This window comes from Chenopodium album, chromosome 18 (assembly GCF_948465745.1).
Source record: "Chenopodium album chromosome 18, dcCheAlbu1.1, whole genome shotgun sequence".
Classification (NCBI taxonomy): Eukaryota; Viridiplantae; Streptophyta; class Magnoliopsida; order Caryophyllales; family Amaranthaceae; genus Chenopodium; species Chenopodium album.
The window spans coordinates 17,206,856-17,278,944 of NC_137851.1; the positions used below are offsets into that span (position 1 = coordinate 17,206,856).

General features: G+C 34.5%; 3 protein-coding genes across 3 annotated transcripts; 2 read left to right on the plus strand and 1 right to left on the minus strand.

The window, feature by feature from the left end:
- The first annotated feature begins 13,793 nt into the window (after positions 1-13,793).
- Positions 13,794-39,426, plus strand: LOC145591588 (uncharacterized). Its single transcript, XM_081648096.1, has 18 exons — positions 13,794-14,190; positions 20,958-21,179; positions 23,680-23,775; positions 23,993-24,045; positions 26,672-26,768; positions 26,986-27,059; positions 28,774-28,894; positions 32,053-32,163; positions 32,914-32,990; positions 34,359-34,425; positions 34,927-34,992; positions 37,241-37,348; positions 37,444-37,574; positions 37,871-37,937; positions 38,138-38,205; positions 38,318-38,402; positions 38,532-38,602; positions 38,850-39,426. The coding sequence occupies exons 1-18, from the start codon at positions 14,041-14,043 to the stop codon at positions 39,220-39,222; spliced, it is 2,037 nt and encodes a 678-aa protein (XP_081504222.1). The 5' UTR covers positions 13,794-14,040; the 3' UTR covers positions 39,223-39,426.
- A 4,405-nt stretch (positions 39,427-43,831) lies between these two features.
- On the plus strand, positions 43,832-45,278 carry LOC145590575 (putative membrane-associated kinase regulator 4). Its single transcript, XM_081647007.1, has one exon. It carries the CDS (start codon positions 43,860-43,862, stop codon positions 44,964-44,966), a length of 1,107 nt encoding a protein of 368 aa, XP_081503133.1. The 5' UTR covers positions 43,832-43,859; the 3' UTR covers positions 44,967-45,278.
- Positions 45,279-46,074: 796 nt separating this feature from the next.
- On the minus strand, positions 46,075-53,325 carry LOC145591589 (ankyrin repeat-containing protein ITN1-like). The gene is made up of 4 exons (XM_081648097.1): positions 53,041-53,325; positions 51,897-52,394; positions 50,644-51,053; positions 46,075-47,414 (listed from the first exon to the last, which is right to left on the minus strand). The coding sequence occupies exons 1-4, from the start codon at positions 53,060-53,062 to the stop codon at positions 46,584-46,586; spliced, it is 1,761 nt and encodes a 586-aa protein (XP_081504223.1). The 5' UTR covers positions 53,063-53,325; the 3' UTR covers positions 46,075-46,583.
- Positions 53,326-72,089: the final 18,764 nt, after the last annotated feature.

The window sequence follows — 72,089 nt, forward strand, 5'->3', positions numbered from 1 at the left end:
TACACTATTATTGGACCCTTGTCATGGACCAAGCTAAATTGGACTAGCTATTTTCATAAATAGAGAAGATTTTCAAAAACAAAAAGAGAGATGTTTTAATAAAAATAACCGCATCACTAGACTTTTCAAGATTTTGAAAGTATTAAAATTAAAGTAAATAAGAAATGTGACATTTTGTAGATTCTTTTGGTTTACCATTTATCGAGATAAATGTGGACAGTAGCAAAATCATTTGTGTAGCTTACATTTAGACAACTAATCTTATAATTTCATCAAACTATATCTACAAAAGATACTACTGTAAGTGTATCGTACATAAAAAAAAAATTTAGAACTTAGCAATAATATTAAAGGAAAAGACAATTGCATGTTTAGAGAGATAAAGCAAATCTAATTCAGCCACATATATTAGCCAAATTAAAGCAAATCTCAATTGCTATAGTGATTTTAATAAAAAATGAAACACATAGAGTAGTTAATTAATTAGAAAATCAAACATTAAAATTTTTATTTCCAATTAACTCTTTCACCAATTTCAAAGCTAATTCACATGAAATTAACAAGAAATTTACAAACAAAATCAGAAACGGTGAATTTGACAAGAGATTCAAACAACAAGCTAACACAAAATATATAAAAAGCCCATAAATTTAAACATGAAAAAATAACAGAAATTTTCAATGGAGAGAGGGAGAAAATGAATTTGAAAAGGAGGAGAGAGAAAAAAGTAATGAACCCGAAGAGCACGTAGGAAAGATGAGCAAGAAAGGAGGTCGGTGGTCTCAAGATTCCATTTTTGTTAATAGTGAGTCATGACAACAACAAAGCAAGAGGAAAGGGCGATCTAACCAAAAGGAAATGACGAACTTGTTTTGCCATTAAAGAACCAAAGCTAGATGAGGAAGAAGACACCAGACATTACCACCTCAAGTCTTTTTTTCTTTTTTTTTGACATTACCACCTCAAGTTTTTTTCTTTTTTTTTTATTTAAATCTTACCACCTAGTTTTTTCCAAAACTTTTAAAACTCCCACCACTTTTGCAAGTGACATCATCATGGGTCCCACTTTTTCATTTTTCCTCTTTTTCCCTCTCTTCCTTCGACCTCCCTCGATTTCCCATGTCTTCCTTCTCCCTCATTTCGATCTCTTCTCTCAAATTTGATTTCAATTACACAAATTTCGCAAATTAGGTATTGATTTCTACAATCTAACCTTCAACAAATTGAATTGATTACTGTAATTAGGATTTGGATAATCAATTTGGGGGTTTTGCTAAATTCAAATATTAGGGTTTATGAATTGAAAATTGAATGATTAGCTGGACAATTAAAACAAGTAATTGGGGCGAAAAGACAATTAAATCATGCAATTGGGGCGAAAACACTAACATTGTAGTGGTGATTACTCGTTTAGATGATCATGTTCATATGTCAAAAAAAAATAAAAAAATAAATAAAAAAAAAACCACCATAGCCCAAAATACCAAAGAAAGGAGAGAGATTGGAAGATGGGTGTTGAATGTTAGGGTTTCACAAAGAAAGGAGAAGAGATAGAAAGAAGGGAGAAGCAAGACAGGGGAAATCAATGGAAGAGAGAGGGAAAATGCAAAAGTGGGACCCATGATGACGTCACTTGCAATAGTGGTGGGAGTTTTAAAGGTTTTGGAAAAAACTAGGAGGTAAAATAAAAAAAATAGAAAAAACTTGAGGTGGTAATATCAAAATTGACTACTATACATATTGGTATTTTTCAAATTTTCCTAAAAATATATATATTTAATACGTAATAGAAGGATTAGAGTCTACCCGGAGGTGGATGGGGAAAATTAAAATTTTAAATCGCCTAAACTGGCTTTCCACATAGTAGTATCATGAACACTTCCTTCCCAACCAACATTAATGAATGTGTAAATTCTATCAAACGAACAACAAGCCAAGACATTCCAACTATTTCCTCCATGTCGATCACGAAATGGCACAATATTGTTATCACTTATAACTGCATCCATCAGAGTTCCATCAAAAGCTCCAATAGCATCCTATCAGATAATGACATTTATAATAAACATCTACACTTTTGTATAGGGATGTCAAATAAGGTATTTGGAAACAATTGACCACAAAGTTGTTGGGTATAGGTATGACAAATTTTCAAATTTTTTTGAGGTTTTTTTTTTAATTCTTTTTATATCATTAGAAAATGTGTTAAATAATACTTCCTCCATTTTAAATAGTTGACATCTTTCTATTATCACGCTTGCGAACACATTTTTTAACGATTAATATATCTAATTATAACCATTGTAAAATTATAAAAAGTGGATATCAATAAAATATACATCGAGACGATTTAAACAAGATCACACATACATACATTTTATTGTATCTATAAATCACAAAAGCAAGTCAAAGTGTAGTGTGTGAATAGTGTAAAAGTCAAACGGTATCAACTAATAAAAAACAGAGAAAGTATAAAATAATAATTATATATTATCATTAAATATTAGTTATTAGTATCAAATAATATTATATATTAAGTATTATTATTAAATATTAAGTATTATTATTATGATCTTTTAATATTATTTAATAATATTATTATTAAATATTAATTATTATTATTATTGTTATTATTAATTATTATTTTAAGTAGAGCAGAGCAAGCAAATTTCAGCAGAGCAGATCATCTCAAAAGAACAGGGTTACATGGCCTTAGTAAGTACTCCCTCCGTTTTTTTTTAAATGTATCCAGGGGCGAAGCCAGGATTTACAATATAGGGGGCCGAGTCTTATTAAGTAAAGCTGTATTTTTGCTATGATTTTCTCATCGTATAATTTTTTTTTTTTTTGCGGTATTTGCGATTTTATAAATTAGATTAAACTAAATTTTTGATAAAACAACACAAAATATTTGGTCAAAATAATCTACCATACATAGAATATTACACAACCAAGTGTCTTATTACTTAAGGCAAAGGGTTTGTGTATGACTATATCTATAAACCTTATAAAAAATGCAAAACGAAGTTACTGTTCCTTATGAACAGTGCACTGTGGTGCTATTACAAAGACACCCCTACATTTAATGAATTGCTGAAATTGCCCTTTCTTAGCCAATTGCATTATGTGTGACAGGCTGACAGCTGTAATTGAGAGTGGCCCCCTGCTTCTCACCGACTTCCCTCTCTCTATTTTCATCTCAGAATGAAAGGGTAGAGCATTTCTTTAGGGGAAACAAGGAGAGAGAAACCTAAAGAGAGAAAAGTTCAGCAACTCAAGACCACCGATCATCCTTTTCGACGATAGTGCTTCGAATTCTTCGAGTCTGAGGTTGTGGAAGACGATTTTCCGATCGTCACATTCATCAGGTTCGATCTCGTTTTTCTTTCTCGATTTAGTTTCAAATTTTTTGGCTTTACTTGTTCGATTGTCATGGATTTTTTGCATATATGTTCGATATGTTTTCGAATTTTTTAGGTTGAATCTTTGTGGGTGTATTTGTGTGAAATCATTTCGTTTTTGATGGGGTTTATTTGATCGATTTGTTTTCGATGTTTTGGGTTTATTTGTTCGATTGTTTTTCAATTTTTTTAAGGGTTTATTTGTTCTATTTATTTTTTAAGGGTCAGAGTATTTCTTTAGAGTCAGAGCCTAAAATCCTTCGATCTCTCAGAAACCTAGAGAGAAAAACCTTCGACACCTTCAGCAATCACCGATCATCCATTCAATGATGGGGCTTCGGTTATTCTTTGGGGTAAGATCTTTATCCTTTTTATAAGCATCTAATATCAATTTGACAATCTAGGGTATAGCTTTAATTTTATAGAAGTCCACTAATCCATTTTTGTGCTATGTTTTTTTTGGTAATTCTTCTTAATTAATAGTCTGATTTTCAATTGAAAAATCGAAGGTAATTCTTCTTAATTAATTTTCTGAATCTCGATTGAAAAATTGAACTATTTCTTGATGAAGGAGTGGTGATTTCACTCTTTTGATTTTGACTTGAGAAAGGAAAAAAGAGGAGACAACTGGCTTAGTTTAAATCTGCCGATGAAAAGAAAACTGCTGTTGAAGATACTTTGAGTGCTTACAAAGATGCTCAGGTTTATGTGTTTTCTTTAAATTTTTTTCTAGTTTTTAGGGTTTAGATGTTCAATTTTGTAGAGATCTGTTGGAATAAAAGATTTAATTCGATTTGTATTTATTTTGAATTTATTCTTTGATTTTGCTGCTTTATATACTGAGATATGGAAGAATAACTGAGATTCGAGCTAACAATAGCTAAACAAGTGCTTAATGTTGTTTCTTAAGTTACTGAACATAGTATATTGGTCGAATGACTGAGATTTGATACTTGAATATGCATATATTTGATGTATTTTGTATAATTAAGAAAATTCCTGCAGTTTTATAGGAATATTTTTATGTATACTAAGATTCTGGCATTTTAATAGGGGTTTGGATGTATTTTGGATATTTGAGTAAATTTCTGCAGTTTTAATAGGAATATTTGGATTTATTGTACGTAAACTCACATAGTGACGGTCATACGTTGATCATAGTCTAATACTCGTCAAATTTGTTCGTTCTAAACTCCAACCATTTTAAGTCAAGCTTATAAAAGAGAAACAAATTTAGCTAAAGCGTCATTACCTTTTAATAATAGCAATTAACAAACTGTAATTCCTCATTTATATTCTACACTTTTTATCTTCATTTCCCTCTTATTCTTACTTCTTTTACTACAATTTCTTCGAATTTTCTTGCAGAACAAACTTGTTCTTCATCATATTCTTCTGGGTTTTAGCTTTTTCTGGAGAATTTCTCGTTGAAAAGGTATAATTCTGCTCTATTTTACTTTGATATCTTAGAGTTTGATTAATTGCTTCTTCTTTTTTTGGTGGGTGTTTGTTTTCGTGCGAATTTATGCATGGGTTCTTTCATTTAATTGTTTTCATTTTTTCTTTACTAATTATTTCATATTCTTAGTAATTTTGTCAATTTTTTATTTCATTTGATGAATATGATGATTTTACGTAGAATGGGTACTTAGATTTGTTACTTAATTACTTTGTAAGTTGGAAAAGTTACCCACAATTAAGGAATGTTAAAAAGAAAAAGGCTACATTTAATCATTTGTTGTTAAATTATGGGCAATTTTAATTTTCATCATATTTTTTGTAAAAGATTGATAGAATTTTCTTTACATTTTTGAAAATGGAAACTTCGAGGAACAAAACATGTTTTTCTCTATTTTGATAAAATCTGAATTACAATCTGAACCAATTTCAGTTATTTAAACTCTAAAAATGACAAAACCAACAACGCTAGATCAACTGCCAGAAGATGTAGATGACTTGATTGACCTCAACTTGCTGTTCTCGATCCCATTCATTGTTGAAGAAACCTTGCAGCAGGATCCCGAGGACACTGCAGACAAAAACTCCGTGAGTCTATAATGCTTGATTGTATAATGTATTATTGTTCTCAGTTTTTGGGGTCATTTATCATATAATTCCTTTTCTTTAGTATCTAAACCTTTCACAATTTAGTGAGTTGCTATTCACTTTTAGTTCTTGATTATGTGTGTGTGTCTGTGCTCGCGCCTGCGTGGCTGCGTGTACTGATATTTGTGTTGTGCTAAACTGCTGATCCTATATGGAATATGAATTTCCCATCCATTTTCATTCACAGAAATTTTAGTGCAATATATAAATTAGCCATGAGTACACTTAGTTAACACAATCTACATTTGTAGATTGATATTGCTTGTATTATGCTTTTTTTTCTAATTTTGTTTTGACCTAGAGTTTAGATAAGTTCAAAGTATTAACTCATAAGTTATGCTAAGTTCTGATGAGAGCTTCCTACTGCTTATTCCAGCATCTCAACTTGAAACAAAATCCACAATAAAATCAGATTACAAGTATGAACCAAACTACATAAATTCCGCGAACAAGGAAGCCACAGAAGTTGCCAGAAATGGAAAGAGAAATGCCACATCCTAAGCCCATAATCATTACGGTTGATTCACCTTCACCTCCAATTGTACCAACTTCTCCAGCAAAGGAAATTGGGAAACCTGCTATGTGTGCTTGGCCAACAAACTTTCAAGCAAGCAATGCTCAATGTGAGACTGAGGTACAAGACAAGGATCTTGACTTTGAAGCACCTGGAGTATTAGCTTCTCCCTTGCCTTTTGATTCCAGTGGCCCAGAAAATAACCAACTTCCACATTGTGCAAAGCTGCCTTTTGAGCGCTTAATTCAAGCAGTATGTATTTCAATTCTTGTTCTATTTCATCATTTCACTTGTAAGGCACCCTGTGATTTATGCTTTACTTAATCACTTCTTAACAACATTCTGTTTAATAAGATAGGGAAGAGCCAAGTGTAATTAGAGATGCTTATCTTCATTGAGTGCTGAATCATTGTTGACTTGCTTGCAAAGCTGTAAGGTTGAGAAAGTGTTCATCTGATGATGTAGTATAAATAAGTGTGCAGGTTTTAGTAGTATCACTATAAAGGTTCCTAGATACTACCTTTTATAGTGATTTTAAACGTCAAATTGCTTTTTAAAGTGCATTTCGGTGATTTTTGAGTCAGATTGGGTATGAGTCCTTTAGACTAACCCCATGTTTGATGGTAAATACTTGAGTATACTTTAGATTTTTTACTAACGTATTTGTTTGCCACTTATCGTATACAAGCATAGCCTGATTTGAGGTAGAGAGTGGTGTGTAATGCTTTTGAATTTCGAACTTCCAAAAATTTTACATTTGTGTCTTCCAGCCCCAAAAATGGAGGAACTACTGTATGTCCTTATGTATCTTTGTATCTTGTTTTTGCTAAATTTAATACGGAGTATACTCTATTTACTCTCCTTGTTGTTTGACTAATTATGCTAAGACTATGAAAGATTTTGACTATTCGACCTTTTCTAAGTAATACTACTATTTATGAACATTTAATCTTTGATTGCCAAACTAAACTAATTAAAGATCATGTTTGCAAAGTACTTTTATAATTTAGCTAATATTGCTTATGTGATATTTTGTTACTGAAATTTGGCCAATGATTGATTTCTTGCCACATTAAGGTGTGAGGCAAGTATTTTTATGATTTAGCTAATATTGGCAATGGAGAGAGAGAGAGAGAGAGAGAGAAAGAAAGAGAGAGAGAGCGGTTGTATATATCTTTTCTAGGAATACTACCTTAGTATCCCAAACTGATATTATTAGACTTTAGTTGTTTGTACAACAACATAATCCCGTAGCTGAGGTGAGAGGCAAGTATTAATTGAAATTTTAGATAAAAAATATTTTATTCAAAATTCTTTGCTCGTATCGTGTTGCTATTCTAATTTCTTCGTATCATGTTCAATTTTTAAATCTTTGCGTTTATTGGCAGTTTGTTGGGAGCCATTAGGCAAAGAAGAGTGCAAGAGGCAATAGCACAGCGCGGCGGAGATGGTTCGACATAAATACTTGATTGTGTCAGTTTATCAGATATTTCAAGCCTTAAATGTAATATTGGTTTTATTAATGTAGTATATATAGTCTTATGTTAGAGAAGTGACTCATTGTTTTACAACTTTGTTTGTGCGCCTAGATTTTTCATATTTTGGTTTAATGTTAGAGATAGTGACGTTTGCTTATTCGCCGTTAGTAGTATTCCAAGTTTTTTTTATGCTCTTTTGGCTTAAATAAACATTCAATGCAGATAAAATCTTATGATAGTCTAGGAAATGAGTGAATTTGTTAAAGGCTCATCCTACTTTGAATTACTTGCAACAAAATACATTAGAGAGAGATGAATGACCAAAGAAAGAAGGGGTTGAGTGGGTAAATATTTAATCTATCATATTTAATTTATTTTTAAAAAGTAGAATTTTAAAAGAGGGATTTAAGAAAGGTAACAGTGGTGCACACCCTTTTTAAAGTATAAAATTAATAAAATTATAACTTTATAAGAGGGAGAGAGAGACCGAGAAAGACATAGAGAGAGTTTGAGGAAAAAACTTTTTAGAGTGTAATTAAGGAGATGAAAATACTTTATAGAAACTTTCTAAAATGCTCAAAATTATAAAACATAAATGAAAGAAAATGAAAGTTAAAGGAATAGAGAATTAGATTGACCAAGAAAAAGGGAATAGAAATCGATAATAAGATTTGGACAAACTTTAATTCTTTCAATAAATATTATTCGTTAACAAATGTGGTTTTGTGACAATTATGGAAATGCTAACTAATTAGTTTGTATAACTTTTAGAATAAAATGTTCAACCTTATAGTAGAATCGTGCTAGATTCACAAGTAAATGTTTTGCTACTACGTAAATGTTAATATAACCATAGTAATAGATAGCTTTTAAGAGAGAGTATGGAAGAAAGATGGAGGGTGGAGAAGAGAGGAAGAGAACAAGGTAGTGGGAGGAGGAGAAGAGAGAGGAAAAAGGGAAAGAGTGGGAAGAGGAGAGAAAGAGAGAGGAAAAGAGGGAAGGAGTGGGAGGAGAGAAAGAGACAGAGAGAGAGAGGAAAAGAGGGAGGGAGTGAGACGAGAGATAGATAGATGGATATAGAGAGAGGGGTGAGAAAGAGAGAAAGAAGGGTCGGGATAAAGAAAGAGAAAGAGATAGAGATGAGCCAGGAGGAGAGGGAGAGATTGAGAGGCTAGGAGAAAAAATAGATAAATAAGGGTCGAAAGAGAAAGAAATAGAGTATTTAAGAGAAAGAGGGGAAGGGAGAGATAGAGTGATAAAGAGGGAGATGAGTCGAGAAAGAGAGAAGGGTCGGAGAGAGAGAGAGAGATAGAGAGAGAGAGAGAAGGGGGGAGGCTTACTAAACCGCTCAAACTATACAAGAAGAGTGGATAAGGAGGAGAAAAAAGGAACCAGAAGATTAAAGAAAGCAAGGATGAATAGAAAAGGGAAATGAGATAAGACAAGGAAGAAATATAAGAGAGAGGGTATATTATGAAGGAAGAAGAGATATGAAGAACTTAAAAACAAGTTAGTGTTTACCACACAAATAAGATCCCCTAATCATAATGTTAATAACATCCCAAACTACGAAACACGATAACAACCAGAATTCTTACATATTTTACTGGGGGGTACTCAATAAGAAATCATAATGCGTTCTAAAATAATATCTAAAACAATAGTATAATTTTTATAAAAAAATCTTTAAATTATAACAAATTCTAAATAAGTTCACTTAGAACCATTGTTTTCCATATATATGTCCCCCTAGAAACTTTATCCCTACTCCTTGTTAGTACTTACAAATTCATGTATCCTTATTATTATAAAACCCAAACACAACCACGAGTATCTCAACAACCAAACACAACTACGAATTTTACTTATCTTACCGTCGGGGGGGGGGGGGGGGGAACGCGTATCGCGCGTGCTCTAACGACTATGTAACAAAAGATGGATACAGAGAAGAGAATGAGTGAGAACTAGGGAATGCAAATAAAGATTAACTTTATAAATTCTGAAAATATAAGATAAGAAAGGAAAGGAGAGAGGGAAGGGGAGAAAGTGATGGTCAATTAATTGCCAATTTCATGTGATAAAAATTCAATACTAATTTGATAATTTGTATAGTGAGTCAATCTGATTGATAATATTTAGAAAATGAATTCAATCTTAAGGTAGAACGTATTGGATTCATACGTAACATTTCCTTTAGTTTGCATGTACCATGTTGTTTCTTTGCAAAAACATTGAATCCTATTATTTTGTTCATTTTTTTACCTTCCAAAATGACCTCAATAATGTATAAAATAAAACACACAAAAGATAAATAAGCCATAAAATATCAAAAACATAAATAAAGATAGTAAATTTTAAAGGAACTAACCTAAAATCTAAGAGCATGACTAGAAAATAAATGTCAAAATGACACTCATAACGTGAGAGAGAGAGAGTTAGGAAAGAGAAGGGCAAGGAGACAAAATGAGACCGAGAGAGAGGGGGCTGGAAAAGAGAGAGAGCAGGCTAAAAGAGGAAAGGGCATGTGAAGATAGGAGAGGGGAAGAGAAAGTGAGGGGGAAGAGAAAAGGGCAGGGAGGGATAGGACGAGAGAGGGAAGGAGGGAGAAAAGGGAGAGAGAGAGGGAAGGAGTTGGGAAATAGAAGGGTCGAGAGAGAACACGGGACAAAAATGAGACAGAGGGGGCCGAGGAGATAACAAAGGGAGGACGAGAGATAGGAGGTCGAGGAGAAAGTGAAAGAAATAAAGGCCATGAGAGAGGAGTTAAGAGAAAAGAGAAAGAGAAAGAAAGAGGGCCTAAGAGGAAGAAAGTAAGAGAAAGAGGCCTAGAAGAGGGAGAGAAGGGTCAAAAGAGGAAGCCATAGAGGGATAAGATATAAAGGGAACTAGAGACAAAGAGGGGGGAAGGAGGCCGAAAGAAAAAGAGAAATATAAAGAAAATCCGGGAAAGATAAAGAAGCCGGAGGATTTGGATTGGGAGAACAAGTGCAGCTTATAATTTTCAAAACCTTTTTAAAGATGGAACAGGGACAAGAGGGATTAGGAAAGAAAAAAAATGAGAGTGGGAGAACGAGTTTCGACCAATAAAAAAGAAGGAATGATTGAGAGAGGAGTAAATGCGGCCTATATAATTTTCAAAGCTATTAAAAAAAATAACAAGGAGACAAGGCCAAGGGAAGAGAGAGAAAGAGAGAAGTCGGGCCGAAAAGAGATAAAGGGAGGAGAGAGAGAGAGAGGAGGTCAAGGAGAGAGCGAAAGAAAATTCATTTTACACCTCATTATTGAGAAACATTACGTTTTTTGCCAAGACAATTACTTTTGCCCAAATTAGATTGTATATTTACTCAGGAAAAACAAATTTCGAGAATAAAAATAGCACTAAAATTCATTATGCAACTCGAAAAAAAAATATACAAATACAAAAACAAGCTTTGAAGAAGTGTAAATCACACCAATTATGTAGACTAATAACAAAGAAATAAAAAATACTTTCACATGTTTTGCATTTAATCCATTTTAAATAACTTTAATCTTTAAAATTGTATTTCCTTATTACTGTTCCTTATTATCACAATCATTTTACAATAGAGTTGTTTGAAAATTATTAAGTTACTCAATAAGAAACCATATTGCATTCTAAAATAATATATAAATTAATCGATTGATTTTTTAAAAATCTTTAAATTCTAACAAATTCTAGATAACTTTACTTATTAAAATTATTTATCCATAAATATTTCCTCGTAGAAACTTTATCACTACTCCTTGTTACTACTTGTAAATTCTTGTATCTTTGCTACTACCTCCGTTAACTTTTAGTTGCAGCTTTGGAGTATTATTTGTATGATATAAAATATTCCAAAGTTGCAACTAAAAGTTAACGGAGGCTACAAACCCGAACACAACCACAAATATCACAAAAACCAAACACAACAACGAATTTTACTTATCTTGCCGTCGAGGGGGGCACACAAATATTTTACCAACGACTAGTAGGGTATAAGTTTGATTTCCTCCTCTGTCCTCCCCCTTAATATTTTGTATTACTCTTATGGTTCATTTGTACCAAGAAAATAAAAATAAATAGTAGAAGAATTTTTTAAGAAAAGTAAATAGGGAAAATAATAAAAGTTACGGAGTATAAAAAAGAAAATTGCATAAAGCTAGTGCAATTTTCTTTTAAAAACAATTGCTAAGAGGAATTGAACATGAGACTGACTAGCAATGTGTATTAACTTGCCGTGAAATACTTCAACCATTAAGCTATGCATTGGAAGCTTAAATTATTACAAAACTAAGTGCTTTTATGTTGTGAAACTGTGGGTGCCAGCCTTTAAAATATAAGGGCTAACATTTGGGCCACATGGGCGGCCTCCACCAGCCCCTCTTATGGATCCGCTCTTGAATGCATCACTTTGACAATTGCACTATTCACATATCATGGTTGACTTAATTTTTTTACCTCTAAAAAATAAACAAATGTTCTTATATAATATATCACTAGATTTGTCATAATGTCTAGTTTCATAATATAATTTTGTTACAGTTTTTACTAATACACAATTAAAGATATTAATGGTCAAAGTAGCATTTTGGCAAATGTGCCGGTCAAATTGATGCATATTAAAAAAAAAAAAATCAAAGGGAGTAAGTTACAAAATAATTTTGGGTTTTTTCTAAGCTCCCTCAAGGTTGTTGAGTTTCTAAGGTGTGCCCATATTTTTTCAAAATCATAAGTTGTATCTTTGAAATTAAGGTATTTAATCAACCATACCCTTTGATGTTACCTTAGTGTTAGTAATTGTATAAAAATATGAATAATAAAAAGCGAATGAGAAAAAAAGAAGAAAAAGTACACCAAGAGCTTAACATATCAATGGTTGCTTTAGAAGAAAGAAGAAAATGTAGATTAGAAAATGTTTAAAAAAAATGCTTAATGTTAATTCCATTTATATATATCTAACTTAATTTGGGCGTGATATATCTCTCCAAAGTGGGGTAATTAATGGTTAAAACAATTACCAACGTCGACATAGGGTGTTAGGGGTGAAAGTAAATTGGATAAAAACCGAAAACCGAACTGAACCAAACCGATTAAGCAATCGGTTCGGTTTTTCGATTTTCGGTTTGGATCGGTTTGAAAAAATTAAAACCGAAATATTTCGGTTTGGATTCGGTTTTGGGATTCGAAAAACCAAAAACCGAACCGAAATTAATAAGCCCACTAATCCCAACCCATTATCCTACATATATATACCCAAAACCCTAAATTTCTTCCCCGCTTTTCCCATTTCCCTTCCACTTTCCCTCGGCACCCCTCACCAAAACCCTAGATTTCTCCTCTTTTCTCCTTCGTCACCACCTCACTCCGTCCGTCCAGTCGTCCACCACCACCAGTCCGGTACTCCGGTATCTCAAGTCACCTTCCTCACTTGTGTTCTCAAGGTATCTCTTTTGTGTAAACTCGGCCGCTCCATTCCGGTGTTCATTCTCCCTCAAATCACCACCACTTCACCGCCGCTCACCACCACGTTCCCTCCCCAACACCTCTCTCAGTCACTCAAAGGTAAGAATTATCATTTTACTTCTCTTCGGATTGGTGAATTTGATGTTTTGTTGTGTTCGAATTGGTGATATTCCTTTGTTTCTTTGTCCCTAGATTTCCTTTTATCCAATTAGTAAAGAGGTACAAGTTGGAAGTTTTGAGCCAAAAGTTTATGAAGGAAGCACCGAAGCAGAAGATCTGATTTTTTTTTTAATCTACTGTATATGTCTTTTAATGTCAGATTATTGGTGGGAAAATTTATAATAGTTGATTATATAAAATTATCTCTCAATTTAGTTTGTATTATTTTGTGTTCATAATTATACATATTACTTAGTTTTCTTATGCTCCGCACTTCAATTCGAATCTGGTAAGGTGTATGGATCAGTTTCGGTTTGCTAATCAAAAATTCAGTTCAATTTGGTTTGGACCGAATTAAAATTCAATTTGGATTCGGATTGAAAAATGTAAAATCGAATTAATTCGGTTTGGTTTCGGTTTAGGCCATAATCCAAACCGAACATCGAACTTTCATCCCTATAGGATGTAGTTGAATAAACAACTTAAATTGGAGGATATATGATAATTTTGAAAAAATAGAGGTACACCTAGAAACTCTACAACCACGGGAGCATAATTCCGAAATTAAAAAGACAATTTTGCCACCAAAAACAATTTGGGTCCAAAATAGGAGCGCCAAAGTGTATAACCAAGTCAAAACCCCGTATTCAAACGGGTCGGGGGTTTGCATTGTCAATTTGAAGGAAAACGCTGAAAATTTCTCATTTCTCCAAAAATTCCCCCAATTTCTCCCCTTTCAACCCCAAAACCACATTTTGACCTTCAAACAACAATTGAAATCCCTAATTAAACATTAAATTTACTAATCAAAGCTAAAAAATCCCCCCAATTTCTTCGTAAAATTTCAATTCGATTTCTCTGGTAACCGCCATTAACGATTTCTGGAAGAAATTCGGATCATTTTGGTGAAGAAAAATGTCGTGGCTGAGGACGGCGGTGAGCAGGGCAGTGGAGGTTGGAAACAAGAACAATATCACTCGCACCGTCAAAAATTATGCCGATTCTGTTGTGCAGCATGCTGGCCAAGCTGTTGCTGAAGGCGCCAAGCTCCTCCAAGATCGTATTGTTAGTTTTCGCTCTCTCTTTTTTTTTTTTTTTTCTTTTTTTTTCCCTGTCAATTGGATTTTATTGGACTTTTCTTATCTTTTTGATTGATAATGTATTGGTGATTATTGTATGTAATTTTTAAATAGTGCAGCAATTTGAAATTTCACTTCTTAGGTAATTGAATTTGTGTGATTCGATACATAATGTTGGTTTAAGGCATATAGTACCGGAATTATCCGAAGCACCAGTGTAAAATATAATTGTACTACCTCCGTTTCATGTTATGTCAACACAACAAAGACTTTGATACGGACTCCTAGACAAAATTTGATTGTGAGTATTAAATAGAGAGTGAAAGATAGAAATGCATGCAATTAGGAAAGAAAATATATGTTGCACATAATGTGTAGCATCCATTTTTGGTAAATGTTGAATATAATAACATTATAATTGTATGAGTCTATGAGATACCACATTACTGTAGCACCTTTTCATTTTACCTGAGTTTGGGTTAGTTTTTCCTGCTGCTGAATTAGCAAACATGTTTGTTGTTATTTTTGTGAAGCCATAGGGGTTATGTTTTGTTAATGGTGATTCGTGACGTCGATTGTAATGTTGGAAATCAAGCCTATTTGAGTCCAAGTGAATGTAATTGTTTTAAGCCAACTTTCGTTGGATTGGGAATGTGGAATATGCTGAAAATCGACAGAGGAGAAACCCTTTTGTTAACCATTTTTGTTTCAATAATCGAATATAAGCAAATTGCTATTGGTATTGGTTTAGGCTCTTAGGGTGGAAATTGAATATAGGCAATTTTTAGGCTCTTAGGGTGGAAATTGGTGAAAATATGTTTATTTTAAATCTATACAACAAGCTCCAACAATGACGCATACTAAAGTAAGGGCCTGTTCTTGAATAAGTTATTATTATTTATTTATTTTATAAGTTTTAATCTTTGTAAAAAATTAACAGCACATTAGCTACTAATGGAGTTAAGTAGACAAGAACATCAAAATAAACTAGGATAGAAAATAACAGAAAGTTTATAAACAACGTTATTTTAATGCAAGTCTTATGGGGCTCACAATGACATTCACTCATTTTTTTTTGGTGGATTAGAAAAGCGAAGGCATTTTCTTAACTCTACATGAATCCAAGGATGTATATTGATGAGAAACCTAATGCACTCTTAGGATGTGTTATATTCACCTTATTTTCAGTTTTCACTTATATGAACTTATCCGAACTTAATTGAATTTATTTGAACTTAACTGAACTTATTATCCGAACTTACTAGAACTTATTAAAACTTATTTAAGTTGTATATTAAACTTGGGTAACACTTATCACATCTTATTTTTCCTATAGTGAACTTATTTTTCCTCTGAACTTAACTAAACTTATTAGACTTGAAATAAGTGAAAATCAAGTGAACAAAACAGGCCCTTACTCCCCTAAAGGTGGTGAAATTATTAATGTTGATTGCAACTGCTCGTCACCACAAGTGAGATTTAAGTTTAGGAACTAATCATATTTTTCAAACTTGCTTTTGGATTTTACGCATTTTGCTTTTAAAAATTTTGCTGTTTAAATGTGCACGTGCTTGCTTGAATAACACATTAAGCTAACTTGCGTAACTATAGTCGCATCTCAAAAATAATGAATAAGGAGTAGGATTTTTTTGTTGGAAACTACGTACTTTGATTGTAGAGCTCTTAGTTTGACCATGAATCTTGACTAGTATTCATGTGGTGTCTTATTTCAATCGTCTTGATATGCATTGAAAAGTGTGAAAATAAAAGCGGGTACATGAATACATCGAACATAGTCATGTGGTGTCTTATTTCAATATTTAACTTTTGTTTAGATTTTTGTTTTTATCAAACTACTTTTAAAATATCATTTTGGCTCATGTCATGGGATGTAACAAAGTTTTACACTGTATGTCATTGGTTTAATCCCCACTTTTTGGTTTAAAGCTTTGATTGATTGATTGACTAATATAAACTACTTTTAAAACAACAAAAGTTTCGGTAACACTACTTGATCATGGTTTGTGTGGCTTTTTTATATTAATTCGCATAGCTATGGATTGATTTAAGTAATTAAATGAAAGAATTAAGCAAGAGGGAGGCATTTAGCTAAGTTAAAATCACAAGGATAATTTCACTTTTCAGAGGTGGATTCTCTCCCAAGGCTCTCTCTCTATAATTCACAATGTTCATCGTCTCTAAATAGCTGAATATATAGCTCTCCTTCTAATTAAATATCTTCTTATTCAACCCTACTAACACATAATGCAAATACCAAAATTCCCTACCCCCTTAAATATTGATTCATAGCATAATTTTCCTTCCAAGGGTTCCACTTTTTCACCTCCATCCATTTTATACCACTTGAAATGTCATATATGCCCCTATATATTGTCTTCATCATCCTTATTCCATTTTCTTAATATCCGCGTTCAATTCCTTCCTCACTTCAATTTTCTTCTTCTTTTCTTAAATTTTCAGTATCTTCAACACTCATTTCCCACTCATAATTATCATCAATATGTTCTTCTTTCTCTCTCACAATGCTCGACACAATAATATTAGAAATCAAATATAATAATTGCCTCGCAACAAAAATATAAAATATGAACATTAGAGTTTTCATTCATTGAAAATTCAAACGTCTCCCTTATTCAATACTCTTCTCAATCATCAATTATAAACTAGTTATTTCTATCCAGTAACCTTAATTTGCAAACCTTCGAAATGAACTCAAAACACCCAAATTGAAAACCCTAATTTTTATAATAAAAATGGGTAGAAAGTTAACTTAAGTAAAACCCTAGATTTTCAATTGCACATCAATCAATAATAAAAATTAAAGAAAAGTACATGTTAGATGTAAGCTCACTCAATTTTGAGTGCTCATTGTAGCTTAAACTTTTAAAGTCTGAATTTTAGAGTGAGGTTTGTGTAAAAACAATCACAAATACAAAAAATTCCTCAAAGAACAAAAGTTATTTTGGAGAAAATTGAAATGTGGGTCCCATAGATGAAGAGATGTGGGAAGATATTAAGATGAGGTAGTGCTACTCAAACTTTTATTGCTTTTAAAGTACTATTTTTTTTAATAAAATATGTCATTGTTTCAAAAAGTGCCTCTTCTAGTATTTGACAATTAATCTTAGAGAGTATGATATATCTCTTCATTGTGAACATTGGTGCATTCGCCATCAAATTCAGGTCCGTAATGCGAGGATTGTTTGCCAGAGAACTCCATCTGTATTGCAATTGGTTTTTAATCAACTAGTGGGAGCACACAAAAATGGAGCTATACAGACAAATGTTCCATTTTTTTTTTTAAAAAGATACTCTTTCTGTGAAATTAGTTTGCGGATTGGTTCTTGGAATGTGGGAGCGTGGGAGAAAAGAATTTAGTTTGCGGATTGGTTCTTGGAATGTGGGGTCTCTTACGGGAAAATCAGCAGAATTGGTAGAAGTAATGAAAAGACGACGCGTGAACATCATGTGCCTCCAAGAGACAAGATGGACAGGAGAAGGAGCTCGAGGCTTGGTTTTGGGGTATAAGGTATGGTATGTTGGGCAAGAAACGAGCCACAGAACAAGGAATGGTGGAGCTAGGAACGGAGTTGGTGTGGTTCTCGATGAGAGGTTGGCAAAAGAGGTGATCGAGGTCTATCGGAAGAACGATAGGTTGATAAGGCTGAAGTTGCTATGTGGCAAGGAGATTGTGAATGTTATCAGTGCTTATGCTCCCCAAGTGGGTTTAGATGCAGAAGAGAAACGACAATTTTGGGAGGACCTAGACGAGGTGGTGCAGGGTGTCCACCACTCAGAGAAGTTATATATTGGAGGGGATCTAAATGGGCACGTTGGGGCGAGCCGAGATGGCTATGAGAGTGTCCATGGAGGCTTTGGGTATGGGCAGAGGGACGCCGGTGGTGAAGCTATTATGGATTTTGCCCAATCATATGATTTAATTTTGGCTAATACTTGGTTTAAGAAGAGGGATTCACACTTGATAACTTTTCGGAATGGAGCAAATGCAACTCAAATAGACTTCCTGCTCACAAGGAGCATAGATAGCCAAAGTTGCATAAACTGTAAGGTTATCCCAGGGGAGAGTGTGGTCACCCAACACCGGCTATTGGTAATGACTATTCGTCTGAAAGAGAAGGCGAAGAAAAAAGTTAGACAAGAAGAACCAAGGATAAGATGGTGGACCCTAAGGGATGCAAAAGCTAAGGTTTTTACAGAAAAGGTAATTGAAGAAGCGGATTGGGATGGAGAGGTGGATCCGGACATGACCTGGTTACGAATGAAGAACTGTTTCCTAAGAGTGGCCAAAGAGGTCTTAGGGGAAGTAAGGGGAAGAACTTCGGTACAGAGAGATACTTCGTGGTGGACTGAAGAGGTGAAAGCAGTAATTAAGCAAAAAAGGGAATGCTATCAAGCCTTAGGAAAATGTAGGAGTGATGAAACCTTTGCAGCGTATAAGGAGGCTAAGAGTAAGGCAAAGGCAGCTGTTCGCCAAGCAAAAGAAAAGGCATATCAGGAGGTTTATGAAAAGCTTGATTCCAAGGAGGGAGAAAGGATCATTTATAAGATGGCAAAGAGAAGACAAGAGGCAAGGAAGGATATTGGCATGGTGAAGTGTGTCAAAGATAAGAACCAAATGGTCCTAGTGCAAGAGGAGGGCATCAAGGACAGGTGGAAGGGGTACTTCGATGAATTATTTAATGGAAGTAATGGAGTTGTGATAGGAGATACCTCTATGAGTGATGAAGAAATCAACATGGAGTATGTGCGAAGGATTAGGAGAGTAGAGGTGGAGATTGCACTGAGGAAGATGAAACCTAAGAAGGCGGTTGGCCCTGATGGGGTACCGATAGAGGTGTGGAGGTGTTTGGGTAAGATTGGTATTGATTGGTTAACAAACCTTTTCAACAAGATATGGACGGCTACAAGGATCCCACAAGATTGGAGGAAGAGCACCTTGGTCCCGGTTTATAAAAACAAAGGAGACGCTCAAGATTGTTCTAACTATCGAGGAATTAAGCTTATGAGCCATACTATGAAGTTGTGGGAAAGGGTGATTGAACAAAGGTTGAGGGCATGCACAAGCATTTCAGATAACCAATTTGGTTTTATGCCTGGGAGATCTACTATGGAGGCAATCCATTTGATAAGACAAATGATGGAGTTTTATAGGGTAAAGAAGAAAGATCTTCATATGGTCTTTATTGATTTAGAGAAGGCATATGACAAGGTGCCAAGAGAGATACTTTGGTGGGCAATGTTGAAGAAAGGTATCCCACGAAGGTATGTAGACCTAGTTAAGGATATGTATCGGGATGTGTCAACAAATGTGAGGACATGCGGAGGGTTGACAAAAGATTTCCCTATTACAATCGGATTGCATCAAGGGTCTGCATTAAGCCCTTTTCTTTTTGCAACGGTTCTAGACGAATTAACTAGACCAATTCAAGATGAGGGTCCATGGTGTATGCTGTTCGCAGATGATATCGTTTTGGTGGATGAGACTAAGGATGGGGTTAATGTCAAGTTGGAGCAATGGAGGCAAAGGTTGGAATCTAGAGGGTTTAAGCTAAGTCGGAGTAAGACTGAATATTTGGTATGTCGTTTTGGCACTCAGAGGGGGACAAGCAATGAAGTGGTGAGTTTGGATGGAAAGGATTTGACCATGAGTGAATGTTTTAAGTACCTAGGGTCGATCATCCAGAAGAATGGTGACATTGATCAAGACGTGACCCACAGGATTAAGTCAGGGTGGCTTAAATGGAGAGCGGCCACGGGAGTGCTATGCGACCGCAGCATTCCCTTAAAGTTGAAGGGAAAATTCTACAGGACTGCCATAAGACCAGTGTTGCTCTATGGTACAGAATGTTGGGCTTCTAAGAAAGAGCATATTAAAAAGATGGAGGTTACGGAAATGCGCATGTTAAGGTGGATGTGTGGAAACACTTTAAGAGATAGAATCAGAAATGAGGTTATTCGCAGGAAAGTAGGTGTGGCGGGCATTGTAGATAAATTAAGGGAAAATCGTCTGCGTTGGTTTGGACATGTAAGACGGAGACCCGAGGGTGCACCGGTGCGAAGAGTGGAAGAGTGGGACCATGGAGGGATTAAACGAGGAAGAGGGAGACCAAAGATGACTTGGTTGGAAGGAGTGAGGAAGGATATGAAGTGCATGGATTTACGTGAGGATGAAGTTTTGGATCGTAAGGGATGGAGGAGAAAGATTTATGTTGATGACTACACGGAATAATCAAATTTGGTTCATGTTAGCCGACCCCACTTTTGGGATTAAGGCTTTGATTGATTGATTGATTGATTGACTCTTTCTGTGAAATTAGACAAGAATACTTTGTTTTCTATTAACCTTAGAGGTCCATAGATTTTAAAACTTATAACCCACACCACTGATGTGAAGAGGCATCAGGCTGATAATTTGATTAATGATTTGCTCTATCTGATAAATAAAAGGTTTAACATTTTATAAGCTCAATATGTACTCCTATGTGTATCTGAAATTTGGTTTGTGTACCTCAAAACAATGAAGATGTGATTGTGTTTGTTTCACTGAACTGGGATCCTATTGGGTGATTGGAGTTTACTCGGTGTTTCTGTCATAACAAATGGTTATTTGTGTAATATATGCTATTGCCTTAAGTATAATTTACTCGTTTTAAGTTTCTGAATCTTTTGCTTAGAAGGCTTTCTAAATCTTCTAATAAAAAACAATTTCAGGGAACTCGGAACCATAAAAGCTTTAAGCTTGCTGTCAAGAGATTGGAGGAGGCCGCTGTCAGCTGCAAAGGGCCAGAAAGAGTTCAGCTGTTGAGGAGATGGTTGAATCTTTTAAAAGAAATTGAGAAGCTATCGGGAGATTTGACTGAAGATACTGTAATGACTCTTGAGCAGCATCTTGAATATGATGAAACCAATGATAACACAAGGAAACCATCTTTGGTAAGTAAATCTGTGCTAGCACATAACTCTTTTTTTTTTTTAATTATTTTTTTTTAACTATAGTCTTCTGTAGCGCAGTTGTGAGGTATGAGGAGTTCAGGTGTGAGGCAGTCCCTCACTTCTTCATGATTGCCACATGTATATATAGTTACATTCACATTGCTTTAAGATGTGTGCAAATTTTGGAAATTTTTTCAAAGAGTACTTTTGGTATAGATTTGGAATGAAACTTGTTTGATAAGATTTATTTTTTCTATGATATAACTCTCTCTGACTTGTTCTTGTTAATTACTATCTAAATTTTAATCTTTTAAAAACCCTAAATTGTCCCTGAATTTATCACTATGTGAATCTAAGTTGACCATTGGAGCCAGATGCCATCACCATTTTTCTATCCTTACATTTTCTGATTAGACTTTAGCACTTTTCCTGCTCACCCTTGTTTGGCAAAATGGTGTTCATTTAAAGGTTGGAATTGATCATGTTTTCTTAGGCCGTGCTGCCTTAAATATGACGAAAAACGAGAAAGAGTATGTAAAAGGTAGTTATTATAGAACTCTACAGATGGTAGTTGATTTCAAAAAGTTCTAATTATATTACACTTGATATTTGAAACTTGACATGATTCCATTCTAACAGAAGTTCTCTAGTATCATGTAAGCTACGTTCGTTACGCTCCTTTTCTAGCCCCTCAAATTATTATACAAGTACAAACAACCTTCAATGTTTACTTCCCCTTTTTAACCTATCTCACCTGTCTACTCAAGTAGAACAAAGTGAAAATTCAAGACTTATAAATTAGCCTATGCTGTACATGATACAAACACTAAGAGACAAGGGCTCTAGATGGCACTCTTGGCTATATATTGAGAAAAAGTATATTGAGAAAAAGTATAGTTCATCTGTTCTTTTATAATCTTAACATTAAGGGTTTCATGCTTGCCATTGGCAGCCCATTGCACATTTAGTATCTTTATTATCTTTTAGTGAGAATTATAAAAAGTTGATATTTAGAAAATAGAAAGTATAGATTGAGATGAATCTAACAAGATTCCTCATGACTATTTTTCCCAATGTATAAATCACCTATGTTACATGGACTCGGGTACGTGTGTCGGACACGGACACGTGTCCGAGTGTCCAATTCGTCCATTTCCAAAATTTTAGGACACGGGGACTCTGTCCTATATTTGGACACGGGTGCGGGGACACGACGCTTTCATTTTTTGCAAAAAAATTATAGTTTTATAATTTTATATGTTTTTATCAGCCGTGAACAAAAAATGAAATACTCCGTAGTGTAATCGGACACAACTAAATCACAGATAAGGTCGAAGGAGTATGTATGGTTAGTGTCAAATTCCAAACGTTGCAATTAAAAAAAGAACAGTGGAAGTATAGATTAAAGATTTTGGGTACTGTTTAAATTGTGAGATGGAAATAGTAGATGTGATGGAAGATAGTTTATAATTTAATATTGAAATGTGTATAAAAGTAGAGGTGACTTGAGAATTGAGATGTTTTCCTAGCCCAAAGAAGATAATAGGTTATATTTTAAGACTCTAAATGGTAAAATTGGTAAAGCAGTGAGTGATGGAGGTAGTATTGTTTTGCAAGAGATTTCAAAGGAGCAATGTGTTTTTTTTATTTTTTTTAATATTATTTTTGTATTATTATTTTATTTTATTTTATTTATTTATTTATTTATTTTTTTTTACATAGGTTTATTTCCTTTATACTCCTTATTCCCAGCTAAATTAATACTAATTACGAGAACGTGGGGTCTATTTTTATATTTAGGCTTGCAAATTTTGAGGTCATACTTCTTTCTTTCCCTTCTAACTCCAGTTCCTTTGTAGAATAGCCCTTTTTCATTTAATTCTATTTTTATCTATTTATTTATTTTTTATATCAAACCTCTATTTAGTCCTGCGCTTGGTTCAGTTGAAGCTTGGTTCAGTTGAAGCTTGGTTCTTCCATCTCTTTTATTGATGAATATATTCTTATCTTTAATGATCATCTTTGATTTCTCAAATTGTTTCTTCATGATAAATACATTATATGTTGTTGGTTTGGTAGATAAAAAATCAAAGTTACAGTGTGTATCATTATTTTCTCTTAAACTGTAAGTCTAGGCACTTTCTTGTATGCTAAACTAATATTTGCAATGTTAACCTTGGTTTACCCACCCTGTTTATCGAGTCTTACATCAGTGTAATGCTGTTAACCTCGTTCTCTTTGTGTGTAATGCGGTGTAATTTTCCATAAAGGGTTGACCTTGTGTTTCAGATGGTTAACTTTTCAGAACAGACATCCTTTCAAGTTTCAAATGAATTTGTGAAAATTTTCTTCTGCTTTATACCCTTGATGGCCTTGAACTTGTGTTTTTACTGGTATTGGGATATTTCAATCCATTATATTTATGTTGAGTTGTGATAGTATTATTGTGTATTCATTTTGAGCATCAATTCTGACTGTCTTGCTTCCTGTAAATGGGCAGGTTCTGTTTTATGATTCTGATGATCAGTATGAACCTATGAACTTCCGGGATGTTTTTCTTCACAGTCAGGCTCTTGAGGGCATAACTCTTTCAATGGTATGCACTCAGTAATTTTGCTGTATAACTGTTATATTCCTCGTCTCTTATTCAACTCAGACTAGGTGTGTTTATATAATTAATTTTTAACTTCTTGAATTAAAAAGCTCCTTGAAACTTGAATATATGTTGTCTTTTAGAACAGAAGTCAGTAGATTATTCAACTTTGCCTTTCTTGATGAAAGATGTTAACAGCACAACCTTTTTTATGATCCAGATCCTTGAGGCACCAAGTGAGGAAGAGGTCTCTTTACTTTTGGAGATGTTTGGGTGAGTTGTTAATCTGGAAAATTTAAAAATCTTTTGAGTAAAGTCAACTCAGATTCTTCCTAGATTTAAACTGTGTATTATTGATTTGGATAGACATCATTTTCTGTGGAAAATATTAAGATTAAGACAGAGCAGTCAGGAATTCATGACTAAAGCCTGTTCTCTTCACTTGCTTTTTGCTGAACTGAGACATTATTTTACTTGCTCCGTATTTATATTGATGTTTACATAGTTGGACTTATTTTTGCCAATGTATTTTAATTGTTACTCACTCACTATTGACATGCTCTATGGATTTTTTAATCTTAATAATAGATCTTTATTGGATAAAAAGCAAATGAAATCAATTTGTATTGATTGAAATTGATCTTTTAAGGTGAAGAGAACAGAGTCTAAGCTATATTAAGCTGCAATTTGTATTATGAGTTACTGTGTGGTGAGTGTAATGTGTTGTACTATACTGCATTACAATCGGACATTTAACAGTTGTATTTGCTCTATATCTAGAACTGAAAAGCCAAAATCAAGTACGAAGTACTATTCTTTAATTATATGTGCATATAAATTTAGTTTTAAAAAGCCCTTAGGTGCCAGGTGAATTAAGGTGCAGGTTAGTACGCCTTGACCTTGCCAGGCGGAGTGCTGAGCGCATTACAGAAGGTGACAAAAAGCGCTTGACTTTGGCCACCTCAACCAACTTGCAATGTGCAGAGCTTGTGCTGCCTGTGAGAGAAAGAGTAGATTAGATTTAAATTTACAATATCATGAGTAATATATAATTTCTGTATTGTCGTGAATGTATTCAAATTTAGGATTGTGTCCCTATATCCATAAATTTCAGAATTACCGTGTTTAACTCAGATCAGCACTTGTGTTGGATACTCGTACCTGTGTTCATGGAATATAGCCTGCTTGTGAATATTTCAAGTATCTAGGATGAAGAGAAATGAAGATATTGGGGTAATTAAGATTTCAAAAGGAGTCAAGTGAAGATGGGTTAGATAGAGGGAGTTAAATATGACATGAAGAAAGGGGGATTGTAGAATTGCAGGTGCATATAGCACTAGATAGAAATGATTGGAGAATGAGGATCTTTTTGGGTTCCACAAGTGATAAATTTTTGTTCATGCAGACAACCCCATCCTTCTAGTAACAAAGCTATGATTTTGTCATTGATATAAAATTATGCAGTATTTTTTAAGGTTAATCCTGTACTTTGCAAGTATTCATAATTGTTTTATCTCAAGTGTCTGAATGGAACTGTTTGTGAATGATTAAGTATGTTTTGGTTATTACTACTTTGAATCATAATAGCCTATATTTGATTACTTCCATTAGGCATTACATTTATAAGATTAGGACAGGATTGCAGGGAAAATATCTTTGACATTCTTTGAAGAAAACTTCTAAGATTTTGAAATAATTAAGGATCACTATGAGAGTATGAGGATGCTATTTCCCATTGGTGGCTGAATGATACATGCACTCAACTTTAGCAGTGGATCAAATTTTGTTCTAGCGTGTCAAATAAAGGCTATCTATGTTACTCAGATTCAATTGGCTGTGTCAGACTTGTGTGTGTGTGTATGTGTGTGTGTGTGTGTATGTGTGTGTGTGTGTGAGTGTTTGACTTGGCTATGTAATAAATATTTTCCCTGTTCTTGGTAAAATAAAAAAGTCAAGTTTCCACACCTATGTTAAGGTGAGAAGGGTCTACTTTTGGGTAATAGAGGAATTAAGAGTCTTTGTAACATGGAGGAAATTTTTTGATTCTAGGTCTACATTGTTTAAGAGTTATGCGTGCTACTATGGAGTCAAAGTTTTGAAAACTTGGTGATCATATGAAAAGTGAGAAGTTAGTCAGTTACTGTCCACAGGGATCTTGATGTTACCCAGACTTGGGCTAGATCTCAATGCCAGTATGATTAGTCTCATCTTATACCCTTGGCAGTGATGAGCTCTATACATTCAGGATGCTTTAATGAAGGTGGTAGATGTTTGAGCTGGTGATAGGGATGCCCTTGCTGCACATCAGAAATTGAAGTGTTCTCAATTCTCATATTAGTGATTAAGTTTTAGCTTCTATCATCATAGAAACAATGAAAATTTAGCCACAGAGCTATAAATGATTGTGCTTCCATCTGGTTTGGAATTGAGTTGTTAGTTATTTGTCAATTTCATGTCTGAAATATTACCAGTGAAGCGTTCTGCTTGTGAATATATAGTTGCTTCTAAATACCTCTTCCACCCCTGCCCTTTCAAAAGCGCTTGTGGGTTTCCTTTTGCATGAGACTGCAAGTGGAAGTGTGGAACTCATTTAGCCTCTTCTCCTTCTTAATGACAGTTATAGAAAATGTAGAAACCAATATTGTTTCCTTTGCCCTTATATTTGCAAGAATATCCCTATGGAGTATGGACACAATTCATTATTCTCATGTAGGTAGTGTTTTATGCAGAGACATGTTTAATCAGCTGAACTCGTGATTCTATCACCAGCTTTTCATGTATCTCTCTGTCTTGTATATAATTTTGGTGTTTAACTTAATTTTTATGCTCTGACATTTTGATCATGAAATTTGCTTGCTTGTTGTCGGAGATAATTTGAATAAAAAGCAAATGAATGCAGGCTCTGTCTCACTGGTGGAAAAGAAGTCCATCATGCTATAGTAAGTAGTATTCAGGATCTGGCACAAGTTTTCTCAAGTTATGAAGATGAAGTATTGGTAAGAATGATGATTGATGGTAATCTTTTTTCTTTTCAGTGATTGATTTAGATATATTGATTAATGTGTTACAACAAAATTTTACCAATGACAAGCCTTGCTCTCTTTAGTGGCTGACCTGATGGTAGAATAATGATTTTCTACATATGTTACTTCCTGGGTCTGATGCCAGGGAAATGTATGTATGTTTTACTTTCATTATTTTTCCACTTTGTAGGTAAAACGTGAGGAGTTGCTACAGTTTGCTCAAGGTGCAATTTCAGGGCTGAAAATAAATGCAGAACTGCTGAGGTAGTTGATAAACTCAGGGCTCAGGCTTTTCATTTAACATTGCATTACACTGGCTCATTTATTATTTTGATTCTTTATAAATAGGTAGTTTGCTGCATAGATGGCATTTAAAGTGATCAGCGTATTCGTCTAACTGTCAGAAAGTTATACTGAATAACAATGGGCTAGATACCCATTAAGATATACTCCCTGGAAATTGCTAATGTAGCATGCTGGAAACTAGTTAGTTTTTGATTCCAAATGTAATTCTTGATAATCTTCTTATTGATAACTGTGATCTAAGGAGTTACACTTTTCTTCCGTCCTCCCCCCAAGGTGGCTGTTTTGGGTATTGTACGTGGAATAAATGCGAAGGGTGACAAAAATTATTGTGCTTGGCGCATGTGCTTCTACAACTCTAAGGGGGAGAATTTGGTTGGTGGGACAGTAATTGTTTGATATGGGGTTGAAATCACCTGAATCCTCTGTGAGTCAGTGCTGCTAGGTAGAAAAGGAAGACCAAAGAAATGCCAGAGATGGGTCTGCTTAACCTACATCTTCCTTGGGGTTGATATTGAATTATTGAGCCAATGGGTTCAGTAAATTGAATAAAAGGGACAAAAAAACAAAACAAAAAAAAAAAAACAAAAAACAAAAAACAAAAAACAAATTAGTTTTGGTCCAAGCCTTTAACTATCTCTTCGAGTCTTCCCAAAAACCAACTTGTCTCATTGCTGTCCCTCATGGCATCATTGTCGGCTTGTCGCTACCCCAACCGGCATGATCTCCACCTACCCACCACCTCCTTCTAACCTTTCTCTTAGTATCTTCTGCCCTAACTTCTTTTATGAATCTATGGAGTTCTGTATACCCCTTCAAATCTACCAGTTTCAGCTTTCCCCACCTAAAAATATGCAACCTGTGACACTCCCAATTAAAATCTACTATTGCCCTCTCTACCAAAGAGATGAAAAATGTAGATGGAAAGATTGGTGCTAGAGGCTCAATTTTTTTCTTTGATCATTTAGCCTAGCACCAGACCTTTTTCTTGCTTGTGGTAGAGATTATCGTTAGAGGTTCAGTTTTCAGTGGCATGAGTGATTAGTTGGTTATAATGGCAAAAGAAGGTTGTAGTTGTCTGCGGAGGGAAGATAGGAAGAAGGAAGAAGTAGAAGGAAAAAGTTGGTTAGCTTCTCGAGGAGATAGTCAGGTGGTGAAGTGAGACAGAGCACAGAGGGAGATGGCGGCTGTTGAACTTTGACTGATATCTTGAGGGGTGTGAGGTTAGGGAGATAATATTTGTTGGTTTGTTTCCTAATTATTTAGAGTTTATATGGTTGAAAAATTAATGCTGTTTTAAATTGTTATGACATTCGTACAACCTTCTTTAAAGAGTAGGCTGTTGGCATCCTCTACTTTATACCTACTACTTTCATCCTCAAGATTCCTGATATTTAGAAGTCAACTGTCATCTAGGTAATTTTAATATAGTCTTTCTTCCTTATGAAAAACTTAAGTGGTAGAAATGTAAAATGGTGCGTGAATGCATGGGCTCTTAGAAGAACTGGTTGTGTTATATAACTATTGAATTACTCTGGAAATAGAATACTTTAATTTGGGGAAAGATTACATGATATATTTCAAAGTTTTCTTCAGTGTATCCTTTTATATATATTTTCTTAGTGTATAAAAAAGCTATGCTGATTGATTTTTACTTTAATTTTTATGAACGTAGAGTAGAAAATCAAGTTTCAAATCTCAGAAAAAAACTTGATGAGATGAAAAATTCGCCTGAGCTTTCAGGTGAAGGTCCTGTGCAGCCACCTGTAACTGATTCTGCTACTGCTACGATAGAGGTATTCCATTTTCAACTCTCTTTCAATTGCAAACTGATGATCTGACATGGTATTTGATTTCTAATCTTATTTTTTCTCCTCCTTGTTCCTTTCACCTCTCAATCTTTTGTGATATAAGCATTTAGTTAAATGATTTTAGTTGCCATGATACTATGTCAATATTAGAATTGGTAGCTGTTCCGTATGTTGTCAAACTTTATCTTTCACTAATTTTGTACGATTAAGTGTGAGGGAATTGAAAAGCTTTGATGTTGTAATTGTGTGGATACATCGTCACTTGTGCTTTTCTTTTGCCTTTGATTTGATTTTGTCATGATTAAGGTTCTTTTGTCTCTCTATTTTATTGTTTTTGTCATGATTTGTTTTCATGTATCTTTCACTAATTTATCCAATTCGTGTTTTATGAACTGTATTGATTTCCTTTGTTAAAGTCTTCTTAAACCTTGTGTGTTTTTTACCCGCACGTTTTACCACTCTGTGAAAACTTTCTTGAATTTTATTCTTGGCTCTCTTGTAAAACTCTGTTAATTTTTACTTGGATGTTCTTTCTTTTTCTCACTTTACACACCTTTTTTATACTCCTTCAATTTATTATCTTGCGATGTCCCTTTTTCTATATCGGACGGTTCCTTATGATGATTCATATTAGTCGACCCCAAATCATTTTGGGACTAAGGGTTTGTTGTTGTTGTTGTTGTGGGGGGGGGGGGGGGGGGGGATGACTTTGTGAGTGTAGGGCAAGTGGAAGTATTCTCATGTGTAAAGTTTTGAAATTATAAAATAGGGAAGAGTGATATTTTGCATAATCATGGCTATTTTCATGTATTTATTTACACCATTATACAAGTGCAAATCTATTCGTAGATGCTGTCTTGTATGAAAGGATATATCATTCTAGCATCAGGGATCGCCAAACATCATGATGTCCATATGTAGGTACAGAGTATTAGTAGCGAGGTTGGAAAATTGGGTTTAATTGTGAAGGATCATGTTGCAAATATTTTCTGATATAAAGTGTGTTGGAAATATATCTTGGCAGCTTTGGCTTGAGTTGGAATGATAAAATCTAACAAAGTCCATGTTTTAGGTCTGAATTAAAATTTGATCCTCTACTAGGTATTTACCTAGTAAAATATCTTTTACCCTAGTTTTATCTTTATGCGGTGACAACTGCTGATGAGGCAACCCTTGAGAGTTGAAAGTTAGAGTTGCAGTGTGTTAGTGGTCTTCTTTTGGAACTCATGGATGGCATTTTGCTGGTACTCTGGCAGAAATGTGTGTGAAGTTTATCTGACATATATGATTTCTAGTCATTTAACAGTAATAGAGTCAATAAAGTTGCTTAGTGTATATGTACCATGTTTTAATGTGTTGAATTACAATTTTATGGAACATGCATTTTGGATTTTTAATTTTTAATTTTTTTAATTTTTTTTTTTTTTTGGACTTGAATTTTATGCACTTTCATCTTGGATGTGGATTCAAGTTATTTGGATTTGAAGTGAAAGAAGTGCCAAATGAACTGAATTTTATTTCCCCTTTGCCATCCACGTATTCATACCAATTAGTAGCCCAAATGGTACATAGTACTACATACACAGTCAATTGTACCAAGTATCAACTCTCTTATATCCAAATACTCAAATAGAAAAAGATAAAGAAAACCTAACTTCATCTGTGGTAGATTTAAATGTTTTATCTTTTATAAATAATACTCCCATAAATTCTGTTTAAGCAAACCAGCATTGAATAATCCGGCGTGGACATTTTAGATTTTGTTTTCAATTTTGGATTGGATTTGGACATGGTTTCAACACTCTAAATCATTTTTGGGACCCCCTTTACTATCTTGCGTCTCTTACCTTACAATATTTACACCTTTCCATTCTTGCTCTCTTATTTTATATACCTTTTTCTTTCACCCATTGACTTTTATACTCATTCTCTCTACCTTTTGATTACACCCTTTTTTAAAATTTTGTTAATCTACGTATCTACTTTGTGTAGAACCAAAAAAAAAAAAAAAAAAAAAAAAAAAAAAAAAAAAAAAAACAAAAATTACAAAGGTAAAATACTTCTTAGATTGTTTCCCACAAAATAAATTTTTTTTTATTTAAATGTGAAATTTAGTTGGACCCATGCTAGGCCTTTTAATTGGCTCATTAAATTTCAAGAAGGTTGTATAGGGGTGATGGTCTTATAGCTACAAATCTATTAGAAATTTTTATGATTATTGCTGAATAAGCATGTAATAAAAAATGAGATGAGTAGACTTCTGTATTCTAGAGAATATAAATTAGCCAAAAAAAAAGGTCTATTTTTATTTGCTTGTTCGAAACACTTGCTATGCGTTTTAAATATAAAGTATAAATGCTCAACCTCCATATCAATCACCTTAATAAGGTAAAAGGTTTCATGAATTTATTTATCCTCGCTCATGTACTTGACTTGGTTTTGACTTGAAAGAATCAAAACAATAAATTACTTCGTGATTGATAATATGATAATTTGAAACTTTGTTGTCAAAAAGATATAAATTGAAAGTTGAACATGTAGATATTCTTGGATTGTTTGTAAACTTTTTTTTAATTCATCTAAGCATTAGGCAAGGTTTTTGTAGTTTTAAATATTTGTGTGGCTATCTTATTTTTTCTAAAAATTGTGTGAATTTGGTGAGGGGTTTTGGTTCAAGAACAGTTATGGAATATTCTAAACTTATGATACAGAGTATAATATCATTTGGATCTCAAGTAGAGCCCTTGCTCTCAATGTTTTTGTTATATTTTGCTAGTGGTGAGAGTGAGACTACCTATTTCTTAATATTGCTTGTTGTTTTGGTGTAAGCTTATTGAGGTTGTGACTCTTGTGAGGGTACTGGGGGTTGGTGTTGGGCCATGTGGCATGTGGCATGTAGATTAGCCTAGTTCTTATGCTAATGAATATGGAAATTTCCTACATAGCTTTGGTAGAAATACGAGTTAGAGATATTCATGTAGATGTATGTGTTTGGATTTTATCAGCTTACGATCTCTCATATTCTAGTTACTTATCGGTCTTTGCTTTATGTGTTACAATGTTAGGTTGTTTACTTTTGTAGCTATGTGATATAGTCCCAATAAGATATTTGATCATTATTTCCATCTATTGATTCGTTTTAGGGCTTAAAACAAGCACTTGCACAAATCCGCCTTTGTTCTACATTGGAAGGTTTGTTGGTTAGGAAGCAATCATTACACAACGGAGACACCCCTGAAATTCATGCTCAAAAGGTGTGTAATCTTTTTGCTGTTGAATGTATTTTGCGATTTGCTATTCATTGCAGTCCTCTGATGCTCTCTTTTGATACTATTATCTTGCTTATTTTATGGCATTGTTTTAAGTTATTTTCAGAGAATTGGAAAGTTTTTTAGTTAATACTTATTACTCATAAGTTCAGTTTGTGCACTGCTATTTCATTTAGAGGTTTCTCCTTATAATTTGGATTTGAAACTGTGATTAAACTTTACAAGTGGTTTTCTGTTCAATGCCTGAACTATTGGATTTGACCGGAATACGCAATTTTTTGGTTGGATTTTGATTGGCTTTGAAACATTGGTACAAATTGTGAAACTTTGCTCTGTCTCCAACTCTTTCCTTCTTCCTCTCTTTTTCCCTGTACATAGCTTTACGCCTTTATATATTCCTTTCTTTTAATCCATCTCTTTTTCTAAAAGGATTCCATTTGGCCTTTTATTAGTTATTTAATCTTATAGAACAATGCATGGTAGCTTCAGTACCTTGATTGCATGAAAATATATAGAATCTTAAATAGTAAATGAACAATAAAATGCGATGCACAGCTACCCTCATTGAAGATGGGATGCAGTCTAAATGTCCACCTCTGATCACAATGTAACAATTGAGGGTGAAAAGTGAAAAAAGTATGGCCTTTTGATTTCAGAGCATGTCATGTGAGCTTTTTGAGTTGAGATTAGACATTTTGAACTGATGTAGCTTTGTTTATACATGTTGAAGAGCAGATTGATAAGCTCAAAGTCTTATCTGAGTCTCTGGCGAATTCTTCTACAAATTCTGAGAAGCGAATATTAGATACCAGGTAAGAACTGGTATGTTAGTATGTACCTGATGTTTCATAAATTACTCTTTCTTATTCTTTGTAGATTATTTGGTAAATTTTTTTTTTTTTTGGTGCAAATTTCGGCAATAATTTCATATTCCAGTAATCCAGTCTCACTTTGAGACATTATACTTCCTTTTTTTTTTTTTTAACAAATAACAAATGTCCTGAATTCACCACTTGTTTATTCATTGCTCGGTCCTCTTCAGCTTGATGCACAACTTATTTTTGCTAAACTTATCTTCTTTTTGCTGGGAAAAAAAAAAAAAAAAATCTGAAACTTATTTAAAACATGCTGAGGAAAACTAAACCTGAATCAGGGTTTTGTTGCACTTTCCAAAAGAGGGTGCATGCTTTCATATATTTATATTTACCAATTGGTTTGTACTTTTCTGTTTCCTAGGTGACTTGTTTGGTTACTTTGGTATTTGATTTTGCTAAATATTAGCAACAGAACAAGGCTTTGTTCCGTTTTACATAAACTTACTGTTCTTTGGAGACCCTCTTAGAACTGCAACTCTTGGGCCTATGGGTGAACATGAACGCCGTGAACCTTTGCTTAGGATGAGAAATATCTGACTTGATCTCAACCTTCCAGTATGGAACAGTATCATAGAGGACATCTGGACATGGGCACTTTCCACGTATATGTACCACTTTCTGCCGTTTTGTGTGTTACTTTGTTATATACACTCTGTTCTCTTTTACTTGACAACAGACCCTTGAGATAAGTTTTTGGAACCTATGATACCTTATCCAATTTTGACTTGGCACATTTGCCAACACACAACTTTGAACATTTATATGTTTAAATGTCAGCAAATTTTGCAAAAAATTGATCATTGTAAAATATACTTTGTACATATTAATTATTCCAAGAACATTTGTAGTTTATATTAGAACAAATCAGTCAAAATAAGCACATGAATAGGGCAATATATCATGGGACAGTTAGTACCATGCAACAGCAAATTATACAAATATTATTTTTACAATGGTCCCGAAGCTACTGTAGGATAGAAGTTATTCTCATTAAAGTTTTTGACTAGTTGACGGGTAAGTACACTAATTTGATACTCCACTACAAAAGGCATAGGACAGCATTGTCATGCAGAAGATTACATACACAATAGTTCATTGTATGCAAGTAGCCAAGTGCGGTGTGTTTTGTTTATGCATTTATTTCTAGTTTGTTGCTGTGTCACTTACTGAAAAAGTATTACCTATTTGTCGAAATTCTTCCTCTGTTGTTATTAGGTTATGCATGCTCCAACTTACCATGTTGTAAGGGTTATTTGTTAGCATAGCAAATGATTACTGACCTTATATGTTTGCCAATGTTGACAGATCCCAGAAAGAGGAGGCTCTGAAATTTCGTGTGTCTAAAGAAAGTGAAAATAGTGAGATGGAGAAGGTACTTGTTATAGCCCTGCAAAGCAGTGGTTGTTGATCATCTTCTGTTTTTCCAATTTGCATGGTACCATCACTATAGGGGTTGGGGCTTGGGGACTTCAATAATCTTGCTGTTTCTTAATTAGCTGTTTGAGGCTTTTGTATGCAGATTTGCTTTTGCCTGTGTGAAGTTCCTTATGTTTATATTGTCTTCAGGAATTAATTCGAATCTGTGAGTGGCACTATAGGGGTTGGGGCTTGGGGACTTCAATAATCTTGTTGTTTCTTAATTAGCTGTTTTGAGGCTTTTGTATGCAGATTTGCATTTGCCTGTGTGAAGTTCCTTATGTTTATATTGTCTACAGGAATTAATTAGAATCTATGAGTGGCACTTTACCCTATAATTCAGGATTAGTTTTTTTTTTCCAGTTATTATAACTCTTAATACCATCGAGGAAAAGAATTCTACTTTTTGCTTGCTTCTAACTAATTTCTCTCACTTAAAATTTTCTTGTCTGTCCAGGAATTAGGAACTGAAATTGCAGAACTTGAGAAGAAAAAATTAGAGCTTGAAGCAGAACTGAAAAAGGTTCCTGTTTTTTTTTTTTTTAATTCATTCCCCCCCCCCCCCCCCCTCTAATTCTGTCTTTTGTGAGCTTTTTGGTTCTCTAATCCAAAACATCTGTTCGATTTAGGTTTTGTGAAAAAACAGAATTCAGTTACCAGAGTGCTTGACTGTTGCTACTACTACTACGACAACTAATATTTTAAAATAATAACAATAAAATATTACAGCAACAATTACTAGGTTTACTATAACTATTTTTTATCTTAATTATCATTTGTGCATATTTAAGAATTACAAAATTTCAGAAAGCTTAACAAAATCAGCAAGTTTAAAAAGGTTATTTTAAAAAAATAAAAATTAAAACCTGATAAAGAAAAATAATTAAGATATATGTTCAAAGTGAGCACTCCGTAATAAATAAAGATAAATGAACACGTTTTTCTTAAGGTTTTGAACCCATTTATCAAAGAGACTTGCTTAGGTTCTTTGACAAGAGTTGTATTTTCAATCAAAATTAGTCAACAATTTTATGGATAGTTGCAACGAAATGGATGTAAAGGTTGCACTTTATTTTTTGTTCAGATACTTTCAATGTTCTATTCAACCTTTTTATCATACTGTGTGTCTATTTGTTGTTTGGGGGGTGGGGGTGGGGTGGGACTGAGGTTGCTAAAATTTAGTACAAGTATTCCAATCTTTTATACTCATAAATGCTTACGGGTGATGGTTTCGGGCATTTAACTTTTCAGCTTGGATCTGATATGTCGATTTTGTTTATTAGATTTGAAATTTTATCATTTACACCTTCATTGTTAAACATTCTCCAGAATTCCAAACCTTAAAGTTTCCAGACATGAAACATTATCTTATTCCTTCACCAGGTGTTGGCAAAGAAAATTGTCAGAATTATCAGTTCTCGGGAAAAAATAATAAATAATCTTTATTTTGTTTAATTCTCTCTTTTTGTTTTTTGACAAGATTCACTTTTTTCTATTAAAATGAGACCAGGCTCTTATAGATGTGCTTGCTTCATTTGTCTATGGAGGACAGGGGCTGAAATCTGTTTAATTAGAGAAACCCTTGGGACTTCTTTGGGTGACACAAGTCACGTGAGCACTCTTTGGTTTCTTTGAGTTCAAAGAAAGAACGAGTAATTGAGCTTCATATATTTAACTTTTTTTTTTTTCTTTGATCTGAATCCTTAATCCAAATCCGATATATATTTCTGGTTTATATAGATTGAGTCCAAATTATTAAAATAAGTTCAGCTTGGATTGGTTTTTGGATTATACCCAAATGATTATAACTCCTACAGCAGCTTTACAGTTTGATCGTTTAGTAATCTCGAATTCTATGGTGTAAAAGAACTAAATTAGTTTTTGACTACTTGATTAGTCTCTTTTACTGCTTGTTTGGATAGGCTTTTTAAAAATGAGGAAGTGAAGATAAGGGGAGGGGGAGGTGAAGGGAGGTTAGGAGAAAAATTCCTTTGTTTGGGTAACTAGGAGTATGATGGGAAATTGGGAAGGGAACTTTGCTTGAGGTATTTTTTTCTGTATGTTTTCCCTCCCTACCAGTTCACATGTGTACCACTCTATCCTTCATCAATGGCAGAAGAATATCCACTGACAGAGCCCCAGTACCTCCACTTTATTTAACTATTTTGATGCTCACCCTTTGAATCCCTCATTTCCTATCATTAGACCATCCTCTCTCACTAAAAATTGTCCTCGACTACCTAGCTCTCCTTAGTTGTTCGGTGGTTATCGCTCCTCAAAAAGTTTCTCTGACAATTCTTGAATTTCATTTCAAGTTTTATTATGGGGTAGCAGTTTGAATTATATGTATTGATATAGACATAAAGGAGAGGTTAGAAGAGAGGGAAATGACAAGTGAGTGGGGAGAGTGTCAATGGAGGAGAGATGGAATTACTAATTAGTTAACAGTGTCTTTTCCCCGTTGTTAAGGCCCGTGTTTCTATCTTCCTTCTGAATTTTGTTTGTAATACTTTTTGGAGAGACTTCTTTCTTAAACTATGAAGGGAAGCAATTCCTTCCATTCTCCTCACCCCCATACATTGTTATCTAAATAAAGTAAAATACGCCCTATCCTTTCCCCCCTTTTTTCCCCCTCTAAATCCCTCTTTCCAAACAAACTGTTAGTGCTTGCTTCCTATATTTTCAGTGCCCATATATGTTTCCATTTCATATTAGTTTCTTGTATTTATATGCTATATTTACTGTCAGCTTAAAGTGAAAATGTGGTTTAGGTGACTGTTTCCTTGGTTGCTGCTCAAAAACGTCTTCAAATTTCCAGGGAAGAGAAAGACCAATTTGATGAGGCTAACAATCAGATTCTAGAACACCTAAAAACAAAGGTTTATATATATATATTTTATTATTAAATCCCCCCAATGCTCAACAATCTTGTGAGGAAAAGGCATTACATCATATTGATTGTTATTCTTCTCAGGAAGAAGAGCTTACTAGATCAGTTGGATCTTGTAAAGCAGAAGCTGATGTACTAAGGACATGGATCAATTTTCTTGAAGATACATGGGCTCTACAGTGCACTTTCGTGGAGTCCAAGGAAAAGCAGGCGAAGTATGTGTGTATATTCTGCTGAACTTAATTCATAGCTTAAAGAAAAAAAAAGTTTTGCTTTTCACAAATCTTCAATAAATTATGCTTTTACTTAAGATAATAAAACTGTAATTGACTATTTAACAAGTCCTCTTTTCTGGTGAGCTTTGTTTAATGAACAGCATCTGCACTCCCCACGCGCACCCTTATCTGTCTTTTCACCTTTTTTTATTTCCCCTCTAAGCCCCTCTTTTACTATGATATTGTTCCTTTCTCCATGGTAATTAACTAATAATGTCTTTTTGACTTTTTGAAAGTGATGAATTGGAGAGGCATGAGGACTTTTTTGTGGACTTGGCCATTGAACTTCTCTCTGGGTACAAGGTAATTTTGCGCTTAAGTTATGTTTATATGCGGGTGCCTAGGAATTAAGTATCATTCGACTACTGAATTATTTTAGCTCAGTCTTCGATTTTTAGTGTGTTTATTGTATTACACTGGATTGAAATATATATTATGAAACAATCATTTGCCTATCAATATTTGCTTAAGCTTGAAGCCCTTGTTTTCATGTATTTCTGCAGAAAGAACTGGAGCCTTCAATTGGTCGTATTAGCCAATATGTGGAGAATCTTAAGTCTTTAAGTGGAGGGTAATGTTTAACACTAGTTGTTTAGCTCCCATTCTTGCTTGCATATCCCTACAATTTTTTCCATGAGGATTAAAGGGAATTGGATTCTGATTGTGTAGCAATTCTGACACAGGTCTAAGGTAACATCACATGGTGATGATGAAGATTCAAATCCCAGAAGAAATTTGGAGGAGGAATACCTGGATTATGAGGCCAAGGTTTGATGATTTTCTTAGTGTTGACTTTAAATTATTTGACATTTGGGAATTTGTTGGGATTATAGGAACATAAATATTAATCCTAGATGGGAGAATTTATCTGATGAGACTTTTTCCCTCTTTTTGCAGATAGTGACCACCTTCAGTGTAGTGGACAACATGAAAGAGCACATGTATTCCAAAGAAAGAAAATTTTCAAGGTTAAATTTTTTTATTTTCCTAAACTTCTGTGCTGTAAATAATTGTCACACAGCCGAGGGTATATATATCTTGTGTCGGTAAAACTTGTCAGACTTTCTTGAGCATAAAAGGATTGTTATTAACAAAATCTTACACCTGAAGAATTTGGAAAATCTGACAATTTTCAGACTATGGGAGTATGTATTGTTCATGAATGTGCATATTTCAATATTCTCAAGTGGGAGTTTTTGTTTCTTTTTCATTCAGGAAAGATGATTCAAAAGTCAAGGAGCTTTTTGATGACATTGAGAAGTTGAGAAGGGAATTCGACTCAATTGAAAGGCCGGTCCTGCAGATGGAATCCCCAAGTAGGGAGCCAGAGACTCCAACTAGTGAGAAACCCCAGGAAATTATTTCTCAATCATCTGTAGAACCAGCAAAAAGTTTGGAAAGTGAGAAGAAGCATACTGAGCCTTCAAAAGCAGAAAAAGAGCAGGTGGATGACCATGAAGCAGAGTTGGCAAAATTGGAGTCTGAATTCGGGAAGGTTGGTGTAGATTACACATCCGAAGAAATTGGTGGCTGGGAATTTGATGAACTTGAGAAAGAATTGACAAATAGCGAGACAGGAAAAAGGTAGATAGATCGATAGTACCCACTCTATAAAAATCATGTTATATGTGTGCAATAAACCAGACCAGCTGTGCAATTTTTCTGCTACTTTTTTTACTGAGCATGTCCTCTCCCTAACAAGCATTGTTTTTAGCTCAAAGGGAAATTACCGTCACTTGTAACCTCTGTGCTTGCTCCCTTGTAAAGTCTTAGGCACTTTCTTGACTCTTGATTGTATTGGCATTTGATTATCTTTTTGTTCTGTATCTTACTGTCCTATCCTTGTACAAATCATCGTTAAGTATCGTTTTGTGCTACATGCGGATTTGTCGACCATAAAGCTTGCTTTTATTAACTTGTTTTCTGGAGCTTTCCAACTACCAAAATTGGCATTGGTTTCATGGTGGCGGGGAAGAAAATGGTGGGGTTTTGAGATTTCTTTGTTACTCCATTTGTGAATTGCTCAAAACTGTTCCCGGTATCAGAGTAGGAACTTGTTACACCTTTTGAATGACAGCATCATTGCACAGAGGGGCTCCTCTGCTTAGTGGTTTTGTAGCCCCATTGACTCCCAAGTTTCTTCTTCTAAAGATCCTTTTTGGTGGCCAAAAATCAAAGATAAGAAAAAAAGATGCACCATGTTTGTTGCGTAGAACTGTTAAACTTCCCACTAAAATTGAATCGAACTAAATAAAGCCTTGGCCTTTCCTGATATTGTGGGGATGGTGGGTCATTTACCTTCTTCTATTACGGCTTTCTTTATTTGTTTTACTGTTACTGTAATACTGTAACCACCATAATCACAGCTTTACTTCATATTAAAAAGTAGACAATGTGATCTTAATTTAGGGAAATGCTTTGAGCTATAACTTTGCACTTTTTATATTGGTTTTAAAGTCTTTAAAGGGATTACAATAATGATAAAAAATGTTTTTTAATGTATTACTAGTCTGATTTTCTTACAATTTTATCTCACTTGGTGTTGACGTGTTGTAAATGCATAATTATTACTTCTGTTTTCCTATTAGTTTTGTATAGTTAATCCTAATATTGAGTACATCACACCAGTAATAGTTTAACAAAAGGATTTATAGAATTCCTGTACCTAGTTTGTGCATAGGTCATATTTTTGCCCGTGCAAGAGAAATTATTTTATTGAATACTTGTCTTAATTTCTCCTTTAAATACGCAAACTTACGATTTCTGATCATATAAAATTTTAAAAGTTGAGTATGGATGAGGTCAATATAAGGGTTGTTCCGGCTAGCCTACGAAAAGATTGCATAAATTTAATAAAGGGTTGCTTGGATTTATTCAACTCAACCACAAAAAACGTTCTTACTTGTTAAGACACGTCTCTTTTATAACTCCGACATAACATGAGACTATGAGAGACACAACAATGGATCATGGGTTGTATAGATATCATTTTCAAATTTAACATAATGGCCAGTTTGCTCCTTTAATCCATTAATAAAATATTTATAGAATAGAAATTACTAAGTGACCCCACTGACACAACACGTCCACTGTATATTAGCTTCATTTATGCAAGATCAGTGTGGCTCAAATTTTTCTTAGCATGTTTCAAGTATGCTCGTTCGAGTACAAGTCCCGCTATCAAAATATGTGAACCTTTTATTGCCAAATGTGTCCATAATAAGATGTAAATCAAATAAATTCCGGGATTTCAAGCAATATCATCACTCTTGGTTAATCTAGCTAATCAAAATAAAATTCCTTCGGGTTATGCCATCTCCAACTATTTTGTATTGGAAAAGATTGTGATCTAATTGATCCCAAAATACAAGAGTAAATCTTGTACTAAATAAATATGGAGTGCAAAAATTAGGTGGAAAATAATAATTAACTACTCAATATTTTAGATGCAAAATTGTCAAAAATAATACAAACTTTGAGCAATCCGCCAAAAACAAGTCAAATTTTTAATAATACAAAATTTGAGGGATATCCGCTTTAAACTAGTTAAAACCGATTAGTTACCTCATGAACAGGTTATATGGAACAAGTGACATTGTATTATTATTTTTAAAATTATCAAACAACTTTATAAGATAAATAAAAAAAAAAATTAACCAGCTAAATAAGTTGTAGGTAAAATAACTTGTTTAAAGCGGATATCCCTCAAAATTTGTATTATTTAGAAATAATTAAAAGATTGGCTCGTTTTTAGCGGACCGCTCAAAGTTTGTATTATTTTTGACAATTTTTCCTTTACTGTTTGATTAATTTAATACTAATTGTTAGATCGTCTTTTGAAATTGCTATCCACCTATTGCAGCCTTTGTAGGTGGGTAATTTTTTACTCGGTATTTTTTTTATTATTATTTTTTTTTTGGAAAAGAAGGTGGGATAAAACAACAAATACGGAATTTTTCATAAAAGTTCAAGCTCAAATTAGTAATTTTTTTTCCACAACTTTAAATTCCAAATAAAGTGTATCATAATACATCATTAAATACTTTACTCCGTAACACTATCAACTAAACTGGTTGGCATTCCCGAATATCTAATAATTGACTCGATATTACACAAGTTCATCACATAGTGTCATGGTGAGTGTCACCCTGCGTAATTAAGTGTTTTACTACTTACCAACTAAACTGATTGACATTTCAGGATAACTAATAATTGGCTCAATTTTACACAAGTTCATCAGAGTGTCATGGTGACAACAATTACGCTGTTGACTTTTAAAACAGTTAAAACCTCAAAAGATGAAGATTAAAAATCCGACATATAATGGTGGAGAGTTTAGGAAGATTAAATTCAATGCAAAGCTCGAGAACTTTCTTATTTGGAGTCCTCTTTCTCAGGGTTCTTTTCTCTCCCTTTTTTTCCGGTTATACTTTTGTTCTTTTGTTTAACAAAAAGGATCTTGTGTAGCTATTTGACATTTTGAAGGGACATTTTCTTTTTATTATCATTTTTGGTTTAAGTTGTTGTGTCTTGTTAATACATCAACATCTAAAATAGGAAAAATTATCACAAATAATACAAACTTTGAGCGGTCCGCTAAAAATAAGTCAATCTTTTAATTATTTCTAAATAATACAAACTTTGAGAGATATCCGCTTTAAACAAATTATTTTACCTACAACTTATTTAGCCGGTTAATTTTTTTATTTATCTTATAAAGTTGTTTGATAGTTTTAAAAAAAAATAATACAATGTCACTTGTTTCATATAACCTGTTCATGAGGTAACTAATCGGTTTTAACTTGTTTAAAGCAAATACCCCTCAAAATTTATATTATACAAAAATTATTAAAAATTTGACTTGTTTTTGGCGGATTGCTCTGAGTTTGTATTATTTTTGACAATTTTGTATAAATGTGCATATTTTAAAACATTAAAGGAGTAAAAAGAAGACAAGAACCATTCCATGATTCCAGTAAAATTTGTAGTAAAAAATAAAAACCTATAAACTTAGCATATTATTATAATCTAAATTTGGTTTTATTAGGCCATTGAAGTTCAAATTTTGAGTCAATAGACTATATTGGCAATCTAGCAAAAAAACATAGAAAGATTATGATATAATTAATATGATAATCTCAGTTACTTTGCTCCAAGAGAATCATGCTTTTTTCTTCCTTTTAATTTTTTACCCCCAAGAAAGAAAAGGTGTTGAGTACTTAATTTTTAATTAAGATGCTTTGTCAGCCAAAACATATACATTAAGCATGTATTTCTTTCTTTATTAACTCCCCTTTTTATCATCTTTTTTCCTTTAATTCTCCTTCTTTCTTCTTGCATTTTTTAAGATTGTGCTTAGGAACATTCTCATCTTTTGAGTAACTTCTGATAAGGCCTTTGTCAGCCACCATATGAGCAAAGGGTAATGCAGGAAACCGATGACTTTATCGATTCGTCGAGCCCCTGATTAGGAAAATCAAGTGACATTAGTTTAATTTGATGTATAATGATGAAATTTTATTCATATTATATAGTATTAATAAAGAAACCATTTGAAGAAAAAGTAACATCATAAGTAACAATTAAGATGATTAAGTACTTTATTTTAAGTGATCATTCACCTTCTAAAACAAGTCATGATTTTCTTCTAAGTGAACAGGACCCAGGAGAAGTCCACAGCTGAATAAAAAAAAGGGTATTCTGTAACGAGGCAAAATTATGTTTTTAACTGCATTACTCGGATTCTTCATTTTACCTCAAGTACCTATGTTAGATTTTCAACACTGAACATAGATAGGGCACTTTGAACCATCGTTTTTGGGCCAAAATTATGAATAAGAGTCACAAAATAGTCGAGTCAGACACTTTGACACATACTGTACTAGTTCCGAGCAACATAGGTTTTACAGTATACCACAAAAAACTGTAGACAGATAAGTCAGAAACTGGGCCATCATCAGTTTATCACACATTAGAAAAGTTTCTTCTGCATGATGCTCTGAATTTTATATGTGGAGTTTTTCAGAGTTTTCACAATACTTCTGGGTTCTGACACTTATAAAATAGATCAAAAAAGAGGGTAAAAAACACACCCTTTTCTTTTCATCATTTTGGCATCATCCTCTACTTTTATTTAAACAAGAAATAAGCATTCTATATATCCTTTTCCCCTCAATCTTCAGTCTTTCACAGTTTTACCACTTCACATAGGAAAACAAACAGATAATGGCTGTGGACTACTACTCATACAATCATACTGAACATAAAGTTGAAGTTGAAGAAGAAGAAGATGAAGAAGACTACATAGACATGGAAGTGAGCTCGTTTGCTCACTTCTTTTCGCTCTCTAAGAACACCAACATGTCTTCTCCACAGCATCCTAGAGAATTCGAGTTCCAAATGTCGTCGTCAGTGAATGTAGAGAGGGAATCCACCACATCCCCTGCTGATGAGCTCTTCTACATGGGGAAGTTACTCCCTCTGCACCTCCCGCCTCGATTACAGATGGTTGAAAAACTACTTCAAGACTCAACACCAAAGAATTTTAATGAGTTTTACAGCACTCCTTTGGGTACAAATGCTGCAACTACCCCATTAACAAGCACTACTCCTTTCGAGTCCTGCAATATATCTCCGGTTGAATCTTGTCAGGTTAGCAGAGAACTTAATCCTGAAGAGTATTTCAGTGTTTATGCAAATGGAGAAGATTTTCATAAAGGTTTTATTAGTGATAATAATGTAAAGAAGTCTTGGACTAGAAAGCTGAAGACTAAGATTAAGTCATTGTTTGGAAAATCAGATGAGTTATCTGTTTCTTCTTCAGTAGCCAAAAACAAAGAGGAAGGCTCGATTTCGAGGTCAAAGGAGGATCATTTAGAGAAGCAAATGAAGGGAAGTAAAAAAATTTCATGCAAACAAATCGACCAAGTTGTTTCTCAGGATAGATTTGAGAGACAAAATGATGCTAAAGAAGGTAAAATTTGTCACAGGAGATCATTCTCTGGTGCATTTAAGCGACGTTCATCAACAGCAACAAAGTTATCTTCCTCATCTTCACCAGGGTCTTCTTCCTCTTCTTCGTCTTCCTCATCTTCATCAGGTGTTTCAACAAGTAATTCAAATGGGTTGAAGGATTTTTCACTGCTTAAGAGAAGCAGCAGCGCGAAATCAGAGATTGAGACCTCTTTGATCCAAGGAGCCATTGCTCATTGCAAGCAGTCATCTCAGCAAGCACTACAATCTCGAAAAACACTGAGTGAAGCCGGTTGTCATTCGTTCCCTTCTTCGAGGTTTGCTGTTCTTGATGATCAAACAAGCATATGCAGGGGCTAAGATAGAAGAAAAAATTCTAGGAAAAAGGGGGAGGGTTGTTTAAAACTTACTTTAAAAATAATCAGGTGAATTATGTTAAGATACGTGTATGCTAATCTAATATGGTTTTGGCTCATTGCATAATTAACAAACTGAGTGTTTAATTTACCTTTGATTTGTGATTTTTTTTTTCTTTTTTTCTTTTTCCTCTTGTTTTATTCTTCTGTCCTCTCTTTAATAGTCAACCAAATATTCATGATTTTCAGTGTACTTGACACAAATTAATTGTTCAGAGATTCCCAACATACATCATCATTTTTGGGTTGAAACTAATTTTTAGTACAGGGTCTGATTTTTAATTATTTCACTGTCTTGGAGTTTCAAGGAAATAGAAGTTTAAACCATAGTGATTGAATTAGATTGAATGAGCATATGGTCAAGATTTCTTGTACTCCTAACAGCTTACTTGCCTCTGCAATATCCTTTTGTTGTTTCACATTAGGACTCGCGTCGATCTTCTTGCTGCCTACATACCGGCCTTTTGCACAAGTAATCCTTACCTTAGCACAAGGCATACATTTGAGTCTACGCACTTATACACTTATATTCGCACACTTTAAGTCTGAGACATGCACGGTGCTGGCCTGCGGGCTGCTGGGCTTATCTTGCCTTGTTCCGAAAGCAGGTAGTGAATAACACAATAAATTAGAGGTGGTGCAGGTGGTATACTAACAGCTACTAGGCAAGAGCTAGACACTATGTTACTTGTGTGAAACTCCTGTTCTACTTTCATCAAACCATGCCAATAAAGATGGTGGGTCATTTGCCTCATTCCATTAGTCGCTTTTGATTATTTTTACTGCTACTGTGAAACTGTAGTACCATAATCTCAGCTATGTTTCAATGAAAGTAGATTTGCCATGAATCATGGATTTGCATTCTCTTCAAGTTGGGAAATCAACTGTCCAGTTATAATCGAGCCAGGGTCATAATCATACATGCCCTCTACATTAGCGCTCAGTGTACACAAGTCTATACACAATCATGCTATGGGTTTCCTCTATACCTTGTATCCACAACTTCTTGCCTTTTGAGGATATCAACTCGGAGGAATTCAAACATGAAGAGCTAAGTGTGAAAAGTACTTATGAAAGAAAAATGATAATTATTCTCTACAGAGATACGACACTAACTACATGTGATATAAACAAATATATTCAGGTTACATCAGCAACAATGCGTGATCATGATTAAAATTCACCTAAGGTTTAAGTAGATACAACAGAGTGATATATAAAAGATCAAAGATCCAGCACCTTAAAGAAAGGCAAACCACCATTCTTGCATAATTAACAGAAGAATATTTACCAGTGTAAAGATGGGGTAGACAGCTCACCTAGCTGACCACTCTTGTAAGTTGCAACTACACCCGCTCTTCTAACTCGATACTGCAGTCCATCATTGACAGAGCACAGAGACAATAAAACGCGTTTGATCACCATATTTTACAGTTATTATTAATATAAATACAAGTCACAATCCTCCCACACATTGCCTGATAGTAGACAGGTTTCTGGCCTTCATAACCATTGCAACAGGGGAATTCCTCATTGTACGAACAGAAAAACTGAAAAAGGGTTAGATGGCATAAAATCGATCTGGTTCTGAATTGGAAAACTCAGAGTGATACAATGAATTAGACCCGCTTCTCTTTGCACTTCTATCTTTTTTCTTCAAGGACCGAGACCGCTTGGATATTACCACATAATAGGTCATTGTGCCCAAAACCCCAGCCATTATCACACCCCCAACGACCGTAACAAGTGTTGCAGCCCACTCATGTTTTCGTCCAACAACTATGTAAGAGGATGCCATGAATGCAACAGAAGTGCAAACTGATGCCAACCACATCAGCTTGTTGATAACTTCCACAACTCGTCTCTCTGCTTTTGTCTCACCTCTGACAAGAGTGATCTGAACTACCACAACTGCCAAAGAGGTAAAAAGTGCAATCGCATTGAAGATAAAGAATATCTTGAAAGAAGCTGTTCTAGCAGCTACAGCCATCCCATGATCATCATCACCACCAGGAACAGTGAAAATAGCTGCAAAAGCAACGGTTGCAAAAAGCACAGCTACTACAGTTACCGAGTTAGTGGCATTGTTGATCCCTTCCCTGTGAAGTTTTCTGAGCTCCTTGGCAATTCCACTAACATTTTTGTTGGTCTGCCTCGTTTGTTCGAGCTGCCGATGCACATCTTTCTTAATCTGGCTCACAGTTTTTCTTAACTCATCCCTAGGTTGATTCAGTTCATTAGCCCTAAGAGCACCATTCCTAACAAGGTAATCTTTGATTTCTGAGGATTCTTCAGAGAGCGGAAGTCCTTCCGCAATGTCAAGTGCAGTTTTGTGATCACTGTTTAAAGAATTAACATTGATGTCTTGAAGCTGTAACAACTCATTTACAATCTGCAGGAGATCAACAGAAAGGTTCAGCTCAGAAACTGCGATTTCTTACAGAATAATGGCATACAAAAATAATTTAAGCAAATATATGTGCCCTGCGACATCCCACCCACCCCCCCCCCCCCCAAAGTCCATGTCATCCATATACATGATAGAGACTTGACCATTTGGTTTCTACAAGATGTGAGCACATGATACAAGATTTAACGATAGAGACTTAATTGTTGAAGATGTCATATTTCATGTCATCATTTACCAAATAAATACTTTTATGTATAAGATGAGGTGGGATTCAATCATGGATTTTATGTATAAGATAATAAATATTTTTTGTAACAAACAATAACACAGTCTGGGGCATTGCCCGGGCCCAATAACTAGCTTGATTTTAAAGAGCATGCACTTATACTGTGTGATCATTATTCTGGAGTCCGGAAACAAATGGACAAAAAATTATAACAACGATTCTCTACAAGTTCAACGGTACAAGAGGCAACAAAAGCTGCAACTGACAGCTAATAGATTAAACAAGCCACAAGTGTGGCTGTGGAAAAGATGTATAAGGGTTTAAGATAAGTAGAAAATTTTGAAGGATAATTAAAAAAAAAAAAAAAAAAAAAATTATCCAGCTAAATACGTAGTAATATAAAATGAGAGTATGTGCATCAAACTAAACTCAAATACTATTACTGATAGTTTCAAGCTTTTACAAATACTATTGCACATACATTTGTTGAGCCAAAATACAGAGTACTATTAATAACCGTTGTGAGACTATACTGTTACAGTCCTGATAAGCCAAACTAAATTATATTGCTGTTCATAAGCCAAACTATTTGTTCCGGCATATGAGTTTTAAACATGATTCCAGTAACTAAGGTTAGCTCTTTTCCCCCTTCATCTATAAGGATGCACAAACCTATGTTGGGACATTGTTATCAGTTATCTTTTTACAAACAACGCCAATTTTCTTTCTATGGTGTCTAATTGAAAGTTGACGACCTAGTACCAGCTGTAGCACTAAGATTAAGTTTGGTAATAGACCTACCAAATAAAATTAAGGGAAATTCTCATTGGTAGCCATGTAAAATTGCACATTCTCAATGGTAACAAATTTTTTTACAAAATCTCCCAAATAGCATTACTTTTGATAAGTTTCCCGAACATTACAATATTCTTGTAATTAAAAACTAATTAGCTTAATTAAAACAAATTAACCTAATAATTAACAAAAAAGGAAAAAAAAATAGGGCTAGGGTTTACAGATTAGGGATAAATGAAGAGAAAGCAAAGTGGTGGTTCAAGGGTCGGTGTCGGGGTCGAGGTCGGGGTGAGGTCACCGGCACGAGGTGGAGGTGGGCAGCAGGGTGGCTGGTTTTTTTTTTAGGTTAATTTATTGTTTAATTAAGCTAATTAGTTACTAATTGTAAAATTATTGTTATATTTGGGAAACTTGTAAAAAGTAATGCTATTTGAGAGAATTTGCCAAATATTTTGTTACCATTGAGAATGTGCAAAACTACATAGCTACCATTGAGAATTTTCCTAAAATTAAAGAAGCAAGATTACAAAAGTATCAAAGTTTAATTAAGAATACTAATACCCTGCAAATATTATTTCTGTCTCTCTTTTGTTACTAGTTTTTGGTTTCACTGTCATCTATTCATTTAGCGGTGTCCAATTTACCCTTTTTGTCACAATTGTTTGAAAAGTTAGTCCCTTTTAATCGCTACATTTTGTGTACTTCATTTTAAGTCTCTCAATCACCATACAGTTCATACCCCAACCAGAATCAGGATTTAGCAAGTGGCAAGTTTCGGACGATTTTCAGCAGACATCCCTAGGCCTTAGATGCTAGGAATCTAGCATGTCAAAAGTTCACAAGTAATTTTACAAATTGCCACCTGGAAGAATAAGGAGCTTTCAATATAAACTAACGATAACTCTAGCCCCTGAGTGCTTTAAGCAGAAGAGGGAATTCATCTAATTATAATATACCTTAGTTTTGTCATGCAACAATGTAACTCAAAGATGGACTGTTGACATATTGAATGTTCAAGAGCTAAAGCTTTAGGCCAAAAAGATTTGCTTGTTTCCTTGCAAGGTTTAGACTTTAGGAAAGACTTAAAAAAAGACTAAAGAAAGGAACTCCTTAAAGGCTTGATAAGGAAAGAAAAAACTTTAAGCACATGGCGACCGCTTTCACTAGGTAATAGGAAATAAGAAAAGATTATTTGAAGGGGGTAGAATTTTTTAAGTTTTTTATTTTTATCTTAATGTATCAGCTTCATGCTATCAATATAAAGGGAGAAAATAAAGCTTCAAGTAGGGTATTATAAAGTCATCTTGTCAAGAAATTGAAGATAGAAAGGTCAGAATGTCAGATTATAGGTAGAAAAATTCAACGCATACAAGATTTGCCAGTTTCATAATCAATAATCTCTACTATTTTTCTATATTGAGTTAGCTTTGGAGACATCCACAACAAGATTGTGTATCAAATCCAGGCTAAACCTGGCCTATGGTCACTATATCCAATGCTCCAACAATTATCTTTAATGATTGATACCTTTAATAAAGAAAATATACTTTCCAAACATTTATTTCTCTTTCCTCTTGCCTGGTTAATGAGAACAAACACAGAACAACTGAATAGCAAAAGGAAGACGTTGTTCCTAGTCTTACTTACCCATATAATGGCTTGAGCAGCTATTATAATTTGATAAACAAAAACCTCAAATTTTTGGTTGACATTTAGTTGTGATACAGGAAATTACATTTCCAATCTCCTAAATATGTTAGCCACCCTAGGTAATATGGTATGGACAAGAATATGATATTGACCATGTAAAACCATACTTTTTCAGAACACATAAGCTTATCGTTCTATATGTTAATGTCATCATATCTATCGGATATTAAGTAAACTTAGTTTAGGCTATGTTTATTTCACCTTTTTTTTTGTTATTCTGATCTCAGCTTATTTTTTATGATCTATTCTGAAATAAGTAATTAGTACCTGAAATAAGGTGAACTATACAGGGCCTAAGTCTATGATCTCAAATTCCTTTGGGAATATGACAATTGAAAAATGATCAATTAAATTTGTAGCATACTAGGTAGAAAGTCACCAAATGACGGAAAGAGATAACTAGCCTATCTTTCATTCCTTCAAATCAAGTACTATAACATGGAGAGGTAGACAAGCAAATCTAAGGGCGATATTATATACCTCTGCCCGCTTTTTCCTGGTAGCCACATGCAAAGCTGTATTACCAAATTTGTCTGTGCGCATAACAATGGCTGCATCTGCTTCAAGAAGTGCTCTCACAACATCACAATTATTCCCTTTTACAGCCATATGTAAAGCAGTCTGACCTTTTTTGTCAGTTTTCCTAGCCAATGTTGAATCCTTATCAAGCAATGCTTTTACAATGTCCACATGGCCCTGGCGGACAGCAAAATGAAGCGCATTTTTCCCATTGGATTTACATAAATCCACTAAGCTGCTATCCCTCGACAGAAGCTCATAAGCTACAGCTGTATGTCCTCTTGTAGCTGCAGATATCAGAGGAGTAGCATTTGATGGTCCAATTGTTTTTATTAGCCCAGGATCATGGTCTAAGAGCACTTGGGCGATTGCTGCAATGAAACAGATGGAATAAATGACCTAGTCAATAGCAAAGAATAATTTACAGTAAGAAATTAGTAGGTTATAGGTATCAGAAGACCTAATAACTATTACAAGATAAGCCTAAAAACTTGACTTTATCAGTGCATTATATTTCGTATTTTTCATGTTTCAAAGATAAGTAATTGGAGCGGTTTTCAACAAACTAGCAGAAGGAAAATCAAACATGCTTGGTGGAGGTCGTGGGGATTCATCTTGCGACTTTGAGGTCACAAGTTCAAGCCCCGCCATATAAATTTGTTTGGGAGTAGGAAATTCACTTATCTTCCCCCTCTACTCTCAAGCACTAACCTATGTAACTGGTTGGTTGACCTATGAGCGGTGTTAGGAAATACTAGGATCTAGTCATTCTCCAGAACTTAATATTGAAAAATGTGAGTTATAATCCCATAAGATTAAATGCAACTATACATGCAAGCAACATTTCCTTTAAGTCCCTTAAAAAACAATTCACCTTTAAAGATCAAAGGCTACCGATTCCATTTCAATTTTAAATGAACTCGAAATGTCCGAACAGAAGAGCTAGCAGCCCCCACCCCAATTCCTCACAAAGGCTTTTTCAAGTTTGCCCATCACATGATCAGAAGGGGCTTAAATTTTAATGAGTAAAATAGCAAAATTAGTGGCTTAAGACTTGAGAGGCCAAACCAATAAAGTTTGAATTAAATTGCCATAGACAAGCCTATTAATCAACAACAATAGGTAAACCAAGAGCACTTTTTTAAGAATTTCACATGCCTACTACTAACAATAAAAGGAAAGAAATAAATTATAGAAGAAGTTTAGCTAATCACCAAGGTGTCCTTGATTAGCAGCAACATGCAAAGGATCAAATCCTATACGATTCTTCTGAGTAAGCGTGTCCTTATTGGCATATTTCAACAGCTCTTTAACCACATCAAGGTGTCCCTTCTCAGCGGCAGAAAAAAGTGCTGTCTCTCCCAACTCATTAACCTCATTCACAACCAAAGCTCGTACCTCAGCAGCCTCCACTTCAAACTCAGCACCGCTTAGATTTTCCCCTATCTGTGAATTTATGTGCCCACCCAAAATCTGCTTTACAGCTTCTAAATCACCTCGCTGAGCAGCCAAGTGCAGCTCAGTGTCATTGTGGCGACCAGTTACCTGCTTCACATACTTCTTCTTGCCTGCTTGGTCAATGCGTTTACCAGAATTGGAGAGAACCAAAGCAGGGGCCGACGTAGAGGTTGGCGATGGAGAAGGGGACGGCTCCATTGGTGTTCGATTAGGTGTGGGTGTGATATGACCCATCTCCAAGTCGTGATCTTCAGCTGTATCACTAAATATTATCAGTAATAATAGATGCATATCAACGAACCATAAAAACCTAACAAAGAGGTATATCACAATAAATCGAAACATTAAACATCTCTTGGAATGTTACTTCATAACTTTATTCCCTGGTAATCGATTACTAAAAACAACATGAAAACACGGTAATTATACCAATTCTGCCGTAAAATGTTCCAAGAAGATCCAGAAGTATGCAATTTACTCACTAACTACAGTTGTATATCCAATAATCCAATTCATCAATTATTTTCAGTAGAAATGATTTCCAACAATAATATAATCCCCCAGTATCATACAAATTAATCATGTATACGTATAAGCATCCAATTTTCTCTAATTCCGTAAAATTTCATAAATTTCATCATCAAGCATCTCAAAACAAGCTTAATTAATCCCAATTTTAAAACCAAAGCAGTTAATTCAAACCAAACCAAAATTCCCTCAATCATACAATTCTACTGATCTTACATAAGAACTTCACTTAAACCCTAATTCAAAATCAAAATTCTCACTTCAAGATTCACAATTAATAAACACTAATAACAATTAATCAATCAATCTAAAAATAAAAAATAAATTCCAACAAATATACTAGATTATAAGAGATGAATAAAATAGTATTACCATGTTGAATCGATGAAGCCATTGAATATAATGAATAATTAGCAAAAAATCATTGGATAAAATGAATAATTATGTCATTTCAATGGAGTGAGGAAAAAAGAGTAAAGTTGAAGCTTTTTGTGGGGAGAGAGATAAATGAGTACGATAGAATTGAGTAACGACAGAACAAGGAAGCTGCAGAGAAGTAGAGAACCCAACCCCAACAACTGAGAATTTTATTTTTTTTTTTTTTTTTAAAAAAAAATTTTAAAATTATTACGTAGTACTAGTATTATCTTGATTGAAAATTTAGAAATATGTGAAATAAAAAATTCTCTTTTGATTGACAAATTTTACCAATTGTTAATAAAAAAATTCTCTTTGATTGACAAATTTTACCAATTATTTACGGAGTATTTTAAAAAAAAAAAACAAACAAACAAATTTTGTCAATTCAATTACATTCATAAGAAACTATATATACTTGTTTTGTTCCTTCTTTGTTTTTTTTTTTTTTTTTTCGGGTTTTATTTCGACAAATATATATATATAGCGGAGGGATCCGGTAATAACCCTCCTCTATATAAGAACTCATTCAAGAACCAATTTCAACCGTAGGATTAAATAGGGATGAACGTTCAGGATTAAACTTACAAAATAAAAACAGTCTCTCTCCTACCCAAATTTATTTCACTTTCTCTCTCCTAAAACCAAAAATGCTCTCTACAAAACCGCCATTAACGTACCCTATTCAAGCTTTGATAACATATTTCGCTCAATTTTCAATCCCAATCAATCATTATTGTTTAAAAACTTGCAGTAAATTGACGCAATTCATCAGATTTAGGTACAATTTTTTTTTTTAGTTCGTTAGATGTTCTATGTTCATGTTTATTATATGTTCAAATTATTTGTACAGTGATTTGTTCGATTTTTCTCGAATTTCAGCTATTTTGATTTTATTTTTCAATGATTTTGATGTTCAAATTTTAAGCTTTTTTTATATTGCAGCGACTATGTTCACCAATTTTGTATTGCGAATTTGTTCCGTTTTTTTAAAGAATTTTAATCGATTTTTGTTCAAATGTTTAGCTAGTTCGTTTGATTTATTTTTCGAATTTTCAGAGGTTATTGTTCAAATTACGATTTAAATCCGAATTCAGCAGCAACTATGGAATGGAAGGAAGCCAACATAATCGTCCACAAATTAGTTCCGAAACACAAAGGTAATTAGAGAAATGATAATTTCGAACAATTTTATGAATTATTTTCCTATTTCAGTTAATTTCTTTTTTAAAAAAAAAATTGAAACCTGATTTCAGTTGCAAGGACATGCAATAATTGAAGAAAATCAAGAAAATTCTAGAACTAACCTCTTCGTAAGATGTTTTTCTAAATTAGCATTTGTATTGTGTTCTAAATTATATCTATGTTTTAAATTATATGTTTAATTATATTTATGGTCATGTTCTAAATTTAAGTGTAGTATGTTCTAAATTTAGATATAGTATGTTCTAATAATGTTATGGGCTAGGTGCGGTATGCAGAGGGAGTTTAGGGGAGATCCTTTGGTGTGTTGCGTTTTAGAGCTCAAAAAAGTGGGAATTGAGGGTGGGGGAATCCTAGGCTGTTTTCTGGGGGCTGCAGGTGGTGAAAGAGATTAACATAAGGCGTGTGGTGGTGGAGATTGGAGAATGATTGTCTAATTGTTATCGAGGCACTCTGCATCAAGTCAGAGGGGTTGAGTCCCTTTCATTTGGTTTTAGATGATATTAGAGTTTTATGTTCTGATTTTGATAGCTTAGATTGGTCTTTATGATAGTTGTGCAATGTGCATGCCATATGTAATCAAATATGGACTTTGGCAATTAATTACCTTGGTTCAGTTACTAATGATGTGTCTTTAGTAAATTGTATCAAATTCAATTGTTTGTTATAAATTCTTATCATTATGCATTTGTACGTCTGTGATTATAGTGAATTAGTGGGTTGTGTAATTGTAGTTAGAATATTGGAATGAATTTAGAACATAGGTAGATTAAATTTAGAACGTAAGGTGATAAAATTAGAACTAATTGGTTGAGCACTTAATGCATAGGCGATATAGGTTCAATTCCTACAAAGGTTATCCTTAAATGTAACGTTAAATCTTTCAAAAGTAAACTATAATAACTCAAAAGTAAAAATAAAATAAAGTTATAGTATGCGAGTACAAAATATACTTGAAATGATATTATATACGAAGTATAATACAAGTAATAATTCTGAAACGTCTGATTTATGGTTTAGAATATGTGAATAAAAAATTTGAAACATTCGATTTAATCTTTAGAACATATGGGTAACACTTTAGAACATAGAAAGCGTAAGCGTTCTTCAATGTTCTTATATAGAGAAGGTATTTTCATAAGAGCCTTCCCCAAGATTCGATAAAAACATCCTCCTTATGTGAAAACACCCTCCTTATGTGAAAACATTTTTTTTTTATGCTTATGTTCTAAATTATTTTTTTCTTCTATTTATGTTCTAAATTTTTTTTATGTTCTACTCGTAATTTTTTTCATATGTTCTTAACTTTTACTGCTTATGTTTAAAAAATTTTCCTATGTTCTAAATTTGTTTTTCTATGTTTTAAACTTTTTTCTGCTTATGAACTGAATTTTTCCTATGTTCTAATCATGTATCCTATGTTTTTTTTTTTCTGCTTATGTTCTCATTAAAAGCCTTTTCCGAGATCTAGTAAGAACACCTCCTTATGTGAAAAAACCCTATGTTCAAAAAAATTTTTGCTCATGTTCTAAATTTTTTCTATGTTCTTTTTTTTTTTTTTTTTTTTGGTTTATGTTCTAAATTATAATTTTTTTCCCCTATGTTCTAAACTCTTGCTTATGTTCTAAATTATTTCTTATGTTCTAAATTTTTTTTTTCTGCTTATGTTCTAATGTTCTAATTTTGTATCCTATGTTTTAGATTTTTTTTTTCTTATATTCATTCTAAAATATTAGCTATGTTCTTAATTTTTTTTTTTTTCTGATTATGCTCTAAATTATTTTCTATATTCTAAATATTTTTCAGCTTATATTCTAAATTTTTCTACTTATTTTCTAAATTTTTCTTATGTTCAAAATTTTCTTATATGTTCTAAATTTTTCCTGCTTATGTTCTAAATGTTTTTTCCTTATGTTTTAATTTTTCTACTTATGTTCAATATTTTCTTATGTTCTAAATTTTCTACCTATGTTCTAAACATATATTTTAAAAATAATAATTAAACTGACTTGCATGTGCTTGTCTATCACATGGTGTCTTGAACCTGATCTGACATAAGAATGCTGGTGGTCATTAATTTGCTAATTACTTGATAGTGTAATTATTATGCATATAGCTCATTTTTTAAGTTAGTTTAAGCTGCGCATTATTAATGAGTTCAAACTTCAAAGGTTTAAAATAGGTGGATGGACTTATACCATGCTTATGATGTTGCAAACTTAACTGTCTCAAAATGAAATGTAGATGCCTTGGCGGATTAGTATGGTTTTGTATACATGATGGGGGCAATTTAACTAGATACAATGTGGCCATTTTTATTAGTTATTATCAATGCCAATGCAGCTTTCTAGTATGATCATTATCGGTTTTAAAGTAGTAGCAACTGCTGTAAAAAATTAGTGGAGTATTAGGGGGGCCTTTGGTCTGAGAAATTGTAAAATATGAAAGGAGGCATGTTGGCATAGTAATGGGGGCATTTGAGTTTCTACATGTGATTTTTTTTTTCTGCCCCTTCTAAGGGGGAGTGGTGATCAATAACATACGGCTAAAACCTATTAGCTCAAGTGGTAGAGCACTATGCAAATGCATAGAAGATGTAGGTTCGAATCCTACATAGGTTATCTTTATAAATAACTAAAAAAAACTTACAAAATGAACCTAATTATTTCTCCTTATAGCCTAATTTAGAATAAATGTAATAATTTAGAACATAGGAAATAATTTTAGAACATATAGAAAAAAATTAGAACATAAGAAAAAACTTAGAACACAGGATACAAGTTTAGAGCACATTAAAAATTAGAACAAAGGTTAAAAATTTTAGAAAACATAAGGAAAAAATAGAACATAGGTAGAAAAATATTAGAACATAGGAAAAAGTTTGAATACATGAAAAGTTTTTGAATTTGGGAAAAAAATTTAGAACATAAGAAATTAAAAGGTTTAGAACATAGGAAAGATAATTTAGAACATGAGAGAAAATTTTAGAACATAGGCAAAAGAAATTTAGAGCATAGGAAAAAAATTTAGAACATAAGAAAATGTTTAGAACATAGGAAAGATAGTTTAGAACATGAGAGATAATTTTAGAACATAGACAAAAAAATTTAGAACATAGGAAAGATAGTTTAGAACATGAGAGAAAATTTTAGAACATAGACAAAAAAATTTAGAACATATAAATGTAGACACCAAATTTTGTTCCTACTTTTGTAATTATCACTAATAATTATCTTTTATTATTATAGTATTCATTTTTTGCAAATAATTACTATTATTTTGCTAAATGTTTTTATAAATTTAATAACGTTTGTTTTATTCTTTAAAACAAAGAAAACGAGTAATAATAATGATTTTTATTCATAATTCCCAAAATACATGTTACAATTTGGACTTCTAAACTACTAAATTACAAAATATTGAAGTACGGCTAACACTACATGTATTTTTACCATGCTCCATCGAAGTAATTTTCGGGCTTTACTTGTGGATTAACAAGTAAGTTAATACAGCCATTAGAAGGACCACTAGCCCCACAATGTACGTGAAATTCACCCTTATCATCTTCAAGTCTTCCTCAAAGGTGAAGATAGGCTGATCCTCCTGGTTTTCTTGAAACATGGTGGCCGAATTTAATGGTGGTTTTTGTTTGGAAAAGACTCATGCCCAACCAATGTAGGGAAATGACAAACATTCCCACACCTAAATAGGTACTACATGTTATTGTGCTAAAGGAACCTCCTTTTATATACACATGTTAAAATGTCATTGTCTTTTTATTCCACAGTTAAAACTTGTTTCGATAAATACAAGTTCGAACCAAACCCGTCTATATTTATGTAAGTATTGTATGGATGAGAGTAAAAGAGGGATACGTATGGTTGGAAATGTATAATTGTACGTGTATGGATTTTCGTATGATTTTCAGATGAATAGTGTTGGCAGCTAAAAAATAGGATCGTGCTCTTCTTTGTTTCAATTTTTTTCTTTTCTTTGCTGTGAATTCATTCTGACATTTACTTTTGATTTTTTTCGTTTGTTTTTTAATTTTCCTTTTTCTTTTTTGTTCTTTATTTTTTATTTTTTATGATTTGTTTATTCAGTCTAGTTCGTGTATTCTTTCGTCAATTTTGATAAACAATTGTCAATAGTGAAATAACGTTACCTTTTTTTAATCCCCCGCAGTTAATGTTGTATCCAATAAATTTCAATTTGGATCAATTGTATCAATATTTATATGACGCTAATTGGGACAGCTGGATTTCATACGTGTCATATATTGCATATCACTATTCAAATAGTATTTTCCGTTACGTTAATTTGCGTTGCCGACGTGAATTTGGTCTTCTGTTTTATTTGTTTTCCTGTTGTTTTGATCTAGTTTTGTATCTTTTATCTTTTTTTTTTTTACGACTATGATAAGTATAAATTTGTGTTTTAGTAGAGTAAGGGAAGATAAGAGTTCATCTTTCTTTTTAGGTCATTCAATCAAGGGAATATATTTTACTTTTGACCACCTTAAATTTATGTCGTATGACTTAATATTGTATGATTTTTACATGGTTTATTTTCACTTTGACCATGTCATTCTTATGATTTTATATGATTGACCTTACTTTATACTTTTGGTAAGGGTTATTATTTGAAACGCTCGTATTTATAAGGTTTTGTCGTATGTTTAGATGTTCTTGGGTAAATTTATATGTACTATCTAATAAAGGTAGGGGGTTTTTTTTTTTTTTTACCTTTTTATATAAATTCTGAAATATTATGTCCAACCCTACTAGTATTGTAACCTAATATCTTTGTATAACTTTCAAAGCTGACATCTCAGAGCTGATATTTATTTTATAAGTGTTGTTTTAGCACCTTGGTGAGTATAATAGTCATCGTATACCATGTGAGTATTATTTTTGAGTTGTGACATGACTTGGTCATATATTTTCTTTTTTGTAATACCATGGCATTTTAGAACCTTTTTATTATGTGAATATTAGAGTTGATTTTATTATGGTTTTCTTTATTTTATCAGTTTAAGTGTTGCAAAACAGATTAAGTAAGTTTGTTACATATAAAATGAAAGAATTTAATATCAAGATTCTCATTATTACCAAAATGATATTTACCAAAATAATCCTTGAATTTTAATTTATTTACTTTTTTTATTTATAAATTAACCCCTTTATTTTCCTATAAATACCCCCCTAATTTTCAAGTTTTAGACACACCAAAATTTCCTACAAATTCTCTCTCTAAAAATTCTCTCTAAAAAATTTTACTCGAATCTTTGCTTTAGTTAAAATCTCTCTAATTTAGCTTTATTTTTAAGTTATTAGCTTATAAAAAGCATCTTATAATTAATTTGTTATTGTTATTATTTTTAATTCCTATATAAAAAAAAACATAAAAATTTTTCAAGTTCAAGCATTATTTTTCTTTATTATCCTTGTTAAAAAATATTAGTTTAATTGCTTAATTATTCCTAGTCTATATTAAAAACCAAAAAAAAAAGGTTTGTTTCTCAAGATTTAGCTTTATTTTTCAAGTTTATTTTCTCTAATCAAAAATTAAAAAAAAGGTTCTTTAGCTTTATTTTTGCATTAATTTCTTTTAATATCTCAATAGTCCAAAAAAATCACTTAGTCTCTTTTATTGCACTTTAATTAAGGAGTGATCATCTTTTCATCCTTGATAAGTAAGAAAAGTTATCCAAAAAATTGCTACATCTAGCTCAAGGTCTTATCTTTATTCCTTTCTTAATTTCCTTAATTATTATTATTATGCTAACTAATGTGTTTGCTTCCATGTGATGATACCAATAGGGGTAATGACGATATTAGGTGCTAAATTAGCCCTAAATCTTTCATTACTCCACATTAGAAAGCCAAGCCTATTGGTGAGGTGATAGGGGAGTAATTGTATTTTTGCATTGCATCTTTTTCTAATGCATTTAATTTTAAAAGGTTAATACATTCATGTGTCTGCCTAAAGTATATTTTTTAAGAATGATTTATTTCTTAAAGTGAGTTTAAAGACCTAATGAATCAAGAGTTTATGTAAAGGATATTCAAGAGTAAAGAATTACTTACCACGTCCCAAAGATGACCTGTGAAACAACCCTTATAGCCAGAATCAGTTCCATTTCTTTAGCTCAAGTGATAGATCTTTTCAAGAGCTTTCCAACCATATCTCACAATAATTTTTTCGATTTTTTTTTACGATTTTTAATAATTTTTTTAGTTCAAGCTATCAAAGAGATGAAATAGGCACGTTTTTCTCTTAATTGTTTTTTTTTCAAAATTGTATTAATTTATTTTTAAGAAGCTAATGGTGGTATGAAAACTATGTTACTTTATATTATATATATACTTCTTAACTTATGGAGTTTAAATTAAGATGTCTTCCTTTTATCTAGAGATGACTTTAGAAATAAGAGTTTTTAATTCTAAGTGTTGTTTTAAGAAACTTTAATCTTATTTTAAAGATGACTTTTGAAATAAGAGTTTTTGACAAACTTTAATTCTAAATGTTGTTGTTTTAAAAATCCTTAATCTTATTTTTAAGATGATTTTCAAAATAAATGATGTCTTAAGGACTTTAATTTTATTTTAAGATGACTTCAGAAATAAAAGTTTTAACAAACTTTATTTTTTTTTATAATTTTGTGAACCTTCTTATTTCAAACCCTTTTGTAACACGAGAATGAATCATAACTTTGCTTGTTTATTTCTAATAATTAATGATAGTTAATAAAAGGTTATGACCTCATTTCCAAACATGAGGTTAAGATTAATTATTTGGTTGTATAAGGTTGTAACAATTATCCATCTCCATAAAAATAAGCTTATATCCTATTATAATTACCCGATGGATTAATTGACAATCGGATATGATTAAATAGTTTATTGTTCCCTTTTATTTGGAAGTAAGGCCTTGACAGGTTTACTTGGTCAATTCAATTAAGCCTAAACACATAACCCTTAAAACCTTACAAAAATTACCCTTGAGTGTTTTTAAATCCAAAGTGAGATTATACAGTGAACCCTTACAGTTTCACTCAAAAAAATACCTTGACCCACTAAAAAAGTCGTCAATTGGGACGCATTTGTTGAATTGTCTTCTTCAAAAAACATTTTTGGTGATCACTAATCGGGGTGATTTTCCTCAACCAAGGTGGTTCATTTTACTTTTTATGAGTGAATCCGTCAAAGATCACTAAAATCCCACTTACAAAAAAATAATGTTTATGTCAACTACCCAAATTAAAAACCCAATGAAATTGGTTATTTAAAACATGGCATCTGTCCGAACTACGAAGATTTTTATTCGTGAGAGAATTCAAAATCTCACTATGATCGGTACGTAGTGCAACTTTGGTGCTCAAACCTACCTTATATTAATTATTATATCTTTTTTTTTTGTGATTAATATATCTTAAAACTTGATTTTTAACAACGCAATAGTAAGAGCATGTTCCTTAGAACGGAAGGGAAGACGAGTTCCAGATGTTCGATTCTCTTAACCTAAACCCCGAACTCTGTGCCTTATTTATTTTTATGGAGTTAACAGTTGATTTTTTTTTTAGTTTTATTTCTTAAAATTGACTGTTTTAAAATCCGTCCTTATTCGGATAAAAATAAGGTGGCGACTCTAAGTTTTGTTTATATGTCTAATCAGACACTTAAGTGGAACCTTTATAGACTAATCTTTGTCCACTAAAAACCAGGTACCACAAGAAAAACATTTAGAACATAGGAAAGATAGTTTAGAACATGAGAGAAAAAATTAGAACATAGGCAAAATAAATAAATAAATAAATAAAATTAGAACATAGGAAAACATTTACAACATACGAGAAAAATTTAGAACATAGACAGAAATAATTTAGAACATAGACAAAATATATGTGTGTGTGTGTGTGTGTGTGTGTGGTTTTATATGATGTAAACTCTTATCTTTTAAAGTTGAATGACTAAATTCTATACAATAATCTAAGTTATATAAATAAATAATTGGCTTTAAATGATTAATTACTATGGAACTACCGAACTATGCTACAACTAAACTCTTATACAAAACTCTCGTCTCCACATTACACCAAAATCAACCTACGTAGGATTCGAACCCACATCTTTTGTGCATTTTCACGATGCTCTACCCTTTAAGCTAGTAGGTTAATGTATATAAAACATCTCAAAAGCAATTTTTTTTAATCATATCCCCGACTCATCTATAGATTCTATATTTATCTCTCCAGCATTATTGGGGTTTATGCATTACTTAAAGGAATTTATGTAATCTAGAGTATAATATGATGAACTAAAAAAGATCCAATGATAGACCACAAAGCTAAGATAGACCATAAGACATTTCATATGGCCTGAATGTGTTCCAAAGACAAAATATAAAATAAGAAATGAAGGAAATGGGTAAAACAAGCTAAGCAATTTAACCAAATGGAATTAGACTCACATCTGCTATAGCCATGTTTGTAGTGCATATACTAAGTAAGTACATGCAGATGTGCAATCTTCTACAAAATATCAAGAATACGAGTCATATATACTGATATACATACACAAACCAAAGGAGGAAGAGCTTTCATAGGGCTATTCTTGCATCCTAATTCATGAAAATATTGACATCGATTTTGATGATCAACAGAATTAGGACAAGCCTGCGTGAATTTCTGGGTTAAGAATAGCATGATAACATTCTGGATTAAGAATATGGTAACATATCTTTCACATTGACCAGAGATTAAACTGTCATTAATCCACTAATCAAGACAAGTTCTCAGCTTGTTACAATATACTCTCATACAAACTTGCGCCTCCAAAATACATAAATAAGCCTACGTGGGATTTAAACCCACATCTTTTGTGCATTTGCACAATGCTCTATATGTTGAGCTAGTAGGCTAATGTTATGAAATCAAATCTCCATCATATCGTTACTAGTAGTTGTATGCTTGAATGTGTCTCTGTATCTTATGTCCTAAATTTCTATAACACAAATCATTGTATATGTGTCTCTGCATCTTATGTTTAAAATTTGTATGACACAAATCAGATCATTAGAACACTAATTCTGTATTCTCATGGTGAATTAACAGACCTATGTATACTAGAGCAAAGGGAATAAAAATTAAAAGCAATCAAAGTTCAGAAGTATCTAACTAAGGTGATAACTAAAATGTACAAAGTTTACACAATATCATCTAAATGATCAAATCAAACCAAACAAAATCATGAAAAATCCGACAAAACTTCACATAATTACATGAAAAATACATCATAATATAGAGTACTTTAAAAATCATCAATGTCCTCAACCTGATATTTGTCAGACTTCTCGCCATTGTTTAGATGAAAATCATTCACAACACCAAATACAATAGAACATGGATAAACTTTAGAACATTTGCATAATAGTTTAGAACATGTGCATAAATATTTAGAACATGATCAATTATAGTTTAGGACATGTGCACAAAAATATGAAAAGAAATCTTAGACATTTAACCATTGATATTAATTACAAGAAATTAACCTAATTGAATAACTGATCTGATGAAGAAGATGGCTTCATTAGATAAACTTTAGGATCCAAAATAAAAAGTGATAAACTTGAAATTCAAAATATACACACACAATCAATAAAATGCAAAAAATTTAGACTCAATTATTCGATAAAATGTAACTAAATTAGACTTGCAACAAAATCAGTAAAGTATCATCTAGATAAATCGAACACAGAGCACAAAATATAGAAAATTTGATAATGAAATTGTAAAAAATGAACACAAATTGATAAAATTAAGCCGAACAAATTGAACATAGACGGATAAACTTAAGCCGAAAATATCGAACACTATTGAAAGAATTAGGCTGGAAAAAGCAAACACAAATTGAATAATTTAAGCCAAAAGAATTGAACACAAATAATGAACAAAATTAATAAACTGAACATTATACATTGAATAACCAAAAGTAGAAAACGCAAAGTAATTAAAAATTGAGCCGAAAAACAAACAAAAAAATTAAAAAAAAAATTGAACATTGTACAGCATACTATATGTAATGAAGAAATTCGAATAACAAAGAAGATTTTGATGATGAAATTGCAACACTTACAACAATTTGATGAAGAATTATGTCGATTTGACCAAAAATAGGTGGAGACTCATAGTATAAGATTAGGAAGAGAGAGAAAGACAAAGAACTGAGAGAATTTTGGAGAGAGAAAGTGATACGGGAAAGCTGGAGAAGACAGAGATATATTAGCTACGAAATTTACAAAAACGCCATTACTCCCTCCGTTTTTTTTTAAGTCACACACTTCTTTTTTAGAAATTCCATACATTTTAATAATATATTTTCACCCTACTATTTCTTACTTTATCATTTCTCACTCCTTTCACGGTCCTAACTTCCTCTCATATTCTTTTACTTTATCATTTCTCACTCCTCCAACCTACCCCACTAACATCTTATTTTATTAAAGTCAATAAAATCTCCTAAAACTACGTGCCGGTCAAACTGTGTCACTTAAAAAAACAGAGGGAGTACTAAGGTTGCATTTAGGACGGTTAGATCAAATTAGATCAATGGCCCTGATTGGTTCCTATACACAAGAGAGTTCTTATATAGAGATGAGTTCTTACGAGAGCCTTCCTATATACACACACACACACACACACACACACATATATATATATATATATATATATATATATATATATATATATATATATATAAGATATAAGATATAAAATAGTTTTTTCATAAAGAATAATTGGACGAATTAAATATTTCCTCTATTTCTATTTACTTACATCACTTCTCATTTCATGCTTGCTAATGCGTTATTCCAATCACTAATATGTTCTATGAAAAACACACTTTAATAATCCCAATTATAAGCAATTTACTTTTAATAATCCCAATTAAGATTTATTATCTAATAATCTTAATTATGCTACGTGTTTAGCACCAATTGTTTCGGGGTTTTTTGAGTCCCTTGGGAGAGTTACAACACTAAGACTGGATGCTCGCTTGGATGCCTGTACCTGCAAAACAACGGAACACCGGATGGTCGGTGGTCCGCCTCCGAAGCTTAAGTTAGTCTAAGTCCGAAGAATAAGGTGCGGAATGTAAAGGATATCTACTCGGATTCCGAGCTCGGGTGTACTGTTCTCTTGAGAGCGACAGTTCTGACAATGATTAGTAATCACTGAATATTCCTCGGAAGGATTGTACAGGGTTCTTTGTGTACGTATCACGTATTGAATGTCCAGAAGTTTCACGTAGCCATAAATGAGGAGGTCATCTCCTATTTATAGGCTTCTCAAAAAACGTGCACTCCCTAGGGTTTCGTGCCCTAGGGAATATTCACGCAGCTTTTGCAGACCTCGGGATTTGGGCCTGAAAGCCGCCAATCCCAGGTCCTTTTATCCGTCTGCCATGTGTCGTTCTCTGAGAGGTCCAAGGTGGCGCCCCTTTCAGTGACACGTGGCGGACTCCGATTGGGCCAACTGGCCTAGGGTATTTTTACCCAAATCATTTGCCCCTCACAGGTGACACGCGCTTGCCGCATGTTGCCTGTGACAGGTGTCAGCATCCGATTGGTTGGATTTTGAATAGTTACTGTGGAGGGAAAGTTTTAGGGTTTTTAACCCCTCTATAAATAGAAAGTTTTCACCCCCGGATTTTTTACACCTTTGCGAATCTTTGGAGAATCTTTGACTTTTGACTTTAAGAATCTCAAAATTCCTTAAGTGTTTCCTAGCTTTCAAGCATCCGACACTCGGCCCGCTGTCCGACCGTTCTCAGCCAACCAAGCGTCTTTCACCCTTCTTCTAAAGGTAACGCCTGTTTCTTCTTTTATTTTTCATTTTTTCTTTGTTTTCGAAAAAATGGTATCCCAACCGCATGCGGCACAACATAGGATAGTGATCAGCCGGTCACCGGGGACGGCTGAATCTAGAACTTGCAGTGCCGACTGCTTGGCCAACGACTGTGCTTTGCGAACTTCTCCGAATCCGACTGGTTTCGTGTCTGTGCAGGACACAATGGCCAGAACCAAAAGAACAGCAAGAAAAATAACTCCGATGGATCTTTTTTCCCGTCGGATGGTTCAACTCTTTATTCTGACGGCTCGATGAGGGTGCCTCGAAGTGAGGTGTCGGAACACCCTGATAGCCCTTCTTATCTTCCTCCTACCCCCACCTATTACCATTCGCCCTCTTCAAGCGGTACTCCTAGTGATAGGATACTGGAGGAGGCAGATGAAACCTATGCAGCCGGGCCTTCTGATCAGGCGCCGGAAGAGAGTCTAGGGGAGGACCCTGCTGGCACCAGTCGGCAGTCCCTTAGCTCTGATGACAGTTCTGATGACGAGTCGGCCTCGTCATCTTCTTCAGATAATGCCTCCGCCTCTTCAGGGGAGGCAAGGGCCAGAATAGACGCTGCCAGGGAGTCCTTGGCAGTTGAGAGGGGGGAATCCTGGGCCGAGCCGAGCGCTTCCAGGCGCTTGGAGAAAGCCCCCTATTATCATCATGTTCCGCAGAGCAGGCGGAACACCATGGCAAACGGCCTTACAAGTTTTAAGCGTAAGGTTGTTCTGGGCCATGGCTTCACTTTGTGCGTCCCTAATAAGGACAACACCATTACTTGGCCGAGTATGGCCAGCTATGAAGACCGAGCATTCGGTTGTTATGAGGCGGCCTTTCAGGCTGGCTTGCGCTTCCCTCTCCATCTGGCCGTGGAGAGGATTTTGGATGGATACCAACTTGGTATCTGGCAACTCGTACCCAATTCCTGGATCAATATTCTGGGGTACGTTGTCGCCTGCGAGATGCTGGAAGTGGAGGCGAGCTTTGAAGCATTCGCCCACATGCATTATCTTAGCAGGGTGCCTGCTAGGGGTGGCGAGGGCTGGTACACCTTGACTACTTGCAAGGGGTACATGATGGCTGTCGGCAAAGAGAACAAGTGGAAAGACTGGAGAACTAAGTTCTACATAGTCAAAAATGCCGACCGCCGCCTAAACCAAAAGTATAACAGGTGGAACAAGGATCCACCTCTCCTAGTAGGCAGGAGTGCATTGCCAGCTCTTCCTAGACGAGCAAAGGAGGAGATCATGGACGCGGGTTTGTTCACCGTGTCTGTGAAGACGAATGATGAGGGGGACAAGGAAGTCACCCCTCAATGTTATCTCCCTTTGTACAAATGGTTTGAGGAAGGGACGTTCTTGGCCGCTTGTGGGCTAAGTACTGAGATGCCGAGAGGTAGTCGGTCGTCTGTTTTATATGCCATATTTATTTTGCTTGTCTTCACTTGTTAAATGTGTCTAACACTTGATTCTTTTTTGCAGACAAAGCAATGGAGAAACTCTCGGCCTCCAGGAAGCCGGCTGTATCTGCTGCCAGATACAGATCAAACGTCCTTAACAGGCCGGAAGCCACCACTGCAAGGGTGGGTGAGCAGCAACCAGCTGGTACCCCAGGGGTGAGATTTCTATACTTAGCACCCACTTGATTAATGCTAAGTTTTTGCCGAATGTTTTCTAACTTTTGTTTTGTCTTCAATGACACAGGGTACCTCCTCTAAATCTCCGTCCAAACCATCCGACCCTAAGCTCCAAAAGACTAGGGCGGGTGATGTGAGCGCATCCGGCAAGGGCGGCCGGAAGCACGTTGCTCATAAGCCCAAGAGGCCCTCAGACGCCCCTGCTGGTGAGAAGAGGTTTCTGGGGGAAAAGCCCCCCTCTTCTTCCGGTAAGCAGAGGCTTTTGGGGAAAAGGCCCGCCTCTTCTACCGGTCAGAAGAGGGTTCTGGGGGAAGAGGAGGTGGATGAGGGCGACGGTAAAGACCATTCGTCCTCCCTTTCTTTTCTGCAAGTTATCCATACTTGAGTACTTTTCTAACTTTTTCCTCTTGCAGTTCCTGTACAGAGGCCGATTGTAGTTCAAATGGCCAAGTCCATGCTGAGGGCGATTGATCCGGATGATAAAGCATCCGTCAGAGGAGTCGGCACCCTAGACCTTGATGGTATTCTAGGGAATCTTTGTGAGGTAGACTTAACCTTGAATCACTTTTACATTCGTCTCTTTCTTTTATCCGCCTGGTTCTTAACCAGCTAGCTTCTTTTTGCAGGCCATGCTGCGCATCCAAGGGCTCGGAAAACCCCTCAAGGAGAAGTCCAAAGAGGTAAAAGCTGCTAAGGCTCAGGCCGAGTCCGCCTTGGATAGGGCTCAATTTGATATTTCTCAGAATGAATTTCTGACGCTTGATATGATGTATTCGTAGTCAGAGGCCAATCTGCAGGTGAATAAGGATCTGGACTCGACCCGCCTTCAGGTCTCCAACCTCAAGAAGGAGATCAAATCCCTTAAGGCGGAGCTCGAGCCCCTTCAGGACGCCAAGGATGAGGCCGAGAGGGCCCAGGATAGGGTGAGCCGCTTGGAGCAGCGTCTCACCAACCAGGAGCACCAGCTGAGGGCCAAGTTTGAGTCCCGTGCCGAGCAAGATAGATCTGAACTGGTCAAACAAATGATTAGGGACAATGAGATCATCATGCGGGACACTTGGGCGGCTGTTCAGCCAGGCTCGGACTATCAAATTTGTAAGTCCAAGTTTGATGAGCTCAGCAAAGCTCTCGACGATCGCCTCCTTGAGGAGATGGAAGAAGCTTCCAAGGCTGATGCTGAGGCCGAGGCTGCTGAAGGCTCTGGGTCCGACTCTTCTGAGGAGTCGTCCTCTGGGGAGGAGGAGGGAGATCAGGCGGAGGAGCGAGAGAAGGATGATGAAGAGCAGCCAAAGGACAACAAGCCGACTGCCAATGAAGAGGCTTTCCCCTGATCACTTAAGCTTTTTATTTTCTGTTTCTGCGGCCGAATGGCCATGTACTTGCTTTTCCGGCCTGTGTGCCGAGTATTTATGTATTTTTACCGACCGAGGGGTCGGGTAATTTGACAATTCCTCTGGCTCTGCTAGATAACAATTTCAACCAATCGTCTAGTGGCGATTGGTCATTTTAATTTGAATCATTCGGCCATTTGGCTGAAGTTTTTCATATTATGTCCTTTGAATTGTTAATTTTTGCATGTTTTTTTTTTGGCTAAGTATTATAACCTGTATACCATGCGAATGTTCTTGCCCCTGGACGGATGTCGTGTGGTTTCAGTTTATGAGATTGATTGACTTGGAAATTATTGATACTTAGAAGAGTATTCATGGTTTCTAGGTCAATCAATCACTATGGTGATTGCCCCAAACCACGCGGCAGACGTCCATCCAGAATTTGGCAAAAATAAGTGTTCATTCGGCCATTGGCTCGAACAGAACTCAAGTTTCCAACTTAGCTATTATGCTAGGGAAAAATCCCCGCCTGTTCTGCCCCATAGGCAAAAACAGGCGCATCCGGCCATTGGCCTCATTGAGATTAAAGTGTTAAGTCTGGGGCTTGACTGATTTTGGTTAAAGTAATTCGTCCGCCTGTCTTGCCCCATAGGTAAGGATCAGGCGGCATCCGGCTGATAGCCTCAAATAAGTGCTAAGTAGTTAACCTAACACATTTTTATAAAATTATTCCGCCTGTTTTGCCCCTGAGCTGAAACAGGCGCATCCGGCTTTATGCCTCGGTTAGCCTCTACTTATGAAACAGTGACCATTTCCGAACTGTACTAGAATAGATAGAAAATTCTGGCCTTTTAGATTTCACTTTTGATTAAAACAAACGACTGCGAGTGCTGCCTTAGCATTCGGTTGGGCCGCTTGTATATTCGTAGAGCAATGTGCCACCCAAATGGGAGATGCTTCTCCTCGACGAATTCACCCAAATGGGCGTCGTCGGTTATCTGACTCATGTTGGAGCAGACGGTCATACTCATGTTGGAGCAGACTGTGACCATTCGGTCTCTTTTTATTTTTATCTGGCCTTAGGCCTCGTAATTGATTAAGTAAATGTTGGTATAAACTTAATAAAATTTCGTAGGAACGACTGTTTAGAACAATCGGCTCCTTCAAAGGGTTTGGGGCGTCTGCTGCTGGGACAGACGCCTTTCAAACATATTGGCCGTCTGTAGCTGGTACAGACGGTGCTGAAAATAATAAAAGTTGAAAAAGGGAAGCATATTCTCATTAACAAATCTTTGAGATAACAAAATTGAAGCATTTACATTCGTACTTAGAAGTAGTACTTTTTCAAGTTGTCTACATTCCAAGTTCTGGGCAGCTGCCTGCCGTCTGGTTCTTCCAGGCGGTAGGTGCCGTCTCTTATTTCCTCATAGATTCGGTAGGGGCCTTTCCAATTTGGGGTTAGCTTTCCCTGCTCATTCGCCCTACCGACTGCTTCCATTTTCCGTAGCACAAAGTCCCCCACTTTGAGAGGACGCTTGTGTACTCTTTTGTTGTAAGCCCGAATCATTCTCAGACGGTATATCTCATGGCGCAAGGCAGCATTGCCCCTGCGCTCTGGTAGTGAGTCTAATGCTAGGCGCATGGCCTCCCAGTTCACCTCCTCGTCATACAACATGATTCGAAGAGTCGGCTCATAGTGCTCAATGGGCAGGACAGCTTCTGCACCATACACCATAAGAAATGGGGTCTCTCCAGTTGCCCCTTTAGCAGTCGTCCTGATGGACCAGAGGACGTGTGGTAATTCATCCGCCCAAAGGCCACCAGCCCGTTCAATTTTCTTTTTAATCCTGTCTGAGATTAACTTGTTAAAAGCCTCGACCTGGCCGTTTACTTGAGGCCGGCCGACTGATGCGAAGAAGCTAGAGATCCCTTGGTCTCTCAGCCAAGTCTTGAGTTGAGGCGTTTCAAATTGAGGACCATTGTCAAAAACCATAGACATGGGCACCCCGAAACGAGTGATTATGTTCCTCCAGATGAAGGAAATGACATCTTTTGTCTTAATGTTTTTGACCGCCTCCGCCTCTACCCACTTAGTAAAGTAATCCACAACCACCAATATGTAGCGCTTGCCGCCTGGTGCGGCTGTATATGGCCCCAGAATGTCCATGCCCCATTTGGCGAAGGGTATTGGGCTGTGGATGGCCGACAGGTCTGTAGCCGACGATGAATGAGCTTGCCAAATTTTTGACATTTGTCACATTTTTTCACCAATTCCATTGCATCCGACTCTAGTGTAGGCCAGAAGTAAAGCCGCGTGGCTTTGGCAGCAAGGGATCTGCCCCCTATATGGGAGGCGCAGAATCCTGCATGCAACTGATGAGTGACATTTTTAGCACTCATTTGGTTCCTTTTTGGATGATTTTTATTTCATTTTATCTCTCTTTTCTTTAGTTTTCCTTAGTTTTATTCTTGTTTTCTTCATTTTATGCTTTTTGTAGTTAGTTTCTCTTTTTCATGTCTTTTTCTAGTTTACTTGTTATTTTTCTCTTTTACTTGCTTTTTATCTTTTGCTTGTAGGTGGTAATTGATTGTCCAAGAATTCCCGAGCCTCCTCTCTACGAGTTTTCATTGCTTTTATGCCTAAAGAAGGTGCAAGAAGTTCCAAGTCAAAGGTGGATCCAAGGGGCAAGCTTCAAGGCTTTGTTTATGCCTTATTCATGGCTTTTATTCTTCAAGAAATTCAAGAAAGTTTCTGCCCACTTTGTCCTCCATCATCATCATCCTGGATGCGTGCACCACTTGAGCTAGGACGAAGAGAAGAAGGGGAGGAAACCCAGCTATGTGCGGGCGCACAAAGGGAGTGTGCGGCCGCACATTGGTCGTGTGCGGCCGCACACCAGGTGCGTGCGGGCGCACATTCCTGGGTGTGTCCCGTGCG

Coding starts and splice junctions, on each gene's coding strand:
- LOC145591588 (XM_081648096.1), top strand. CDS start 14,041: ATGTCGTGGCTGAGGACGGCGGTGAGCAGGGCAGTGGAGGTTGGAAAC. Junction 24,046..26,671: donor TTACTTTTGGAGATGTTTGG/GTGAGTTGTTAA, acceptor AAATGAATGCAG/GCTCTGTCTCACTGGTGGAA. Junction 34,993..37,240: donor TTGAAGCAGAACTGAAAAAG/GTTCCTGTTTTT, acceptor AATGTGGTTTAG/GTGACTGTTTCCTTGGTTGC.
- LOC145590575 (XM_081647007.1), top strand. CDS start 43,860: ATGGCTGTGGACTACTACTCATACAATCATACTGAACATAAAGTTGAA.
- LOC145591589 (XM_081648097.1), bottom strand. CDS start 53,062: ATGGCTTCATCGATTCAACATG. Junction 52,395..53,040: donor GGCTTCATCGATTCAACATG/GTAATACTATTT, acceptor TTAGTGATACAG/CTGAAGATCACGACTTGGAG. Junction 47,415..50,643: donor CCAGGAAAAAGCGGGCAGAG/GTATATAATATC, acceptor GATCTCCTGCAG/ATTGTAAATGAGTTGTTACA.